This window comes from Varanus komodoensis, unplaced genomic scaffold (assembly GCF_004798865.1).
Source record: "Varanus komodoensis strain SLA01 unplaced genomic scaffold, ASM479886v1 scaffold14_1, whole genome shotgun sequence".
NCBI lineage: Eukaryota > Metazoa > Chordata > Lepidosauria > Squamata > Varanidae > Varanus > Varanus komodoensis.
In genome coordinates this window covers 10,258,970-10,331,058 of record NW_025335438.1, presented here as the reverse complement: position 1 = coordinate 10,331,058, position 72,089 = coordinate 10,258,970, and the positions used below count along the sequence as shown (strand labels likewise).

The following is a 72,089-nucleotide window of genomic DNA, read 5'->3' as shown; positions in this document are numbered from 1 at the left end:
TTTTGCTGAGATTTAACAGATGCTGTCAGTGAGCCTTGGTTTTGCATTCACACACACATGAACAAGCACAACACCTAGAAAGGAAAGTTTATTCAGCAGAAAATATAGAGCAAGCACAAGCTTTTAACCCAATGTTGTCTGGACAACAAATATCCTTATTGCAACCTAACCTTACTCTATGTGTCCAAAGAGACAAAGAACTTCCTGTGAAACCAAAAGTGAAGCTGGTGGGGGAGGGGTGCCTCTCCTACACAGTAGGACCTTGACAGCTGTCCTATCTGTGAGCAGGAAGGGTACCAGGCATCCACATGCTGGGGTTCCAGACCCGGGTTCAGAGCTGGTCCCCACTTCTATCCAGAGCTTGTCTGCTCTTCCTAAGTTCTTGACCTTAAAAAATAAATTCTTGCTGCAAAAATAAGACCAGGAGCAGACTGTGAGAATGACCCTCAGCTTTTAATTTCAAAAGTGAGACTCAAAGTAGAAAGCCCCCTTTCTGCCAGTAGATGATACCATACTACTGGCAGAAAGCAGCAATGACTGAAAATGACTCCTGGTAAAAGGTAAAGCAGGAAGTAAGAAATCAGGACTGCAGCTGAATATTTAGAAAATTACAGAACTTTTCTATCACTAATGAAGAGCCTGACACTGTAATTTCACATAACTCAGCCATCAATTCAAAGGGAAACCACAGCTAAAAAATTAGAAGACTGAGACTTGGAAGGACAGCAAATAAGGCACTAGAAAAGATAATCAAATGTAAGGATGTTTCACTGGAGACCACAGTCAGGATCATGCGAACTCTTGTATTCCCAGCCACAGTGAAGAAAGCTTACAGGAAGAAAACTTATGTGTTCAAAACATGGTGCTGGAGGAGAGCTTTGTGAATACCCCGAAGCAACAGAAAGTCAAACAAGTGGGTCCTAAATCAAGCCAGAGCTTTGCCTAGAAGAACATTCAGGCTTTGCTGTGTAGAGGCTTTCCCACTTACAGAAGTCCCATGTGCAGGGAAGTCAAGTTCACTGCACATGGGACTTCCATGGTTCTCATTGCTACCCCGATGGGGAGCGACAGAGACACGATATAGTGATGACACCATATACAGAGCTGTAATGCCCACCGTACAGGTAATGCCTAGAGACATGTAACAAAAGGAAAATTACATCAACAATGAAAGCCAGCACCTGTTTACATTCATTGATTACTTTTAATTTAAAAATAGATATCCATTTTTTTTCTTCATAGAAGAAATACAAGGAGTTTTACAAAAGAAATCCCTGATACAGGTTGGATCCAAGATCTGCCCATTGAAGATGGAATGCGTCTCCACGCTGTCAGAGGTGTCCCCCGCTGCACCCGGTCCCCCACTTCTCTCCACACCACAGTCAACCCCATTCAGCCGAAACTTCTCATTGAGTAGAATCTTCAACCAGCCCACTTGAACAAGCAGGATCTGGATGCAACCCAAAACATATGAAACACAATAAAATAGTTCAAGTTACAATAAAAATAGATCAAGTTCTGATAAAAAGAGCTGAGGTTACTAAATTGAATTTCATACCTAAAACCAATGGTGAATTTTTAAAAAAATCATTATAAAAACAGGAAGACAAAATTTAAACTCAAAAGAAAAGCTCAGTGAAATAAAAAGGACTTAGCAGCACTGAAAGCTTAAAACCAAACAGTTCAACTAAATCTCTCTAGGGAGGGAGTTTAAAAACCTGGTTGCCACAAGAGAAATTAATCAGAAAGAATCCCCTTATTCAGGAAAACTGTCAACATACACAGTTTGATCTGTATCATATTTAAACCTCATTTGTTCTTTTCACAGCTTAATACAATAGCTGTGGTTTAACTGTTGTGACTTAAATTGCATACAGAAGATGCTTGCATAAGGATGAAAGGAATGGACAAAATGTCTATAATACTACATCTTTTCTACTTTCATTTTTCTGTTCCTATTATATATAATGATGTTCAAATGTTCTGTTAGAGTGATAGATGAGATGAAGAAGAACAAAGTCAGCTTTTAACACCAGTTGAAAATTGGAGATATTCCAATCAAAAGTACACCGTTACCATACTAAATACTAGTTAATGTCAGATGATGGACATTTATCAGAACATCTGTAGCACTGTGCAGGCATATGCCCATTCATATGTAGGCCAAAAATAGGAAACAGGATTTGAACATACATGTAAGCCCCTTCCTCAATGACCCTGCACACCCTGCTGTCACGAGACCTTTGTATGCTAAGCACAAAGTTTGAAAACTGCTCTATAAACACGTTCAGATGAACTTTGGTGGCTTTGCACGCCCATGTTCTTCCCTACTTTCGCCCCACTCATGAGCAGGTGAAGGCCTGCATAGGCCTTTTCTCATGGATTATTATGCACTGTGACTAGAATTGCAACTTTAAAGCAGAGCCAGGGAATGACTAAGGGACCAGGGACCAGATTCCTCAAACCCCTGCCACAAGAAGATAACGTGAGGAGGCAGGGCCCCACTTCTTGATGTCATTGGGTTTCTAGTGTGGTGCCATCTTACCATCTCCTAGTTGACACCTTCTTTCAATCTTCTGTGAGTTGCCATATTAGGATTCCCTGTAGGATAAAAACATGTCAACTGATTCTGTGGCACATAGCATTTCATCATCACCATTACATGTTTTGTTGTTCTTGCTTTGCTAAACATATAGCCTGATCTGCTAATAGTTCTGGCTGTTGTTTGGATTCCTGAAATGAACTTCATTTATTTGGAGATATGTCCCATTTGGTAACATCCTGTAAGCCAAAGTGAAAGAAAAGGAACCCTGTGACTATGGATGCAACCTAACTATGTGTGTTAACAATGCTATCAAAATGCATACAAATATCCAGTCATTCATACTTTTAACATTAGTACTAAAATCCTAGTCCAACAGAAAGGCATTTTGCTGTATATCCTGAGTACACTAATAAACCTTCTGAGAAGTGAATTCTTAAATGCAGAACAACCACTAAAATTTTCTTTCTAAATGCCTTTAATATTTAAACAAGCTATATGGCTGGTAACAGCACCACCATATACATTTGCCATAATTCCAGCTGTGTTTGGTGGAACTTACTCTCAAATATGCTTACAGAGGATTGCAGCCTAAGTTAAACATCTTGTGTTAGCACTTGGGAGAATAAATAGAAGCAAAGTAGTGGACCCTTCCTAATTGCATTGAGCTGAATATGACGACTTGTACTATTTTTGCTGATTGAATTTCAAGCAACCTTTATGACTTCCTAACCATAATTTTGCTTATTTTTGTTTTACAGATTTTGGCCATTGTATCCATTTTGTTCATTGTACTATCCACCATTGCTTTATCACTCAACACTCTACCTGAGCTTCAAGTAATTGATGAATTTGGACAGCTAAATGACAACCCACAGTTAGCACATGTCGAAGCTGTGTGTATAGCTTGGTTCACTATGGAGTATCTTTTGCGTTTCCTGTCATCTCCAAACAAGTGGAAGTTCTTCAAAGGCCCCTTAAATGTGATTGACTTACTGGCCATTTTGCCCTATTATGTCACCATTTTTCTCACTGAGTCCAACAAAAGTGTGCTCCAATTCCAAAATGTCCGCCGGGTAGTGCAGATATTCCGTATCATGAGGATACTCAGGATCCTGAAACTTGCTAGACATTCAACAGGACTACAGTCATTAGGATTTACCCTCAGGAGGAGTTACAATGAACTGGGTTTATTGATCTTATTTTTAGCAATGGGAATTATGATATTTTCCAGTCTTGTGTTTTTTGCTGAGAAAGATGAAGATGCCACGAAGTTTACTAGTATCCCTGCATCATTTTGGTGGGCTACCATCACTATGACTACAGTAGGTTATGGTGACATTTATCCCAAAACGTTACTGGGCAAAATAGTTGGAGGATTGTGTTGTATTGCAGGAGTGCTAGTAATAGCACTACCCATTCCCATTATAGTAAACAATTTCTCGGAGTTTTATAAGGAGCAAAAACGGCAGGAGAAAGCCATTAAAAGAAGGGAGGCACTTGAGCGAGCAAAAAGAAATGGAAGCATTGTCTCAATGAATCTCAAAGATGCCTTTGCTCGCAGTATGGAGCTGATTGATGTAGCCGTAGATTCCAGTAAGACTGAGGAAGCAGCCAATTCAAAAGAAACTCCCGATGATAACCACTTATCTCCAAGCCGTTGGAAATGGGCCAGAAGGACAATGTCTGAAACAAGTTCTAATAAGTCCTTGGAGAACAAATACCATGAGGTGAGCCAGCAAGATTCTCATGAACTACTGAACAATGCAGCAGCAGCATCCAGCCCCCAGCACTTGAGTGCTCAGAAACTTGAAATGTTATATAACGAAATTACTAAAACTCAGTCTCAGCCTAATCTGAATGCCACCTACCAAGAACTATCAGCAAAACCTCCCCTGTATGAGGAGGAAATAGAAATGGAAGAGGTAACTGGACAGAGAGAACCTCCAGTGTCAGGACCCAAGGATGTAGTGACTGACATGAGAAGCACTTCCAGCATGGACAGCTTTGCCAGCTGTGCAACTGATTTCACTGAGACAGACCGGTCCCCTCTTCCTCCGTACACCACTTCTCATGTACAACTAAGGTATCCAGCAGAGTCTGTCCATTTAGAAGACCAAAGAGCAAAGAGTTCTCAGTTGTTATCACTTGCAAGAGATAAAATGTTTTCCCCCAGAGACATCACTTTTGACTACTGCCCAACAACAATGAGCACTGAAAACACAGGCTCCCAGTCTCTGCTGCATGGCCATTTCCACTTCGACAGTGCTATGGAGAGTCCTAAAAGTTCTCTAAAAGGAAGCAATCCATTAAAATCAAGGTCCCTTAAGGTTAATTTTAAGGAGAACAGAGACAATGCTCCACAGACACCACCAAGCACTGCAAGACCATTGCCAGTAATGGCAGCAGCAGACTTCATGAAGTCAACCCCTCAGCATATCAGCACCATTCTCTTAGAAGAGAATTCGCCACAAGGGGAACGGCCCTTGCTAGGCGCTGATTCGCCGGTGGTTTGTCAGGGAATTTCTAAGAAATCGTCCCCTCTGTTTCCAAAGCAAAAGCTTTTTACTTTTCCTTCAAAAGAGAGGAGAAGCTTTACAGAAATAGACACTGGAGAAGAAGAAGACTTCATGGAGAGCCCTGGCATAAGACATGACAAGCAGCAGGACATCAAGGCAAATTGCTTTGGGGATAAACACAAAGATGGGAACCATTTAACAGAAGAGCCCATTGTCAGTTCTTCTTCCCCCAAAAGCTTGGGTCAGAACTGTACTCAAGACATTTACCATGGTGGGAGGGAAGTAAAAGGGGACAATAGACAAGAAAGTAACAAAATGGAAAACCATTTGTTTTCCCCAGAAATTCATACGAATCCTGGAGAACCTGGTTTTTGTCCCACCCGGGAAACCAGCATGTGACTAGTTAAGAGAGCAATAATGACAAAAAAACATTTCTTAAAACAGCCATTAGCAATGCCTATGAACTAAAAGATGGGAAGCCTCAAAGTATATAAAATGTTATTTTTGCATGGCATGAAGAATTGTTTAGTTTAAGTACTGTTTAATTTCAAAGTGGAAAACTGCTTTTTTTGTAACAAAACACAAAAGAGAGAAAAATTCAGGAAAAGAAATAATACAAGAACAGTGAGTAAAATAAAGAGCTCTTTTCAGAGCTCATCTTCTGCAATGTTTGACATTTTCAGTCTTTCACGTATGATTGTAGATACATTTTTCTAAAAAAACAAAACAAAAACCTTTTTCTTCCTTGAATTTTGGAATTTGCACATGAAAGGATGAAATGTTGATGCATGTGTTTGTAAGTGTGAAACAAGGTGCTGTGAGCCTGAAAAATGCATACATTTGTAAATAATTTGGATTTGTGGGGAGATCACCAGTGGTCAAGGATTTGTGGAAAACGTTTCCTGGGACACAGGTACTTCCTGCACAGTCGTCTGCCTGGAGGATTTATACAGACTTATGTTGCAAAATTGCAACTACTTCTTAAAGCATCTCACCTATCTTGCTTTCTGTTTAAAAGCCCATAAAGTATAAGCTGGTTGTTTAAATATATGAGGTGTTTCTCCTTTTATTTGTGAAGTAAAACCATAGCTCCATTATTTTTATTTGCATAGATTTAACGGATGCACTTGCAAGCTTTGAATGAAAATATCTTAACACTGTGCAAGATTTAATGACCAGAAATTGAAATTTTGACATTAGAACTCAAAACAAAGACACTATTATATTGTATAATTATTTTTCTGTGGCAATAAAATGTGCCAAATGGCCATGAAAACTGATTATTTTATATTAAAAGTTCAACATGTCATATTGCAATTATGATCACTGTATGCACTACTTTTTAAATCTTATTATTTGTAGAAGACAGTTTTTGTTACCTTGTATTTGCTTCTAAATTCTCTTTAGGAGCACCACATAATTTGCCCACCATTTCTCACAAATGGGCACCTCAGTTGTAGATATTCCTTAATTTCAATGTGATTACCCTTCTGGGAATCCACAGACAAGAACAGCAGCTTGATAAACAAAGTCAGAATCCAATATTCACATGAGCTTGTTTCTCTCTGAACTTCTTTCTTTCTTTTGCTACAAAGCAGCTTTTAGTGAAACTTCAGCTTTTTGGGTTTTACTTCTATCAAGGATTGCAAGAAAGAATGAGCTTTTCTGCAGGAAGCATTGATTCCCTGCTTACAGTTCATTAGGCAATATTGTGATGCTCACATTTTGCTTCCTTTTTTTGAAGAGCATTTTCTGGGGGTCGGGAGGCTAGACTGGAAAAATAAGATATTATTTTTAATGATGAAAGATAGGGCATCTCCTTATGTGTATATTTGATCTATTCTGTTATAGCACATCTCCACCTAGAAGTTATGTACTGAAGAACCAAGAAAGGAAGCATTAGATCTCAATTCTTTGACAAAACTGAATGTAGAAACAGCAGTTAACAGCCTTCTGTAGAAAAGCTCATTGTCTCCCTATATTTAATTCTTAGGACCAAATAACAAGCACAGGAAAAATGTCATTTAACTTGTTTTTATATTCTTTTGCTTTTTTAAGTGCTTCCAGGTATTCCTCTTACGAATTTCGATCCTGGAGTTAAATGTCATTTCTTTAAAATACCAAAAACAATGTCTGGTCATTAATTCTCAAAGAACATATTTGTTCTTCATGGCTGTCCAAGTTATTCTGTTTCTATGTATAATTTAACTTAATTATGTGGCACTCTGCTTAACTCTTTTCAATGACCTCCATCCTATTTTCATTAACCTCCTTCATGTATTTGTATTGTTTCATTGGTAGATATTCTCATTGATTGAGACTAAGTGTTAACTAGCTTCTTAAAGACATTGCTCTGTAATTTGTGTGTACCTTTTTGACATCATTATGTCCTATTTGCTCTGCCTTTATAATGACAACTGTATACCAACCAAAAAAAAAAAAAAAAAACAGCTAGATGAAAAATGAAACCTTGGCCTTAGATTGAAAATGAGAGCTTAGCCACTGATTTCAATGAAGTCATGGTTCTGAGCATAAACCTTACCCAAGGAAAACTCTTGATGACTATCATGACTGTTCTTGAGCTAAAGGTCTAAGGCTCTAATGCTACAATGTGCTGTTTTCTTATGAAAGCCTTCTTATTTTCAGGGGGCTACTGATGTACCACGAGAGACAGATTGTTAATGTTCCCATTTTACAGATTAAAAAAATGAGTGTGACTTGCTTTGACCTATAGATATATTAGACACACAGATTTCATTGTGTGTCTTGCCGAAAACAGAAAAGGCAATATTTGAAACCTCTCTGAATCTGAGCTCACAGATGTTGTTAAGAATAATTGAGTTGGTATCACTAAAAACTGATCAGTTCAAGAAGGTGTCAGTACAAAACTGAGCAGTACAACAAAATGGAGCCATTGTCCTGATTTGAGTACCATGATCCTATTTTCTGACAGCAGAGAAAGGCAAGGTTTTTCACTCATATTGTAGAATCTGTGAGCCCAAAGATACCACTTCTGAAGGCACTGTGCCCTTTTCCTAAAACTGGTGTTAAAGGGGAAATTTTATTAAAGAGGCATGTTTACTAAAGTTGTGCCATCTGAACTGACAACAGCATAACATGCAAGCCACTATTCTATATATAGTTTCTTTTAATCAAGGGGAAAATAACATCTAGCATAACATAACCATGCCCTGTTTTCTGAAATGGGAAACTGTCACCACAGTTTCATAGCAGGCTTTTGATACATGTTTTCATGTATCAAACAGGTGGGAGGAGAATCATCATACCTACTTTATTCTTACTCCAAAAGGAAGCCCCAATTAAGGGTGTTTATTTTAATGGAAGGAGGTATTTAAATAATTTTAAAAGAAACTCTGAAATGTGTATTCCAGGTAATGGTTATAATAATATTGTCCCTTATACATGGAATGTGTATGTGCATGTCTGTTTTCTAAGCAATGCACTATTTTGGAAGAATGATAACAGTAAACATTTTAAAGAAAGTGGAAAACCAAATTCAAAGGACAGGGAGAAAAGCATCTACAACAGCAAAAAGGAAAAGCAGAGTTCCTGTGAGTAGACACAGCCTGTTTAAAAATGGAATGCATGCTTATTAAATGTGCTCATATAACAAAATAGTCATTGCACAAAGGTCAGTGTTAAGATTTAAATTCCAAACCTGTTTACTGGGTGGCTTGCACATCAATTGCTCTCTCAAGGACTGAAACTAAAACTACCATGGGATCAACATAAAGCCAACATTTTTTGACAAGGTTGGAACTTGCCCACTAGGCTATAGTCCTCTACCAGGAATTAGTTCATGCAGCCAAGAAGAGTTGTGTGCGAAATGGGAGCCTAATCATTTCACAGGATGGGGAGGGGCAAATTACAACCCGCAGGTGAATCCATGATAGCAAAAGGATATCTTTGAAACTGTCCATCTGAGGATTGCCTGCTTTCCTCAGTTTTTCTAAAACAGCTCATTTCTGTCACATTAGCACGGATGGACTTGTCTTTGTTCAATAAGGACTGTGAGACAGCATTGCTAGCAGCTTTTATCACATAACTTTTGGCCCTGTGCAGACTGTAACAGGCTTTGCAAGTGGTAGAAAAGTTCATTTTTCGTGTGATCCCCTCTGCTTGATTTTCAACCCAGTTTTAAAGGTTTTTGGCAAGATATGTGAACTCCTTAATGCATTTAAACATACAATCTTGATTTTGATAATATGACAACAAACACTTTCTTTCATTGGCTTATTCCAATAAAACACCAGAGTTTAACTGCAATCCTGTTAAGAAGAAAAGAACAACTTCTCCCAGTATACTAAAGAAGTAGGGATATATCGCTGTCTAAACATGCACAGGATTGTGCCTTTAGTGAGTTCTTTCCTGTTGTATGTATCTCATTGGAACAAGTGGATGCAAGACTGATATATTCATATATTGCCCTGGGAAGACTATAGCCAAAACACTACATACCGAACTAATATTACATTATTGAGCTCCATGTAGGGTTTTCCTCTCTTTTTATATAGCTTTTATTTTCCTTTTTTGTGGTGTCTCCCATGTCTTCTTACAGGGTTTTTTAACACCTCCAGCCACAGGCTGCTAAAGCCAAAACAAGTCTCCAGTCGTATTTCTGCCACAGCTGTGTGTGGCTATTATGGGGACCTTTGAGATAGTGAAATTGACTAGACCAGACTCCAGGGTAGGGGCAGTTATGTTTTTAGCCCTTTCCCTACACTTCCCATTCCTCCAGTATACTTGCATAATTATAAAGGTAGCAATTTAATTAAGGCCAGTTTCACATTAGCAATAAAGGGAATGTTGCTCCAGAAAAATGGGGAAACTTGATCGCACTCTTTTACAATGGAAAATTTCAGAATGGCTGCTCATGCCCTGGACTTCCTCCAGCTCCCTTTCTTGATGCAATCCTTCATACACCCTTGAAAGCTGCTCTGAGGTTTAGGAGATCCCTGAAGTAGGATCCAACACAGTCTGTACCTGTTGGAAAGCAAAATCAAAGCAAATTCCCCCCACAATTAGAAATACTCTCTGCCCTGGCATAAGGCTGTTTGGATCCTTGCCAACAGAGCCTCTGAAGCACTCTCATAACAAGGCTTTTGCAAACAGGACAGAGTGGTCTAAATGATTATTATGCACAGCACATGGTGGTATTCAAAGTACTCCTTATTAAGTGTCAAAAGCTATTGAGAGGTCAAGCAATGCCAGTTCAGAAGCAAGCATCAGAAGCAAACCCACACACATCCTTTATATAATCAAGATCACCTCCACTGAAATTAAAACTAGACATAAAAGCCAATGGGCCATTGCTCTTAAGTAGAGCTACTTCTACTTTATAATAAATGAGACTAGAATCAGGCCTGCAGGATCTTCTCTGCCTTTTTGTTGAGTGAAATTGGCTACCAGATAAGTGCACAGTGATCAATTTCTGAAATGAGCATGGACACTCTTTTTACCTATTGCTTGCTACACAGCATCCCAATTTCATTCTCTGTCTGTTTCAGTACATTTCCAGAGAGGATTGAGGTTCACTGTTATGACAGAAGTTCAAGCTCGGATCAAAAAAACCCCATCAAGCAGAAAGGTCTTCTACTCACCCATGAGGCTACAAAATCTTTGATACACACACAGACATGCACGCACACATGCAGTATGTCTCACACATTGTTCAAGAGGTTCCCACCAGAGAGGCTTTTCATGAGGAATTTAGCCAGGAGAAAAATCAGCACACCTTAACATCCCTGTATATACAGAAATGCCTTTTGCTCACAACCTTCTGAATTTTTTTTTTTTTTTTTGGTCATTTATGCCTGCTGTCCTTAACAAGGCAAAGTTTTCTCTCCAATGCCAAGAAAGAACAGTTCAGATTGAAACTAAAGGATGAATTCAGGCAAGCTTGTTTTCCATCTGTTTAGATCAGAGAATTCAAAAACCGTATTCCAAATCCCTATGTGTAGGGCAGAGTTTTAGATTCATACTTCTATATATTCTCACCAAATTATGCAGAGCTTTAGCCATGTACATCATATGCAAGTCAGCAACAGTCATGCAGATGCAATTATACACTTAGGGATCAGTTTTCAGTTGAAAAAAATCAGAGCTCAGCACTTAGCCTGTTGCATTGAGATAACTGTAAATAACCACTACATATGTACTATTTTATGTTTGTAAGTTATATGCTATCTCTTGTATTTATTTCCTATACAGTAGCATGAACTCAGTTTACTTACCTTTAGCATCATTTTCTTCTATGGATGCTACAAATGCTGCAGGAGAAAAAAGCACAACAGTATTTTTTTTTAAAGTAACTCTTTTGGCACAATAGCTGTGTCTTTACTATTGTCTGACTTTCAAGGAATGGCAGCATTTCATTGTAAACAGCTACATTAATAACATATCCTCACTTTTTCAAAACAAACAAAAAACCCATATTTTGGTATGCGTTTATGTTTTGTCTATGCTCATTCATCTGCCTTTACAAAATGCCCCATCTAAAATGGGAAAGTATGCTGCTTTTGTTGTATATATTCTTTTAGGAATGGGGCACGGCTGAAAATTACAGTGTTTTACTAGGGCATTTTGCAATGGTAACAGCATCAGACATGCTTTGTTGCATTGATGTATTTAATAGGAATGTCTTGGCTTCATCTTTTTTTCTGTAGAGAATATCACTTTAACTGTTTTCCCTATTCAGTCCATCTTACACCATTAATAGAGCTTCACATATAATGGGTATTTGTATCAATGTTTCCATATCAGCTGCATTTTAATGTCATGAAAAGGAAACATAAGTTGGGGGTTATACTAGATTTTGCTGATCAGCTAAATATTTCTGAACCAATCAGCATATAAATATGCATGTGGTAGTCTGTACTGTACAGTCGTTCAGCATCAAAATACTTGTTTATTTTCTGTCAAATGTCTGTAAAATGAATGGCATTGTTCTCCATTTCAGTCTGCCAGAACAAGCAGAATAGTAAATAAATGTGTAAATGAATCATCCTTGTCTCATTTCAGTTCTCTGCATGAAGCCACTTTACATGAAACATTACATACATATCAAAATGCTAATCCATAATGACTTTCAGTTTTTCTGTTTTTGTTTTTGGTGGGGATACCTATTGAAATGAGTATACAAAATAATAGAAGAGAAAAGCTGTGTACTTTGCATCACTTATACTTGACTTCAGTAAATTATACAAAGCATCTCAGGTGGCATTGCTGAAAACTAGGTCTGAGTGAAGAGGTAGGCACAGACCATTAAGCATTATGAAGATATACCTATGTGAACAGCATATTTTTGGTTCTTCTCCTTTTTAAAGGTTTCCCTTGATAGCTTTCTACTTCTCTTAGGCAGTTTTGATCTAGTCCACTAGAGGGCAATTTTGATCATTCTCAGACAGCAGGGCATCTACTAACTTGGGAAAGATGACTCAGCATCATACATTGGCCTACCTCCAGAACCCAAATGCCACCAGTTATCTGCAGGTCACATCCATCTCTTTGCAATTGCAAGTCACCATTTCCCATGCTCTTGCACACCAAGGATGTTTTAGGAATGGTACTTCTACAAAAGGAACCATAACACTTCCTGGAGGATGCTTTAGCAACTAGAATCCCATGAGAGTGCCCACCAAAGCATCTCCTTAAAAGGATACAACAAGCAAGGCTTTTATGCCTAGGATTGTGCCCTAAGAAGTGTTGTCTTAACCTGGGAGGACATTGAATCCAGATTTTACTTCTTTCCCTCATTCCCAAAATAAATGAAATGACTAGATCTTTCTGTCAGGATTTCATGTGACATATTTAACTGATTCAGTCTCACCTCTCCTAATCTAAATTTACATGAAGATTTCAGGTTTCCAATGAACATTCCAGGATCCCAAATCCCCCATGGGAAATGGCCAGTAGGCAAAGAGTCTCATGCATAGGGTAGAAGGATCAAGGCAATCAGAATTTTATTCCATGGGTGGTATAAAAGAAGGAAAGAAGAACAAATAATTCATTTTAAGACAATTTTGCATTCTCTATTAAAAAAACAAATTTAAATTAGAAAACAAAAATCAAAATTAAGCAAGAAACAAATAGGGGGCTAAACTAGATATTTTAAATATACAATTGTATTTGCATACATTCATTTTATACAATGACAGCCAGACCAGTGCGGCTCCGGAAGCAAGGAGAAGGTTTAAGCTTTTCTCCCAGATATTTTCCCACTGACAATATCTCCCACCACTGCACACACATACACAGTTTGCAAATAGTAGCTTCTCTCCTGGGGCAGGCAAGGGAACATTTCTTCACTGGGAAAACAGCACAGGGAAAGGAACTAAACTTCCTTCTTCCATTCCCACACCAACCACTTTAAAAAATCAAAATGTAATCACTTCTTTAATGTACCAGCACATTAGTGCCTGGCTCCAAGCTCCATAGGAAATCATTTGCTCATTATGAAGAGCTGTATGTGCAAGTAACTTCTTCAGTAAATAATTAGTAGAAAAAGTTAACTCTGTTTATTCACTGAAAAAAGCCAAGAGCTTCCTTAGCAGTAACTAGCCAAATTTGCTAGTCTGAGGATTAAGAAACATAGACACATAGAAACAGAGCGAGTCAGAAGGGACCTCCCGGGCCATCTAGTCTGACCTCCGGCACCAGCCGACTCCACTCACAACATGTGCATGTCAAAGCACTGGTCTGGCAGTGGTGGGATCTCAGATCATTTCAAGCTGTTTTAATTAAAATTAATACCACAGACATTTTCACAGAAATGTAATGCATAGATGCTGCATAACTTGGAACTATAAATGTTCGACATATTTTAAGTGCATGTAATGATACCCAATCATGCAGGAGAAGCATCAAGCCATTGCCCACAAGGCCAACACAGCAGCCAACATGTGCAAGCAATCTTGTGCAAAGATTAGTAGCACACGTATGATTCCAACCTACACATATTTAGAAAGAAAAGTGTCCTGACCTGTGTTCCCTGGTCTCCTTCCTGACCCACCCCATTTGCTCCCTCCTCCAAGGTTGGTCTACCAACCTCAGAGCAACAACCATTGTGATTCCTCTCAAGGTTGGAGATGTTTTTGTGGCCTTGGTCTGGTGACTCATAAACTGTCCATGTTTTCTATATAGGATACTATGCCCATTCTGTAATTAGCTTTCTTGCTAGAAAAACTCGGCGTACACTATGAACTAAGAAAAAGTTCAGCTTGACATGCATGCTGCAGGAGATATTCATCACAATTATACCAGCCATGCCAATAGTGACTGGGGAGTGGTGGTTCGATATGTCTGAAAGGCACTAGGTTGAAAGAGGCTGAGTTACCTCATAAACAATATTCAAATAACATAAGCCCTTCCAGATCTCATCTTGCTTCCTATCATAGCAAACCAGATGCCTCCAGGAAGTCTAAAAGTTAGAAGGTAATAGTCTCTCCAGCAGTTACTCCCCAGCAGCTGCTATACGGACTTCAAACACTGAAGTAACCTGTGTTTGTTCAATCAAGATCTTGTCTGATCTTCTTTTGAAAGGACTAATCTAAGGGGCTACCCCATCTGGTTGTAGACTTCATAGATTTTTTGTTGTTGTGTGTGCAGCATACTTTCTTTTGACTGTCTTGACTTGACCACAGATAAGTTCATGGAATGATCCAAACTTCCATTACAGAGAGAGGCTACAAAACTGAAAGGTCATTATAGCTATCCCTTGGATCAAAATTAGGGCAAGTCAAGAGGATGAAAGGTCTCCCAGCCCCCAGAAGAGCCACCATCCAACAATGCTTCCCTAGTGATCTGCTGCTGCCATGCTTTTCCCCAGAAGGCCCCTTAGCACGTTTTACGAAATGCTGCAGCATCCTTCTGAGGGCAGTTCTAAGTTAATAAAAATACGACCAGCAAGCCACTGAGAAGAGAACCATTAGCACTGGTAAGCTTTGCTAGCTTTCAGCTCCCACTCTGCCATACATTGCCAACATTTTGCCACTGGTAAATGGAGGAATGGAATTTGGATGGGAACATTTTGGCCTAGCACTAGGCAGGAAAGTTGCTCTGTCTACTTTCTCTACAGTAGACTTATTAAAAATAAAAACAAAAAAACCTCTACATTCCATTTATCATCATTTTTAAATGCCAGAACTTGATAAAAATGTTGGCAGTATTTGCAAACAAAATTTACAAATTTAAGCACCTCCCTTCCATTGAAAATACCTTTGCCTTAACTTTGACTGGATCATGCTCTTGCACTAAGCAGACATATTTTGACAGTCTCTAAAAGACTGGTGCATCATATTTTTCTCCATCTTATCAGTATTTCAGAACTGTCCACAATACAGAAGAGTTCTCGTTTACAGTACCGGGGCTATAAGAATTACACATGCCTAGTCATTTATTTAAATTTGTTTATTTTTAAATGTATATACCACAACCTATAGCCCTATTTAGGGCTCTCTGTCTTTGGCCCTTGTAGCTATACAAAGGAAATAATTTCTGTCTCTGTGGATAAAATTCTCAGTGGCTTTGTGACCTCACAAGCAGGGGCAAAAGCTCTTGGCTTTCTTGTTTCTATGTTCCAATTTCTGAATCTTTGTTAACTGCCCAGAGAACCTCTGGTTGTCGGGTTGTATAAAAATGGAATAAATGAATGAATAAAATTCAGAGGGCTACAGGCAGGCACATGGGATGGCTCCTTCCAGGAGGAAAATAAATAAATAAATTAATCTATGTGATTTATTAGTATGATGGTGAAAAATTAGGTTTTCCTTGAAGGTCTCTCTTCAAGGTTTACAAGCTCTCAGGTTTAGATTGTCAACTAGGAAAGTACAGATATGGGATTAGATCCAGACTTGGTCATACTTAGAACAAAACTACTGAACTTAATGGGACAAGCTAGCCATGACCAGCCTAAGTCCCCTTGATTTAAGTGGATCAGCTCTAACTATTATTTTATTTATTTATTTATTTATTTATTTATTTACTTATTTAAAACATTTCTATGCCACCCCCATCACAGCAAAGCCTTGGGACGGCTCACTATAACTAAGCCTGGATCCAGTTCTGGGTTATTTAAAATGCAATGTAGCTGTTTTTATTTTCTCATTTATCTGAGCCATTTCCATTTGTGACTCACCCATTTGCATGAGCATTGACATTAAAAATCACTGTAAAAGTAGCTATGACTGCTTGCATGCACAACATAGTATCATCTTGTGTCACTTCATAACAGCAGGTGCAGAAATTCATTCATAGCTTTGGCCAAGGACTGAATTTCAATAGAATTTTTATAGATCTTTCTCCCCCGACCAGGAGTCTCCAGTACTTACCACGACATCTAGATCAAATGTTTTTCCTGGACATTTTGCAAAGATAGCCAAAATTCTCCTCAAGTTCATTATCTTGTCCACCAAAACAGAACAATGTTTCCCTTGGCTTGTCCAGTGAAATAATACAACATTGCTTGGACCTGACTGAGTTTACACCTCACACACAACAAGCCATCACAAGTTAAATAACCCTCAGGGACATCACAGTATATGCTGGTAGTTATTTTGAATATGCAAACCCTGGCCAGTTCTTGTCATGGCTTTTCTGTGAGCTGGAACCTGGGGAGGAGGAATTGTGCAAGGGTTAAACAACCATGTCTTCTGGGAAGAGTTTTAACTCTTAAACAACCACTGCCCCTGCATTCTCATGATTCAACAAGTCATGGGAAATGTCATCTTCCATTTGCCTATTCAGGATGGTGGCCAGCTTACACAATGGCATCCCAAGGCTTAATTAACCCACAATGGCTTGTTATTATGGGCAACCTGACACAATGGCTCTGGCACAGTTTCTCTTGCAATATATGCCCTTTACTTTGCACAGAAACTAATACAAGATCCTATATTTTCAAAAGACTATTTTCTTGACTCCATAAGAGAAGGATGGGTAAAGAGATGATACCACTGATATGAATTTCATTTCACAATTTCTCAGCCCACATCAGGTTGGAGCAATATAATGAGTACCCAAGACAAAGGAGTCAGCCAGGGATCTACTTTCTTTCCCATGTTACTTTTTTACGTGGGTTAAACAGAAAATGTGTTCCATATGGACTTTTGGACTTTCATCCAAAGGGTTACACACCTTTAGTTGTTCTTAATATAGATATTATGGCTCCATTTTTGCAAAATCATCTCAACTTTCACCTTTCTGGAAAGAAAAAAAATTACAAAGTTATTAACCACATATGGACAATCATATCACAGCTCAACTAACTGAAACATGAATAATACTTCGGGCACAGGGTCCCTTCATGGGAACTCTAGCTGCATTCCAGCATCCATGGACCTTTTCTCATGTTTGGCCTGGTGCAAAGTGAGCCAGGCCCAGAGGAAGTCCATGGATTTATTTATTTATTTTATTATTTATTTAGGATATTTCTAGGCCATCCATCACTTTTGTCTCTGGACAGCTTACAAAATGAAGATTGCACAACCAGCAACATGTGCAGAACAGGGATGCTGCTAGTGGTCACAAGGGGCTCCATGCCTGGTGAGCCCTACATGAACAACCTTCTTCTGCATTTGGTGCATCAGTCCAAATGGCTGCTGTGGGTAATGTAGAAGAGGACACTGTTTGTGTAGCATATAGGGCTCAGTTCCCAGATAGTGCCCCACAAATGCTGGGCACACTTGCCAGGAACTCAGATTCAGGGCCACTGCAAAGTGGACTGGAATCCAGGGAGCAAGTCCAAGGAATCCAACAGATTCTTGCCCCCAGCTGGATTTCTCACAGATCCCTAGCTGAGAGAATTACATGGTCAAAAATGCTACTTCCTCCACAGCTCAGGTAAGTATGATACCTCTAGATTTGTCCACTGAGTTTTCATGAAGCATACACAAATCATGATGTATGCAAACTCTAAAAGGTTTAATATCTGTTGATGATATTTAGTATAAGACCCTCTGAGGTTGCACCAATACAGGCATCAAATTGCCCACAAATGAGGCTGAATACATTTGGTGACTTCTGAGCTTTCTACTCCAGAAGAAATGCTAAATTCTTCCATATCTAATCAGTCACTAATTAAACACTTACTTAGTGGGAGGGAAATAAGTATTTACACAAAGAATTCATTGTCATTCCTTGACTAATTTGTACAGTTAGGAGATAGCTATTTCATAATGCAGAGTCTACCATCCATGAATTTCCTGGCAAATCTAAAGAAATAAAACATGCTAATTCCCCATTTGCTCTGCCTTTTTTACATTTCTTTTTAGCCAGCTAACTAAATTATGTACAGCGCTGAAGATGTGGTAGACTGCATTCATACAACCACATTTCTTACAGACTAATAATATCATATTGTTGTGGCATTCTGATAAATTCTCTACCTACTATGTTGTTTCCCTAGGTTCCCTGCCAGGTTCCAGGGAAGCATATACAACCCTTTCTGATAAAGGCCTAGTCAGTTTTGAGATCAGACTGTAATGTGAGAGGCTCTGAATGTTGCATGAGTGTTCTTTTATAATTGTCCCAATGCCTCAAATTACCTTGAGCAAGTAAACTCTGAAGGCATGCTTTCTATAAATGATTTTGTGCTAACCAAACTTACCAGTGTGTTCCAAGTCCTACCTTAGTTCTAAAATGTACTATCTTCCTTTCTTTTCTGTGGAAATAGATGTTGATATTATTTGGGTAAGTAACAAATGGGATGAGGATCTTATATCTCTGCTTCTTCCTTCCCCAGCCATGCTCAATTCTAATCTTTAGGCCCATTGTCCATTCTTTCTTAGAGCAAGAACTGAGTTCATACTCAGTGGATATGTTGCATTTGGGTACTGTTTAATCTCAAGTGGTAGCCCTCTAATCCCTCCATTCTTGTTTTGGATATTATTGATAGCTCAGTACTCGACAGCAGGGAGAGTAGGAGACTGCCATGAATGCCCAGGGGTCCCTCTATCAATGTGAAACCACAGTCTAATTGTGTGAAATTTAACAATGGCTACTGCATTGTGCCTGGGCAAAATGAAAGGCAGTATCTGAGTACTCCTCAATTGCCAATAGCCTCAGATTAGATGGAGTAAGATTAAGAAAGGAAAAGGAGCTGTCAGTGCTAGCCTCACACTAAAATAATACTATGTCTCTGAGTTAGTTTTCCAGGCTTAGAAAATATTGTTAAATTCCTTTAGTACTGAGTCTGTAGAGAGCTTATCAACCTTAGATTTTTCCTTTTGTTGAAGATCCATATTCTCGTTATCCTTCCTTCTGTGTGTAGATAAGCTTGGCTGGGGAGCCACTGTCAAGATCTCAAGTTCAACTAGCCCAGCCAGAATGCCAGCAATAGCTTTCAGAGCCAAAACTGCGTGTTGCAATATATCAATGTTACTAAAAATTCTCTCTGCTGCTTGTTCCAATAAAAACATCAGTCTCTTAAAAAACTATACAGCGTAAAGGCTTTAGTCTCTTCATCTACTAACTCAGCTTCACCTAGAATATTTCTGAGTATGTTTAATAATTCTTTATGAGAGGTGGTAAGTATTTTGACAATGGGCAATGCTGGATCAATTGACAATGGGGCAATTTATCATGGGAGTGTAAGACTGAATCTCCCTCATAAAAGATGACATCCCTAAATCAGGCTCTGTACATATACCATTTGGTACTTCAGAGTTATTATTTAGAGGCAAATCCACAGATTCTTGATTGATTGATTGATTGATTGATTGATTTTTACACTGCCCAATAGCCAAAAGGCTCTCTGGGCAGTTAACAAAGTAAAAACAAACAAACAAACAAACCAGAGAGCAGAAAGATTCTTGGTTCATCCAGTGCTCATCCTCTTCCATCTCTGTTTCTCTAGGCATAGCATCACAGTAGCCTAACACAGATTTCTGGACTAGTCTGGATAATGGTTTTTTGGATAAGGCTTGCTGATGCTGGGCCTGTGCATTAACAATTTTCTATAAACAGGGCAAAAATAAACAGAAAATGTTTACAACAAGCAAAGAAGAGGCTGATAAAATAAACCACAAGGGTAATAAAATATAAATATTTAAGCGAACATCATAAAAAGCAAAAAAGTTAAAAAACATAACTTATCAGTCTTTAAAAATAAAATTGCTGGAGATTTTAAAATAGACTAATCTGAAAGGCCTAAAATGAAAAACATGATTGATTTTGACCAGAACCAGAGAAGGTGTCTTCAGATGTTTCAAGATAAAGCATCATAAGGCTTAATATATTCCAGTAAGAGGTAACAACCATTCTGATAACAAAAGCTGGGCATTAAGTATTGCTAGCCTCTATGCCAAGTGCTATACGTCCAGTAGTCCTGCCTTTATTTATTAGATTTATATCCTGTCCCATTAGCATGAAATGATCTCTGGGTGGGCTACAAGATGTATATTAAATAGATAATATTAAATTAACGAATAATACAACAGTAAAAAATAATAAAAAAATAAAATCCAAACAGTTAAACAACATAATGCTGCTATAAAATTTTACAATAACCTCAAGTCTTTGCCAACAGAGATAATAAAAGGCACAACAGCAAGATGCAAAATACTATAAAACCTTAACATTGCTCAGTGGTTGGAATATTAGGTCCTTGCCTGTTGCTAAAAAGAATAAAGAGAAGGCAGCAGGTAAACCTCTTTGGGGAGTTGGTTCCAGAGGTGGGGTGCCACTGTCAAGAAGGACTTGTAGCCACCCTCCTTTTTTCCTGTGAAAAGGCCTCCCTGAAAAGGACCTCCAATGATGTAAGGTGCCAGGTAGGCACATATGGGAAGAGGTGTTCCTTTAGATGCCCCGGCCCCAAGCCATTCAGAGCTTTATATACTAGTGTTAACACTTTGAATTGAGTCCAGATTTCAAGTGGCAGCCAGTGGAAATGGTAGAGTACTGGCCAGTCCTCCTTAGTAGCCTTGCTGCCCTATTCTGGACCAATTGAAGTTTCTAGACCATATTCAAAGGAAGCCCAACATAGAGAGCATTACAGTGATTCAGACAAGAGGTTACCAAAACATGAATAACTTCTGCCTGCCCGGATATGTAGCTGGTAAATCAGCCTTGGGGGTGCTCCTAGCCACTGAATCTACCTGGGATTCCAGTGATAATTTGGGGTCCAGGAGCACCCCCAAGCTATGAACTTTATCCTTTAGGGGGCATTTGACCCTGTCCAAGACAGGTGTGATGTTACTATCTGAACAGAAGATCCCCTCACCAACAGTATTTCTGTCTCATTTGAATTAAGCTTCAGTTTATTGGCACTCATTCAATCCATTATCACGCCCAGACTACAATTCAGAACATCCACTGCCTTACCTGTGTTTGGTGAGCTCTTGAACTATTTTTTCATTGATGGGATTTTTTTCCTGGTAGGAAGAAGTTCAATGGGAAAATATGGCAGTGTTACAAACTGAAGTTTATGTGTAAGAGGCATCTGCATTGGGACTCATTGTTCTTCCATTCACTCTCTAAAGAGATCCCTTAGGAGCAATGGTATTTAATGAAGCCTTTTTCTTTCATCAGCTGAAGAGTTCCCAAGGGTGTAACCCAGCACAGTGGGACCTTGCTGTTAACTTAATCATTGAAAAGAAATGTGCTCTTTTTAGTGACTTTCTTAAACTGGAATGGTATTATACTGGGTGCAGCAAGATGAGCTTTTATGGTGTCATCACCCTGCCTCATTCATGGACATTTGCCTTCCACTTGCAATCTTCCTATGTTTTCTTACCACTTCCTCCACTTTTTTTCCTCTAGAGCAAAAAATCTGTGAAAAACATGGAACTGCCCAATGCCTTTTGATTACTGGTGCTAGAAACCCTCCATCTGGAAGCACTCTACATTACAAGGAAGTTAGATACTATAATAGTGATTCTTAACATTTGTTTTGCTGCTGAGATTAGGTTATTCTGACAATCTACTCTCAGACAAACTTGAGTAAACCTGTCTAGAAAAGCACTCTAAGCACTCTTACCTGGAAATGTCCCATTAAATAACTGCAGGATACATGTGCAATTGCCAGTGATTCACAGAGAAGATGAGGACAACGTATTCCTTGGATACATGTTTACCTTGATGACTTGGCTGATAGTTAAAGGATCAAAAATAAATCTTTTTCAGCATTTGAACAGTTCTGCAAAATCTCACTAAAACATTGCCATGGTTACAAAAGGGGAAAAGAAAAAGATATTATATATTGCAAACTTGTATTTAGTTAATATTATAGGCATGTGACCGTATAAAGAAAAGTTAGCACAGATGTGTATCCTTTAGTATCAGCAATATATGATTCAACATTTAATCTGGGAACTATTGAATTAGTGCTCTAGAGCAAGGATGCAGGTACCCAAGTGTACATACAGGATTTTGGAAGTGTGTCATGTGCATTTTCCCAAAGCGGCTGTCATGGAGGGGCTTGCTCAGTCAAAAAATTGCTACCATGTCTGGTGTGGCTATTCATAAAGCACCCATTTCCTATAAGGTAAGATGATGAGATGAAAAGAATAGTAAAATGCCAAGAACTTAAGTACAGGGCAGAGGTATCCTCTGAGCATCAAATGCAAAACCACATTTTTGAATCCAGTTTTCTGCCCCAACATCCATTTCACAAAAGGAAAAAATCTGAATACGCAGTTTGTTGGTGGGGGTGGTATAGTGTATATTTTGGCTGTGTGCTTGTGGTGTGTTTTACCAATTTGTGTGGCTGAGCATTACCAAGACATGTTGTGTAACCCACATGATTTCTGCAAAATGGAGGTAACCTGCTTTTGGGTTTCCAGAACAAGGACAGGGGAATGGTTTATGAAACCAGAATTACTAGTGCTGTGCCAGATATTTCAGTTGCTCCATTTTCAGCAATTTGTGGTGGCTGGAAAATGAAAAATCTAGCTAAACGGGCTGGGAATTTTGAACAATTTTTTCCCTGGGAGTGGGAAGGCAGAGGGGCAGGGATTCTGTTTACTTTTCTAAGAGTAAGCTTGGATGAGTAGTCATTTCTCTCATTCTTTTTACTTTAAAAATGCCCTGCACATTTCCAGCTGTGTGGTATTCTCTACAAAGGGGCTTCTTCAGAATGACAGGTCTTCCTGAATGCCTACAAGAATGAGCAATGTTATATAGTCTCATGAGAGCTCAAAAAGAGCTTCTGGGCTGGGGGCCAAACTAAATGTTCTGCTAATCACTCATAGCATATGAGTGATTGGCCAGTCATATGGGACCATGGTGATTAGGGAGGAGAGACTTAAGCTTCGCTGCTCCCATTTCTGTCCCAAAATCACCTTTCAAGGGAAGGGAAGGCAAGGCAAGGCAAGGCAAGGCAAGGGAAGGGAAGGGAAGGGAAGGGAAGGGAAGGGAAGGGAAGGGAAGGGAATGTCCCATTCCTGTGTAATTTCAGGACAAAAATGAGTGTGGGAAGCTTAAATGTCCTTTTCCTGAATCACCATGGTCCTGATCAGAATTGAAGCCAAGGTGGTTACACCAAAGTAAGTAAGCCAACTGCACATTGCTCTGCTATTACTAGCAGAATGTTTTGTCTGGATCTGAAAAGGCTTTCTGAACAGTTTCCCATGACACTGCATCAACGGATAACAATAAAATAACCAATAAAAATAAAAAGAAGACCCCTTAGCCACTTTAAAATCTCTACCCCCTCATCCAGTGAGACAATTTTTGAAGTTCTCCCCCATCCCCCTGTAAAAGAGGCAGAGAAAACAATTATTGATTCAAACAACATGATAAACTACACTTGAAGATAAAGTGTGGGATGCTGAGTTGTCTAAACCATTGTTAACCACATACAGCATATAAATAGAGCCCATGGTTTTTTGCTAGGTTGCAAACTGTTTGTCCTTCACCATGGCTTGTTATTTTGGCTGGGTTCAGACTAGGGATGTATAAGGAATCTGTTTAGGGTGGGAATCTGTCAGATTTGCTGGGCTTGCTCCCTGATGAGCATGTCCAGCATTCATGGGCAACTTGCCAGAAATTGAGCCCCAGTTCCCCTGTGTGCTTCTGCCACCACTGGCAACAAGTAGAGAAGACAGTTGGTTGCTGGGAATGGTGCTCTCAGTGCCCCTTTTCTGAATCCGACAGCTGCTTCTGATGGGAAAGGTTGCCAGTTACACAACTAGGGGTCTGTGCATATTTGCAGACTTCCTCTCGGCTCAGCTCTCTTTGCAGAACTAGGGGAAGTCTGCAGATGCTAGAGGGAGGGATTCCAAAAGGGTTTGTCCCAACCCTTGTTCAGCCAACACATAAAACTACATTTCAATAAGAGCCCATGATTCAACAACAACCCATATTCAACCCATATATAACACTTTAGAGTGGTTATGGTGTTGTCTGAACCCAGCCAGGGCCTCTTCTTAAGGAGAGAAATAATTCACAAAAGCAGAGACAGGGTTCAGCACAGCACTACTTTTGTTTTGTTTAGATAGGCCACAAGTCTTTGGATCTAACAAGGCCAATGAAACAAAAGGGAGGGAAAGATTCTCAGCAAATATTGGTCTTGAACAACAGACAAAAGATCCCTGTGATTTGCTATTAAAGCTAGCTGGGTTCTCTAAAGGGCTAACTCAGTGAAGGACACAACAGATCCAGTCTTGGCGTGCAGCCCAATCAAACACAACAGGAATGAGAGGAAAAGAAGATCAGAGTTTATTCTTGAGAATACATTGTATCACAAGCAAAAGGACAATCAACCTAGAACACATGGCGCACTCCCCTTTAATAGTTTTGATGATCAGGTTGCAGTGACGGATACGCATTGGACTGAAATTCCTCTCACAGATGTTGACTGGCACATATGAATTCTGGTGATTCCTGCTCTTACTTGGGAGGCTGGGTTACCTGGGAGGCTTGAGCTTGGAGCCCTGGCAACAGATTGCTCAGTCCTTGCCTGTGTGACTCAGTTCGGATTGCATCAGCAATACAGCAGACTAACCTGCTGAATTTAATGCTGGCTAGCCAGGTATGTCCTACTTCAGGGTCCACAAAATCTGTAGAATGTGCAGTGCTGTGTTGAAAGTGCAGTACTCTTTGTTGGAGAAATTCTCTTCCAACTAATGCACTTTTCAATAATTATGGCATAGCTGAAGGGAAGTCACTCTATGACTGGACTGTACGCATACTGAAGTTGACTGCTGTGTCTGATCTAATCATGAAGGACTTAACCTTATGCTTCCTGATTAAATCTAGGCATGGATATGTATGTTGGTGCCTTCCTGGCCAAATACCTTGTCATTCAGCTGGTCCTGTAAGTTTTCCATGTCTTCACTTACTCTGTGCTAGACTGAATCTCTCAAAGTGACTACACCGTATTTTGCCACATGTCAAGGAGGAATATCTGCCCACGGTCTGTTCTGAGCAGCTTTCAAACAATGCTCTAGTCCCTCATGACAATCCATACTCCCTTTCAGCTTTTCTTTTCTTTTGGCATGGCCGAGCATGCTTCAAATCAGTCAATTTTTTAAAAATCGAAATAATAATAATCAGGAAGAACAAGAGCTGGGTAGGTGCCAACAGAGGTGTCCATAGAACTGGAGTCCACAGCTCTACACATATGTCTCTAAAGAGAGTCACTTTAAGGGTTGCATAACAATGTAAGTGCAAAATGTTACTGTGAGATACATAGAGAAGTGAGTCTTGTTATTTCCCTGCTACAAAATGGGAACCTTTTGAGCAACACTGGAAAGAAGAGCATAAACATTTTCAAAAATTACTAAAATTGAAAAGTTAGGACAGTAACCCTAAACAAAGTAAATGTTTGCGAGGTGGGAGTGTCATTTGTCAAATAATGCAAAGGAATATGCTGCAGGAACCAGAAAGATATAATCATATTTCTTATACTAGTAGTTAGGCAGATCAATTCTGTGGTTGCCAATATTACTACGATGGGACAGGGTTGTAGTTTTGACCTTAGGAATGTGTTCCAGAGTTGGAGTTGAGAGTCAAGTTGTGCAGCCCCCTCCCCCTCCCCCAGAGACACAGTGGCTCTGAAGTCACAAGTGCAATTTAGCAGCTAGTGCAGGGGTATATTCTGTGGTGGAGTGAAGACGGGAGGCCCCACTGGGATACACTGTATCTTGACAGTATGTCAGGCCTTCCTCCTCATGAGTAGGGGTGAAAGACATAGGCAGCCAAAAGCATCTGAGCCTTTCACAAAGCAGGAGAAGCTTCCCTGCAAACTCCCTGCTTCTATGACTGTCCAGCCCATTATGGATGCCCATAATGCATGGAAATCAGATGGCAGCTCTGACAGCATCAGACAAACAAACAATTTAAAAATGATTGTTAAATAAGTTTTAGAAATGATTGAGATGGTGAAGTTGGTAACTACATAGAAGGCATCCCCCTCCCCAAAAAAAGAAAAGCAGATGCTTTGACAGAACACATGATGAAAGGCTTTTTTTTCTGATTTCTATACCCTAAGAGTAGAAGGAAACATGGATGACAAGAACATGGAGATCACTAGTAAAAGAGCACACTGATATTTTGTACTTAGACAGCAATCCTATCCACCATTACTGGGAATAAGGCTCACTGAGTTCAGTAGGATATGATGCTGAATAATTTTTCATAAGAATGCACTGTTAAGCTATGGAAAGTGCCATCCAATATGGATGCCTGTAACTCTCTGAACTGGAAATACTGTGGTCATCCACCTGTGGTTAGGGAGAGGGCAGAGGCAACCAATTTCACCTATCTATATCTTTTGGCCCTGCATGCACAAAGAAAGGCCTGAAGCATTGGACCCCTCACATCCCCACCTCCCCCTTGCTGGCTCAGATTTGTGCCTTTAGAGCTGCCCCCGGGTGGGAAAGAACCACACTGGCTGCAAGGACAGGAGGAAGGTACTCCACATTTGCAGTCCCAGCTCTGACCTTTAAATAAATTTCTGAGGTCAAAGCTGGTACTCCGACCTATCCTGTGATCATCTAGACCAGTGATGGCGAACCTTCTAGAGACCGAGTGCCCAAACTACAACCCAAAACCTACTTCTTCGTCACACAGTGCCAACACTGCTATAAAAACTGAAAACTGAGGTTTTAGTTTAGAAAAAACAACTCACAGCCAGTCCAAGCAAAAAATATATATCCTTGGTAGCGCTAATGAGTCGTGGCTCGTGACATCATTGCCTGGCACCGCTGCTCCTTTCTGAGCATGCACATGGCCCCTATGTGCCCTCTTAGCCAACACTCGGCTGCTGGGGCAATGCTGGGGCAACATGGCTCAAGCGCCAACAGAGAGAGCTCTGCATGCCTGCTGTGGCACACGAGCCATGGGTTCGCCACCACTGATCTAGACAGTGTCTAGTGGCCATGGGATTGCACCCTAATGCCACTTTATAAATATGCCATATTAAATAGCTGAACAGTGCAATACTAGGGAAACGTCAACCCCCCACCCCCATCAGTACATATTTGTTCTGATGAAATTACGTCTATAGACTAGGTTTTTTCAAACTTTTTAAAACTAAAATAAGTGCAACTTTTTGCACTATTGCCCTGGAATTGAAATAATAATCTAACAAATGATCTCAAATGGGATTACACATTATTATTATTATTATTATTATTATTATTATTATTATTATTATTATATCATTTCTATGCCGCCCCTTGCCGAAGCCTCGGGGCAGCTTACAACACAATAAAATACATTGAAATACAATAGAACATAATAAATTACCATTAAATACAAAAATACAAAAAATACATTGAGTTACAAACATAATAATATAAAATTAAAATTATCAGTATAAAATAAGTAAATAAATAATATAGGAGGAGAAAAGAGAAGGAAGAAGAAGTTGCCCTGGCCAGGTCATGTATTTTAACAATTAAAATGATGTTTAAATAAAAAGGTCTTTACCTGGCGCCGAAAAACCAGTAACGACGGTGCCAGGCGGACCTCTTTGGGGAGTGAATTCCATAGGTTGGGCGCCACCGCAGAGAAAGCCCTCCTCCAAGTACTTACTCTCCTAATTTCTTTCATGGAGGGTTCCCGGAGAAGGGACTCTCCCACAGATCTCAAAGGGCGGTCGGGCATATACGGACGTAAGCGCTCGTTCAGGTAGCCAGGATCCAAGCCGTTTAGGGCTTTATAGGTCATAACCAACACCTTGAATTGGGCCCGGGCTTCAATGGGCAGCCAGTGAAGCTGACGGAGGACTGGAGTCATGTGAGCATAACGCCCCGTCCCCGTCAGCAACCTGGCAGCTCTATTTTGCACCAATTGAAGTGTTCAGACCGTCTTCAGGGGAAGCCCCACGTAAAGCGCGTTACAGAAGTCTAGGCGGGAAGTCACCAGCGCATGTGTCACCATCGCCAGGCAGTCGAACTCCAGGTAGGGGCGCAGCTGATTAATCAGCCGAAGCTGAAGGAAGGCGCTCCTTGCCACCGCTGTCACCTGAGCTTCCAAAGAAAGCTCCGGGTCGAGGAGTACTCCTAAGCTGCGGACCTTATCCCTAAGAGGGAGTGTTGCACCATTCAGGACCAGGTCAAATCCACCCTCTCCGAAGCCCGATCCGCCAACCAACAGGACCTCCGTCTTGTCTGGGTTGTGTTTCAGTTTATTGGCCCTCATCCATTCCATTACCTTGGCCAAGCACCGGTTCAGCACAGCCACTGCCTCACCTGGATTAGTGGAAAACGAGAGGTAGAGCTGGGTATCATCAGCGTACTGATGATTCCGCAGCCCACACCTCCTGATGACCTCTCCCAGCGGTTTCATATAGATGTTAAATAGAAGAGGAGATAGAATGGAGCCCTGTGGTACTCCATGGCATAGCTGCCATGATGCAGAGACATGGTCCCCCAGCACTACCTTCTGGAATCGACCGTTGAGATAGGAGCGGAACCATTGCAAAGCAGTGCCTCCAACCCCCAATCCCACTAGCCCTATCCAGAAGGATACCATGGTCGATGGTATCGAAAGCCGCCGAGAGGTCCAGAAGAACCAACAGGGATGCACTCCCCCTGTCCTTCTCCCTGCATAGGTCATCGTACAGGGCGACCAAGGCAGATTCAGTACTGTACCCGGGTCTGAAGCCGGACTGAAAAGGATCCAGATAATCAGTTTCATCCACGAGTGCTTGGAGTTGTCCCGCTCCAAATGTTACATTTAGATAATTCAGAAAGGGGTTTACAATGAGAAATATGGTTGTAGAAAGCCATGAATACTCATTAATAATTTTACACAATTTCCTTGGGCAGTGTTTATGCCTCTTAGTGTTGAGAAGCATTTAATGGCAGAATATATTTATAAGAGGTGAATTCAGGGATCCATGCATATCCATGGAAACAGTACAACAAATTGTACAATAGCTAGGTGTTTCTTCAGAAACATAATCAGATTTGCCATTCCAATCACAACTTGCCAGCAAACCTGAATTTCATGTTTGCAGCCTTTGCACTGGGTTAGCTTAATATAAATTTAATGGAAAAAATCAAGAATGCTCTGGAATCTAGTGTAGAAATCTATCACCATACTCTTGTTTTCAGTAGTATAATGAAGATTTTGCTACTTTTCTTTACATTCTAGTTACAGCCCCTGGCTGGTAATATTCCACTTGTTCAAATATGAAAAGGAAAGACTGACAGGGCTCCTGCATATTCCATATATGTATATTTTCTATGAAATAATGAGAGCAAGGCATTCCTAGCCAGTGTTTCTCACTGTTTCTTCTTTAAAGTAATGCCTGTTTGCCCCATGTTTAATTCTTACATCACTTCTTATACTCAAGGGTTTCTTGTTTCAGAACCATGAACAAGGTATATTGAATTTGTACCTATCCATCCACAGACATTCCCTTCTTTCTCTGATCCTAATCCAGCTTTCCTTACGATTATCCTTCTCATCCACACAGTGAAAGGTTTTGCAGTGATCTATAAAGCACAGACTGAGGTTTACCTGAATTTCTTTAGTGCACCTCTTCTTTTTCAGAATCCTGTTTGGACATCCAAACCCACTAAGGCATACCCACTTCTTTCAAGATCATCCACAGCTTCTCATGTTCCACGCCTTTAAAAGTTTTGCTGTAGTCTATGAGTATAAAGCATAGACTGTTCTTTTTCTGACATTCTTTGGTGCACTCCAGTAACCAAAAACTATTTACAATTTCTTGCTTTCTTTTCAGAATCCAGATTGGATGTCCAGCATTTCTCACTTCATATAGGGTAGCGTTTTTTGTTGCAACACTTTGAGCATTACTTTGCTGTGTGGGAGATTAATACAATGGCCCTGTGGTTGCTGCACTCTTTTGCATCTCCCTTCTTGGGGACTGGAATATATATTGAACGTTTCCAGTCTGTGGGCCATTGTTTTGTTTTCCATATTTGTTGATATATTTTAATTATTATTTGAACTGATTCATTTTCTGCAACTTGGAATATTTCTGTTGGTATCCTACCTACTCCAGGTGCTTTATTCTTTGCAAGTGTTTTCAGAGTGCTTCTAAAGTGTTTCTCTTCACTGTCTAATATTGTAGTCTCTTCTTCATAGAATTCCACTTCTAAGAAGTCTGTCGTCTTTTCTTCTATATAGCTTTTCTGCATTTTTTCCACCTTTTTGTTTTTTCCCTGGCCAGATAGTATGTGCCCTTGTTTGTCTTTTAACATCCATAATCTAGGTTTAAGTTTCCTTTTGATTTCTTGGATCTTCTGGAAGAAGGTATTTTGTTTTCCCTCTTTTGTTACTCTGTTCTATTTCTTTGTACTAATCAAAGTAATAGTCTTTTTTCATTGGAAAGTTTTTTCTGTCACCCATACAGGCTTTTTCTTTGTTACTGCATGGATTGGCATTTGGCATTCTTCCCTAATAATGTCTCTAGTCCCCCCCCCCCCCATTCTTCTGGCTCACAGTCAGTTAAGTTGAGTAATGCAATTCTGTTCTCTATATGAACTTAAAACTTTTCAGGAATGTTACTTATATTTTTTCACCATGTTTCTGTTGGTGATGTTTTTTGCTTGACTCTGATTTTTGAAAGTAAGAGCTAGCCTTGTTTTTGCAGCAAGAATACTCCACCTACTTCCAATTATGTAATTTATTTGATTTCTGCATTTGCCATCTAGAAGTTCAAGTATACAATCATCTGAGCAGTTGCTTGAAATATGTGTTTGCAATGAGCAGGTTGTTGGTTTTACACAATTCTTGCTTCATTCTTACCCTGGGCCATATTTTTCTGCATCATTTGATTCTGTTTTTTTCCCCTACTTTTTCATTCTAGTCACCTAGGATCAGCAGCATGTCTTGTTTTATTATCAATACATACAATTAGCATGTCTTGTATTATCAATTTTCTCTTGAACAACTGCATACAAGTTTTTAATTTCTTCTTCAGCATCTGTTGTTGGAGCATAGAATTGAATGATGGTTATGTTGATAGGTTTCCCACTAATTCAGACTGATATTATCCAGCTGGATTTTGCATTATAGCCTCTTACTGCCTGTGCTATATCTTGCCTTAGTATTAGAAATACTCCATTTCTTCTGAGTTTGTCATTTCCAGATTAAAACACTTTGTGTTTGTCTGATGGGAAATGTTCCATTCCAGTCCATTCTAGTTTGCTCACTGCATATACTGAAATATTCATTATTCCCATTTCTTGCTTTACAATTTCCTGTTTGCTTTGATTCATACTTCTCATGTTCCATGTCCCAATTATGTGTGTTGCACAGCTCTGAATCCTCCTTTTACCTGGTGCACTAGACTTCTTTCGGTTTTGACCAAAAAGCATCATTAGCACCAGAGCTCCTTGTACTTGTCCCTTGCCCTTTCTCAGTAGCTCATAAAGTTCCTTCCAACCTGGAGGTCTCATCTGTTGGCACTATTTCTTGTTTCATTTTGGATTGTTTCATCATAGGGTTTCTGAGGTAAGAAAATTCAGAAGTGAATCACCATGTCCTTCTTCTGTGCAGTAGTAAACAGAGTTAGCTTGAACTTCACTGTCATTGTCTGCAGAAGAGTATCTACCGGTATCCCCTTCAACTACCACTGCTGCCCAGTAGCTGCCCTTCAAGAGTTTTCCACCCTCATCACCATTAATTATCTCCATTTTTCTCTCTGATGTGACTGTTACTCCTGAAGAGGGTGGATGCATCTAAGTTTGGTGTCTCAGCCTTGACCATTCCACCTTAGGTGACCCTGCTAGGAGACCAGCCCAGTGAGACTATCTGGCCTCCTGATGGCATTGCTTTCAGCTTCTTTTACACTCACAAACCCCCTCACCATATTAAGGTGTGCATCCAAGAGGTGTGTGTGTAACTGATACCTTAGATATGCTAGTGCATGCCTGTCCAGAAGCTTCTTCCCTTTGTTGTCTCTCCTCTTAACCCATTCAGCCCCTTTGCTTCCACTGTCATGTGACTTTGGCAAACTGCCCACCTGACCCCCCACCCTCCTCCAACTGTATAGGAGATTAATAACCTTGCTACAACATTGCAAAAGCCTTTTTCAGTGCTTCCAACCCCTTGCAGGAAAAAGGTTTTAGCGGCAGGAGAAAAACATCCCCTCCTGCCAAAGCCATCACGAAACGGGAAAACAAGATACCCCAGTTCAAAGCAGCTGCGTCTGGTTGGCTCCGGAAATTAAGGACAGCGGCTACAACGACCCTATTATTATGCCACCTGACCTCCCAATTAGACCAGTGTAGGGAGGCTCAAATCCAAAACTCAGTTTACAATCATAGGATTTAAATAGGATATATACTCCAAAGCAGATCCCAATGTTTCCAATGAGTTTAGTGTGCAATCCTATACATACAAAGTCTTACAGTTCCCAGTATGCTGAGTTGTAGGGCTTTTCCAGTCTCAATATGCATAGGATTGCGCCCAATCCAATGTATATAGGATCGCAGCCTAAGCAGCTCATGTTTGGCCAGCCACAATCTCTCAGCCTAACCTAATTTACAGAGAGGCTGCACAGGGAGAGGCGGGACAACGATGCGTAACGACTTGCATTCCTTGGAAGCGGGGATATCAGTGGAAATTAATAAAATAATCTCTATGTTTTCTCACTCCCCACTCAACCTCAACTCCCCATTGAGGGCAATGCTATACCGACTTAAAGACCGGACTGGGGTTTACGCAGATTCAAGCAAGCTTTCCGTTTGCCAATCGAACACGCAAGAAGCAATATTCAAAAAAAAAAATTGGCACAGAGAGAGAAATAATTAGTTTGCCCATAATACAAGAAAACATCGGAGCTAAAGAGATTTAGATCTTAAAGGAGTCTCGCTATTAGCAGCATTCTACCCCTATCTATCTCTATAATCTCAAGGATCGAATCGAAACCGGAATAGAAGAATACGTGGAGTACTATTGCTCTTCCTTATCTCTATGGAAGAAATAGGACGAGTGAGAAGTACAACACAGAAGAAAGCAAATCATTGCCCAATCGCGTGGGGGGAGGCGTGGCCAAACTGGGAGCGGTGAAGTCATAGGCGCTGGGGAAAAGAGGCGTAGCTTCCTGGGCTGGCGCGCGACCGTTCAAAATGGAAACCGAGGGAGGGGGAACGGCTTTCAGGCCGGTTTCTCCCCGCCAGCTCGGTACGGGACCAGCTGATTCGTCCGGGTGTGGCCCGACCGACGATAGCTCGCCGGTTCCTTTCGTGGAAGTGGAGGCGGTAGCTACTGAATGGATCCTGGATTTCGCCTGCCGCTGCCTGTGCCACCATTTTTGCGAGGGCAACCGGCGAGCTTTCGAGAGGAGCCGGGACTTGGCGCTGGGTGAGAAAGCCTCGCTACTCGCGATGCCTGGCGGGAGCTGGGGTGGGGGCGAGGTCGGTGGTTGCCGGATCCAGCTCTTTTTCGATGGGGATGGCCCTTTATTAATTGTTACAGTTGTTTGCCGTCTTAAAAAAACATACAGACAGACTCGGGAACCCAAGGCGGTTTACGTGGTCCTCCCCTTTTCCGTGTTATCCTCCGCTCAGCCTTATAAGGTAAATCAGGTTGCCAGTCAGTGACTGGCTCCAGTCATCCTGTGAGTTTCAAGGCTTGAAGTGCCTGATCCTGCCTAATCTTGGAAGCTAAGCAAGGTTCGGCCTGGTTGAAATCAAGGTAAGCAACATCAATGCTGTGAACCGCCCAGTTTCGATTACAGGCTGTTTAGAAATGCAATGTAATAATAATGGCCAAGTGGGACTAGAACTTGGTTCTTCCAAGTCCCGTTCCTTACTAGGACAGCCCCCTGGCTGTCACCTGTTTTTCTCTGCCCTAACTACCACAGGCATGCGAGAAGCACAGGAGCCTTGTCTGCACAGTTCTGTAATGGTCTGTATTGCAAGGCTTTCCCCAGAAGCCACTGTAAAGGCTGAGTAGAGAAAATAAAAATGTAGAAACTATAAGTTTATCAGAGACAAAGTCTGCATGACTGCACACCCCTTTCTTTTCCGTCATTCTTCTTTGTAGTGTCCTTGTGTCCTTTTAACAGCTGGAGAGTGAAAAGTTCAACAGGTACAACTTATTGTTCCATGGAGATTCAGTAGTGGTGGTGCTGGTGCCTGCCTTACAGTTTTTTGTTTATTTGAAAAATGTATGTGCTATACTTCAGTAGAAAAGATTTGCAGAGATAAAGGCTAAAGCAATAAAAAGCCAGTGTGGAGTAGTGGTGAAGAGAGCAGACTGGGACTCAGGCAATCTGGTTTCTAAGCCCCACTCAGCCAAGGTGTTCATTGGGTGAGTTTGGGTCAATCACTCTCAGCCCAACCTGCCTCAGCCTTCACAGGGTTGTTGCTGTAAGTGCAAGATAGAAAGGAGGAAGATAATTATGTAGAACAGTGGCTTTCAACCTTTCCACAGCTGGGGACCAGCGAAAACAGGAAAACCACCTTGCGGACCACTGAGGCAGAAACAAAAATCACCATACACATAATACACTATTCTGTGTATTATTTTCCAATCACAGTGCCAAAAAAATAAATTCTCCAGAACAACCAGAGCAACAAAAAATGCCAACAAAATACCAAAATACCAAAATCAGTGTGGCATGGTTCCCAGCCAGCTCCCACATCTGTGAATGGGATGGAAACTGAGGAGGAGGTGGTAGAGCACCGCCAGCCCCCATGCCAGTCAGCAGTGAATAGGATGTGTGGGGGGGGGGGGGCATGGACGAGCAGGAAGTCACCTGCAGACTGGTGCTGGTCCATGGAATGGTGGTTGAAAACCACTGATGTAGGCCACCTTGAGTTTCTTGAAAGGAAAAAGGTGGTATTTAAAATAAGTTTAATACTGCAGCAGAAGGTTGAGGTTCAATACTCCTGTCAGTTTTATTTTTTTTGTTTCAAAATTTGAAAGTCCAGTAGCCCAGCCAAAAGAAAGAGGCAACCTTTTCTTATTTTCTCAACAATTTGAGTTGTGTAAGCTTTTCCAGTGAGGAAACAAGGCTGTACGAATTGCACTATATTGTTAATCAGGAGTATTGAATCTCAGGTGGGTGGGTTGGAGCCACCCCCCACATGGAGACACACTCTGGCCCTCTGAACTTCATCAAATTTCCATGTTTCCTTCTGGCCTCATACTTTCTTACCCAATCAGCAATGTTATGGTTTACAGGCCTTTGTAGTTTCCTCTTCAGGAGGAAGCTTGCAGGTTTAGACAGAAAAAGTTCCCAGCATACTGCTGAGGAATGCTGGGAGCTATGGGGCTTTTGTCTGTCTAAACCTGAATAGGATTGTGTCATAAAATATTGAAATGTGTCTCCTAAAGCTTAGTTACTGGCAGTTAAGAACATTATTATTACTACAGTACATTTATAGCCTATCCCTTTTCCTCCACTGAGGATTCAAAGGTGTATTGTATAGTTCTCCATTCCAAATTTATCTTCACAGCAATAGCCCTGTGATGTAGATTAGGCTGCTAGCGATTAGCCTGAAGTTACCCAGTGTGCTTCAGATCCCCAGTCCAATACTCAAACCACAATGCCATTAAGTTAAAATATCCTACTATTTTGTCCCTGCACCTTTTTGCCTTTGGACCCATCCACCCTTGGAATGCAGCTCTGGAATCTAAATTTGGCTCTTGGGCTGATAGAAGGCAAGCACCCCTATTCTAAATATGGTCACTAATATATCAACAACTAGGCAAAAATAGTTAAACTAATGAATGGTTGAACTTCTTCAGCCTGGAAGAGCTAACTGGCTTAGAGAATGAGTTTTAGGTTCCAATGAATTTCTTGTAGCTGAAGCCATTACTGTTTTACAGTTCATTCCTGTCTGTTGAGCTTGAGGTGCTATTCAGGAATTATCCCATTTTATTTTCATAAGAGTATGAAAGGTTGGGCTGGTGGATAGACCTGTCTAAAGTGAGCCAGGAAGCACTGAGCTAAGGGAAGACCTGAAGCAGAATATTCTTGGCCAAAGTCCAACCCATTATGCCACACTGTTTCTATTCTATCTTCTCTGCTTTAAAATTGGGATACTATAGGGGGATGTTTTGTGTTAACAATTCTTAACCCTATAGTTGCTTTTGGTCTATTCTGTTATCACTACTTCTTGGTGGTCAAAACAATTCCTTTAGATAATGCTGTGCAGCCTAAGCATCTCATGTTTTGTTTCTTAGGATGTTTCTACTACATTGTAAGGGGTGCCTCCTGTCCATTTTGTCATTATTCAGGTCAATATAGAGCTCTAAATTTATGACACAGGATTGGTGAGCAGTTATATTATGTCTGCTACTGTGCATTGCATTCATGGTTTCTGGAACAAAGAAAGAATGAGATGACATTTAAAATAACTCATTCTGACTATTGCAATGGGGAAAGTTGGGTATTCCTATGCTCTGTGTTCATCCTGGAATTCAACTGTGCTCTTGAGGTTAACCTGAAAAAAACTCCTTAACTCTGGCTCCCTCTGTAGTCTAGAATAACTATTAAATAAACTGTGGCTTAAAGGGGAATACCTATAACTCTGATTTTTTTGGCAGCTCAACTAGTTATCTTCATTTTTAGTAAATGTGTACCAATGCAAGTTACTAAAGTTACATTTCTCCAGAATGCTCTGGCTCAAAATACATTTCTTTGGAAATGAGTTCCTTTTAGTTCAACATAAAGTAGCTGTTCTTAAAGTTACAAGCAAAATTGCTGATACTGATATCCACAGAGTGGCACTGCAGGAACAAAATTTACTCATGTCTGCTTTTTTCCAGCCATTATTAAGGGGTCACAGGGAGTAGAACCTCATCTAGTGAAAACAGTATGCCTTTGTCAGCTGTTGGCATGTGTTGCAGAAGGAAAATCGCTTGGTAAAACATTCTGTTCATTTTTTTCAACTTCCATTGTAATGCCTGCATTGTATATGGATTAATCAGGTTGCTGTTATTTAATGTGATATCAAAGCACCTAGTGTTTCATTGCATGGTGTAACAAAGCAACAAAAAGTTCCTCCCTGTCCGGATAGGCTTATAGTCTAAACTTTGGAAGAAGTTTAGATAATGGGGGACAAATATGAAAGGCTTACAAACATTCTCTCATCTTAATAATTATTTGTACACTATGCACAGGGAAGGTACAAAGCAATGAAAGATCTTAGCTGCTATTGGCCATGCTCTATGGATTTTATAAAGTACCTCTCTCCCACTGTTGTAGAATCTGTCTATGTGCACAAGCATCCTCACATACCTTCCTGGGAGTCAAGTTGCTTCAGTAAGGCCAACAGCTTCATTTTCACAGCAAAAGCAGCCCTTATGTACAGGATGATTGGAGAAGGCAACTTCAAGGCAATTATCTCTGGTGCTGTTTCTATACAGCTGAAGACTATAAGGCTTCAAGAAACTACCCTGGCTTTTGCATGGAAAAGTTCACTATCTGTAGACCCTTAGCCTTCTTCCTGCAACAGGATGGAGTAACTCTCCATCCTCATTTCTACTGATTAAGGGAGTCCAAAGCAGCAGCAATCACCATGTCAATATTATCACACAGTGGCTACATCACTGTTGTCTCTTAAAGCAGAGGTAGATGACTTGTGACCCTCAGGAAGTCACAAGTTCCCTATCCCTGCCTTAAGGCAAAGAAGCATCACACTGATCAAAACATAGTGACAGTAATTATTCTATCTTTCAGGATAGATATACATGCATTTTCACATCTTCCATCTCCTACTTTTGCATGGTTAATAGAATGAAACCTAAATATAAAAAAGCTGATTATTCAAGTTCTGCCCTCTTCAAAACTGTTGGGCAGGGACCACACAAGTAGATCACTGCCTATGGAGCTTACACATCATACTTTTACTGGGTGCTTACATGCCCTGGTATCCTTGCCACTAGCCTACTTATACACAAGCAGCAAAGTTGCTGTCTGATGGAACTTATTTAATTCCATTTCTTTGCTGCCCCATAACTCAAAGGTTCTCTGGGCAGCTTGCTGTTATGCCAAGACCAAAACATCCAATATGCTCTTCTGGCAACTATTAAAGCACAAGCTCTGTACCCAGGAAAGAGTAATCATTTGGTACTGTCTAATGTATTGGCTCTATGAGAAGAATGGTGAGGATGTTACTAGTAAGTGCAAAGAGAGACTGTTGCCATCCCTGCTCTGGACCTTTCAGCAAGTAGTAGATGAAGAAGCAAGTAACTGTCTAAGTAACTGGTTGCCAAGCTTGTGCTAGGTTTGAAAAGAGTAAATGAGCTTGACACAGTAAGATCAGAGTAGTTAGTACTCTGCCATACAAAGATATGGGCAGTTCATTTTCACAGTGTAGCCCATGTAATTCATATTTTAAGGCTGAGTGTCTTCAGTAACAGTGTTGCTGTCGAGCAGCAATCTTCCATATTTAACATTTTCCTATAAGGAGCCAAGAACCTGCTTGGAAAGGCTACACAAACAGAACTCATATTCTGATCATGGCAGAAAAGCATGTGATTGTCATGGCAAAACATGCATTCTGTATCATATTATTTTCTTATGGCAGGAATTGTGTGCAAGTTATCTGTAAATGTATATATGATTTACAAAATTGAAGGGGGTCTGTATTTGAGTTGGTCTGTATTTGAGTTCAGAAAATAATGTCGTTGATGTTTATAGCCTCCATCTGACAAGCTTTCTCTGATCAAAAACAGAATAGATGCCAACCCAGTTGGTAACTTGTATGTATATGTGTGTGTATATGGATGCTTGAGTATAAAATGTTATACTGTTATTGTTAACCCTTAATTTATTTTCTCTAAAGATTCTCATTATTTTGAGGGTGACCAAAGAACTTCACCACTGGAAAATGCTCTGTTGGTTTGGACTTCATTTCTAAAATCACAAAGCAAACAAGATAAGCTGCATGAAGACATCAAGAAGTTAATTCAGATTCAGGTATGTTTGTTCATCAACATGGCTATTTGAATGTGCCATCAGTTTCTGCAGAGATAATCACTGGCAAATCAAAGCAATAATTCCTTGCAGTAGAAAAGAACATTAACAAAAATTGGTCTTGCCATTAAACTGCACAGATAGATTTGCTTCTGTATTTATTACAAAAAATGATTTTTCTGAAGTAGCATAATCTATCAGAGCTTATTGACTGAAAGACATTATTTGGAATTCTTTTTTTGTAGGCTGTAGCTGTATACATGGAGAAAGGATGTTTTAATGATGTTACAGATGTCCTAGAAAGAGTGTTTGCAGATTCACTATCAAATGAGGTAATACTGAATTTTGTTCAGTATTTGTGGGTTTAGTACAAGACTTAAACCACCTTCACAGATCAAACTGAATCAAGCAACCAAATGAACAGTATGTGGATTTACCAAGCTGGTTATTTAGCTGTCTAGGATTTGCACCTCTATCTTTGAGACTTGCATTTAGGAGATACTGAAAGTGCTAGTGCTAATGTTCTGGTAACTGCTAATATACCCTTGTTGATTTTTACTCTATCCAGACACTGAAGGCTTATCCAGGCAATAATAATCACCAGGGCTTTCTCCTTAATATAGTTAGGATTAAATTAGACCAAGTCTTTATAACATAAAACCTGTGGTCTGATTTCATGTCTCCTTGTGTATTGTATCCCTCTGGATGCCATGTACTCCATGGTATACAGCCTTATCAAAAGTGGGAGGCTCTTTTAAGAGTCATTTGAGGGGACTGCATCTCATTTTCCAGTCTCTTCTAGCCACCCATCAATGCTGTATAGCTACCTGGTTCCAAGAAGCCTTTACTGGTATGAATTCCTGGAATAGTGAAAGTCTTATGTGCTTTACTGGGTTTTGTACCTTTGGGAGGAAATGAAAGAGAAGGTTCAGAAACAGCAAAAGAATGAAGGGGGCTGCTGACAAGGGATTGAGAAGATAACGATGGAGTGGAAAAAAGGAGAAGAATGGAATATATGGAGGTGATCACTTGGCAGGGATTGCAGAGAGAAAAGGAACAATAGGCTATCTTAAAGAGAACACTGAGTTAAAACTAAATTATTACAGTGACAAGGTCCTTAGGAGTGAGTTGAACTATAGACTGTTATGCTATTTTAAGTGGTATTAGTGTTACTGGGATTTGTGTTCTGCCCAACTGGCAAATGCCTGTATTAAGAGGTTTCTAAAAATGACATTGGTAGGATGCAAAGAATAAACTATAACACTGACTGGATATTTTGAATTTTCTGGGTTTAGGCTTTGCAAATGAAGCTGACTACAATAATAAAGCAAAAAGATCCATATCATCCATTCCTCCAATATTTCAGTTTCAATCTCTTGACTAAGAAGATCAAAACTTTCATTGGGATTTTCTTGAATGAGGAATATAATAATTTGCTAATGAAGGTATGTTGAAGCCAAGGAAAAATAACCTCTACATGAATATTTGATTTGTACAAGATCGAGCAAATGTATAAAATTGATCTATTAATTTGAAGGCAAAGCAAAATACTCACAGCCTAACTAGAAAAGTTCCAATTAGTGTATAGTTGTCATTTAAGTTGTTTGAAGTTTATTTCTAAGACCAATGTGTCTCTGTTACGCTGTTGCTAATTTAGGATTAAATTACTTGAAGGACCGCCTGAAGCTGCATGATCTTGCATGGACCTTAAGATCAGCCACAAAGGCCCTCCTTGCAGTCTTGAAAATATGCAGGTTGTCAAGGGAAACCAAACCCATAAGTAATCTTTACTCATAGAAGGAGGTGGCCAGTAGAACATTCCCCCTTTTTGTTTAAATCATTTTTATCCCATCTAAATCTGAGATCTCTAGATGGCTCTAGCAAACCATAACAGCACATTAAAACATAAAAATATACAGTAAAACAATTATGTATTGTATGATAAAAGCTATTCAGCCATTAAATACGGAGTCAATTGAAAGGTTTTGACCTGGTGCTGAAATGGGGATCAGGTTCCATACGCCTTTTAGCAAGAATCTCTAGTTTTTTGTGGAGAACACTATAAAAGCTAGGGCTTCCTTTAAAACTAATTTTTAAGAGAGCTAATCAGTTTTTTTTGTTTTGTTTTGGTTTTTTTGGACAGGGGAATATACATATCCCTGTAATAAAACCCTGGGTAGTCCTGTTAAAACATCTGTTTTAAAGGGAAGTCTGAGTTTTGATATATAGCTGTCAAAAGACAACACTCTTGTACGTGGGCTGGCTTGCACTTTTCTGTTTTCTGACCTAGACACTCAGGTCTACAGCAAAGGGGATGATTTCCAAAAAGAGGAAGAAAGGATTCATGATTATGGATGGGAAAGGAGACAAGGCCACTTTCAAGACTAGGGGACTGAAGGAGAAAAGGCCCATGGGAGCCATGGCAAGCCCAATCATTTGTCAGGCACAGTGGGTTGTTCAGTGAACAACCAACTCACTGTCACAGGACATGTGACCCCATCCATTATTTAATGGTTTCATCTGCATTGTTAGTCTCAGGAATGGTTTTATGCTAGAGTTTCTAGTTTTAAATTGTAGATACTGGTTTTACAATCTATGCCAATTTTGCTTTTGGAAGACTTGTCTTGATAATGCTCTTTAAATAAAATAAATCTTGCTGTTTTGCAGGAAGCTACAAAAAAGGCAGAACTTAAAAGTTTAGGAAAAATCCCATTACATGTGCAAAATCACAGTAACACTGCAACAAATAAAGAAAATCACCTGGAAATCACACAGAGGTTGGTACCATGTCAATCTAAATAAGCATCCCATTTCAGTTACATTTCATGTTTTAAAATGCACACATGACCACACACACATATACACAGTTCTGCTCAGATTGAGAGGAACTGTTCCTTATCCAGTAATTCAGTAATTCAATAGGTACCTCTCCACATGGCAAATGAGAGATTTGCTGCATGTGTATGTTAGGCATGCCCGTCCTATGTGATTCACGAGGTTACACAGAAAAATAGCTGGCAGTGGCACTACAACAATTTTTGAGACCCTGTCCCAGGATGGGGTTGTAGTTTACAAGAGCGCACCCTACAGCCTATGAATACTGAAGAGCCTTCAGTTGGGCCCAGTGGAATAGCTGAATATTTGGAAGTGCTTTTAAACAATAAGGAGCTGTAAAATCCCAATCCCTGTCTGCCTAGAGCACAAATTAAGTAATTAGTAGTAAACCAATTTATTTTCTACCTCAAGGCTCACTAGCCAGTTATTTATTTGTTCGTTTGTTTGCTTTATATTGTGATTTATATCCTGCCTTTTTCCTACAAAGGTATCAAGGCAGCTTACATCATCTCTCCTCCTCCATCTCATCCCCACAACAACAACCCTGTGAGGTAGGTTGGGCTGAGAGTCTGTGACTGGCCCAGTTGGCTCCATGGCTGAGCAGGGACTAGAACCCAGATCGTCTGAGTCCCAGTCCCATGCTCTTAACCACTACACCACACTGGCTCTAAAGTTATGCCATACCTTTATCCTTAATTCCCAACCCCATATTTTCAACACTAAACTTAATCTTCTGAATGAGATTTCTCATTTTGTGATAGTCTTTTGGCTATGGGTGGTATAAAAATAAAATAAATATGATTTGTTATTGGCATGGAATAGGAAACAGGATTTTTACCTTCATTAGGTATCATAATCACTTTGTGGAAATATGAATGTCCCCCTGTATTATAATGTGTTGAATTCAGTTCAAATACCATCTTAGGGAAGTTAGCATAAGCGAAGAATGTTCTATGGTGAATGCACTAAATGCAGGCTTAACCAAATTTGATGAAATACCATAATTTATATCAAACAAAATATTTGTTGGACATGCATTTTATCACTGCCTAGCCTTAGTCAATACATGTTCTTGGTCTGCGTTAGTGGGCTGTGGCCAACATTATTTTGATACCTACCAGTAGTCAGAGTTCTCTGGACAGTTTACAATTATTAAAACCATAAAATACAAGATGGTAAAATACAATATAATTATTTAAAAATTTACTACAGTAGTATAAAATTAACCAAATAGAACCTAACCACAGTACAAAAATTCAAAATAAAATACCAGATTGCAAACAGAAACTGAAAAACTAAATTTGTTGGGAATATAAAAGGTCTTCACCCAGCGATCAGCAGAACACAGTGCAGGTGCCCAGTGAGCCTTTCTGGAAAGCTCATTCCACAGTCAGGTTGCTAGAACAGAAAAGGCTTTCTTGTTGGCCACACATATAATTTCCTTAGGTGGGAGCTCTAGGAAAAGGACCAGTGTTGTTGATCTCAAAATCCAGGCAGGTTTATCCAGAAGGAGACATTATTTCAAGTAACCTGGTCCCAAGCGGTTTGGGGTTTAAAATGTTAATTCCAGTACTTTAGATTAGGTTCAGAAATGGAATGGCAGTACCAGCATAATATACTCGGGTCCTATTTTGGAACAGTTGAAATTTCCAGCCCATTTTCAAAGGAAGCCTAACATAGAATGTATTGCAGTAAACCAAATGAGATGTTATCAGGACATAGATAACTAGCTAGGCTATTTCTGTCCAGATAAGCCTAAGCTGATAAAAGATGTTCCTTGCCAAGGCCACCTGTGTTTCCAGTGACAATGTTGAATCTAAGAGCATAGTCAAACTACAAACCTGATCCTTTAGGGGGAGTCCAGCCCCCTGCAGCACAGTCTGGACATCACTTTAGCTGGGCAGATAAACCACCTCTGTCTTGTCTGGATTGAGTCTCAGTGTATTGACCCTAACCCAGTCCATTAACTTACCCAGGTACTGGACCAGAATGTCCACCACTTCAGCTGGGTTTGAAGGTCACCTGCATATTGGTGATAACTCAGTCTGTATCTCTGGATAACCACCTCCAGCAGTTTCATATAGAAATAAAACAGCATGACATAACTGTCAAAAGACAGAGCAATAAGCTCAAAGCAGCACCTCTGGGATTCTTTTATTCAAGTAGGAGCAGAAACACTGCAGTGTAGTCCCTCCAATTCCCAGTCCAAATAGCCTAACCAGAAGGAGACCATGGTCAATTCAAAAGCCATTGAAAGGCCCAAGAGAAAAAAACAAGGCTGTATTCCTCTACCTCTCTCCTGACAACGACGATGCCTCAGGGGACCCAGGGCAGTTTCCATTCCAAAACCAAGCCTGAAGCCCAGTTGAAATGGATCTAGATGAACTGTTTCATTCAGAACTGCCTGCAGTTGACCAGTAACTACCCAATCAAGCTCCTTGCTGAGGAAGGGGATATTAGAAATGGCCTTACAGTGGCTAACATCTTCTGAGTCTGAGTTAGGGCTTCTGGCCTGCATTATTCTCTCAAGGGAGAAATTGATCTCTTGGAACCAGCTGGACACTCTCTCCCTGTTAGACGGGATAACTAAATGACACAAGTGTCATAGCTGCAGAACAAAGCAATGTAACCTCCACAAGAGAAGCAATTAGTAGCAAGGTACAGTGGAATTGGCCATTAGGGAAAGCAGACTAGAATAAATATCATCATTTGAAATACCTGTATCTTTAATTCCCTTACAGATTACATATGCAGGCTTGTTCCTTTATTGAGCGGTCATTTTTGACAGAACAGATTTTCCCAAGATCAAAAAATAGAAAAGAAACTGTACTTCAAAGTAAGTGTTCACTCCAGCTAGTGTTAATGAGCTTACTTTTGATTCTGATATGCTTGAACACATGAAACTTCTTAAATATTGTGTGTGCATAACTGGATTGCAGCCTTAGAATATACTTAAAATTGTACATAGATTTCAAGTGCATATCATTTTTAGATAGTATACTAATATAACTAAGTCAGTTAGTATTCTTGCCACTCTTATTTCTTATCAGAATGCAAGTTTGTATCATTCTATAGAAGCAATGCAAATGTACAAAGAATTACAATTGTGGAAGTAACAGCTATTAAAACAATGAAAATACCTGCTTTTTGTTCCAGGTAAAGTAGACAGAGGAGCTGGCAAAAAAAAAAAAAAAAATCTTTCTTTTCTGAGCCATATGGATAGAAGTAAAAACAGAAGATAAGGCCCAATTGTTCATTGTACAGCAGTTATGATGACTATATGTGGATTTAACTTGGGAAAAATTTCCATCTGTATCTTAAATCTGAGAAGGACACCTCTTTAAGGTGTCCCTTAAAGGCATTCTATGAAGAAGTTTAAACTGCGCTATTCACATGCCCAGATGTTGTTGTTTAAATGTTCACCTGTTAATGAAATCTGCTTTAGCTTGGTCTACGTTAATCCAGAGTATCAAGCTATTGATCATAGAGTGAATATAAAGGTTCGAAGTACTTTACTGGTTTGTTTGCTCAAACTAGGTAAGAAAACTTTGCAGAATATTGAAAATGATCAACCAAGTGATGAATTTCGGTCTGCTGGCCATAAGAAACAGGTATGAATGTAAAGTTTCCAAAACAATGTTATAATTAAAAAAGCAATGTTAGAAAAAACTGCTAAATAGCCAGCATTGTCTCTAATTATGAAAACTTCCCTGCATGAAGTTTGTTAATAATGTTACCTGCCATGGAGGATGGCTTTCTTTTAGTTTTACATGAATTTACCATACTAGGTTAATTCTGCCAAGGACATAGAAATCTTATACTGAGCCAGAGCCATTGCCCCATCTAGCCTACTATTATCACAGACTGGCTGCGGCTGTCCAAGATTTCAGGCAGGAGTTTTTCTGGCCCCAAACCTGGGACCTTCAGCATGCAAGGCTGGTGTTCAACCACTGTGCTACAACCTGCCCCAGGATTTGCAGGCATGCAGATTGTAACATTGCAAGGCAAAGATATTCTACCTGCCTTTTTCATTCTCAACATGGTCCTCTACTCAGAGCACGCAAAGGAGTTGCCTGGCCTGAAATAGTAGGAAAATAAAGAGGTACTACCACATATGTATTTAGTTAAGTTACAAATATTTATATTTGGCTCAATAACAAAATTATCTGGGTGGTTTATAATAGAATTAAACATATGCAAGTAAATTGAAACATAACTGAAAAGAAGCAGCAGCAGAATAAAACAAAAGCAAAACCAGTGACAGAATAAAAACAGTACAAAACATTTGAGGAGCAGCATTATTAAGACTGGAAGCACCGGGAAAATAACATTTTCATCTTGGACCAATAAGATGGCAACATTGCCACATGAGCCTGTCTGAGGAGGACAATTCTCAGCCAGGGTATAACTAAAAACAGTCCTTTCTTTAGCTGCCTCAGTTCCTTTAGCGCTTGTGCTGAAATTGCTTAGCAAAAGGAAGGCAAGGAGCTTTTGCCCTTACACAGTTCCCTCCTGTGCTGAGAGTCTGGCAATGACATCAAAGCTTGGCAGGAAAGATTCTTGGCTCAAGAGACTTGGGAAGCTGGCAGTCTGTGACTTACATCTGCCTTCTGTCTGAACAAATCCAAGTTATTCCTAAAAGAAGCAGGCACCTGGCCTTTTTATTTATCCACAATCTTTTTTTTAATGAAATCTGAGGACCGAAAACAGCTCAAGTATTCCAAACAAGCCAAATTTGCTCATCTCAGTGGTGATGGCTGTTTATAGAAGGGTCTACATGGAAGAATAGGATGAATATTCAAAACACAGTTGACTTTTAGGACTCTTAATTTTTAAGTGTAGTCATTGTATTTCTTCTATATGCAAAAAATATTCTAGCAGAGGTTCATATTTGTACTCTGCTCCCCATCGAACTACTCTTTTCAGTTAAATTGCATATGTGGGTTTTCTATTCCCATTTTACAATCTGTGGTTGAAAATATAATTCAGAAAGTCATGTAAGAGTTGTCAATTGAATGGCATATCCTACTTAATTGGTTGCAGGTGATACAATAAAAGGAAATTAGGAATTACTGCTTTCAATTGCTATGGTTTAGATTGTTGTGGTTTATAATCTGCAGAAGGCAATTCACTAGGTAATACCAACTGCCCCCTAGAACTAATGATGTTGCACTAGCCCCAACCAGTACTTGGAGTACATAAGTATCATGTGCTAGGGTAATGGGGAAAATAAGCAATTTGTTACTGGATTTTATTATTGCTGCTGCTGCTTCTACTGCTGCAACTACAACATTGCATTTATATCCTAGTACCAAAATATAGCAGCAAATAACAGTTTTTTTCCCACTACCCGGATAAGCTTTTTCCCACTACCCTAGTAAGCTTTAGTCACATTGCACAAGAGTTGGTATATGTTACCATCACATCATGAATACTGCTGCTGGGTCATAGTTAGATACTACACCGTAAGCATATGAATGCTTTTCTACAATTGTAATTTCTAGAGAACCTAAATTTAAATTACAAAATGTAATTTCTAGAGAAGGCCTCCATCAAAATAGTTCCAAAGATTTCTGAGAAAATATGGGATTTCTTGGCCTTGTCAGCAGTGAAAGAAAATTCTTCCATAGAATGCAAATATACAGATGACTTAAGTATTTGTGTCCCAAAAAGTCAAGCTGACAGAAACAAGATTTTTTAGTACTAGTTAGCTGGAGAGCAAAGCATTATTGAAGAGTGTATATATATTTGAATATTACAATCTTTTTTTCTCCACATCCCCCAAAGCGATGGAGTTGGACAGAAGACCAAAAATTGAAAAATGGTGTGCAAAAGTTTGGAATAGGCAAATGGAAAAAAATTCTTGAAAATTATGACTTCAATCAACGGACAAATGTAATGTTGAAAGACCGATGGAGAACTATGGTCAAATTAGGCAAAGTTTAAGCTTATTTTCTCAAATTCTTTACTCATTACTCAACTTTTCCTTATAATGTCTATTCTTAACTCTTACAAGATTATCACTTTTATAAGTATTGCAGAAATAAAGCAAGCATTTTGGTATAATTATGTTTAATCAAAGATTTAAGTATCTTTTCAAAAATAGTCTTGTAGCATCTTAATGTTGTACATGCATCTTAAACTTGATTCTTGAAAATCTGGAGTAGGCATAGTAAGAGGGTTTATATCTGGTTATGTCATACAGCACCAGAATGATTGGTCTTAGATTAACTTTTTATTCCTGTCTCCTGCAAACCAGTGGAAATATTGCTACAAAGCTATTTTAGGGCTGAAAATCCATGCATATTTACTTCCTAATCAAATACTTAAGAGCACCTGTTTAAGCCTCATTCTGTACCTACTTCACTGAAGGCCCTTCATGTTCTCTTATAAGACTAGGTAAGGTTAATTGTTCAGTGGAGGATGTATTATGACAATGGAGTTGTGCTTCTAGGCACAAGAAAGGATTTTATTTATCTTAAATCCTTCTTGCATGCACAAAAGGATGTTTAGTATTGCTAGTATAAACATGTGGGGTTGGATAGTACTATAGGCAAGCCAACATGAGTTACTTGTTGATTGAACAGCCAGCCATAGTGCACCTGACAGATAATCTGGCTCATCACAGCTTTTCTCCCCCTCAGTCCTCCAGCCATTATCCCAGTGTACTTTGCAGCTGAACCTGTCTGGTTTCCTCACTCAAGATTGCTAACTCTTCTTTTGCTGCTGCTTCTCATTTGTGTAGGAGCTTCTGAAAAGCACAATTGTGATTTTTTTAATTTTTGTTCTTGAAAATTTGTACAGTTACATCTTTTAAAAAACACTGTCAGTCTTTCAAAAGAGGTCCATAAATGCATGCTCATGGTTGTCTGCTAGATGTAGTCTTTCTTTCCCTGTCATGGTTACTTAAAGAGGTACATACAAGGTAATAAGTTGCACATTTTTGGTGGGGCAAGTTGCTGAATACAGGAACTATTCCACTGTCCAGAACCTGCCTCTGAACAATATTCAGTTCTAAAAGTTTGGTTGTTTACTGTTAAGGTATTTTGGTCTGATTTAAAGGTTTGCAAGTAGTTAGGACAATTGGCTGTCTTAAATGTAGGTCATTCTAATACAGCCATATGAAGTGAAGCAGGTGATTGTTCTTGGAAAGTCCTGTGTTTATCCTGCTATGTCTTACAACTTCATTGCTGATATTCTAATTGGTTGTAAAATCTGGTTGAAAAGTTTAAAATGGTTCTGTGAATGCCAGCATGGGCATGCATAGCTAGAGAGAGAGCCTGGCATCTGAGGCCTATGTGGCAAGGTGTTGCTAAGTATAAAGTGCTAAACACTTGAATGGTACCATGCAAAACACATTGCAGCACTTCCAAAAGCTGGATAATTGCAAACAATGCAAATATTTGCAGCATAGCAACTGCATCCATGTGGACAGCCAGTCTTCCATAAATGCTACAGAGTAAAGGCAAGCAGCATCCCTGCCATTGGTACATTTGAAACCTGAAGGCCTTCTAAGGAACTGATGATGAGACCTAGCCATATATCTGTATTTTATTTTTCCTCTCAGGAACTTCCACTGGCATGATCTCTTTTCTGAATACAAAGTGGAGACTTGCATTTGGGAATCATGACCCTTCTGAAATGGAAAGAGGCATGACTCTTGATCTTATCTATTTCATTGGGATGCTCAAAGAGAATAGACTATGCAAAGTTAAATCCCACTCAAATCCCATCTTACATTTTCAGAGAATCCCATTACAAGTTGGTATAATAAGTATAACTTTAATCATTGCAGGGAAGACTTGAGTGTGAAATTTGACTTATCAAATAACTTTGAGATAATGTCTAAGTATTACAAGTCCATAGCAGAGTATATGTTCAAAGTGCTATGTAAAAATGAAACTATGTACAAGAGGACATGAACATTCTTCAATTTGCTGAACTTTCTTCCATGTTCCATGGCAGAAATGATTGCCAACTGCTTGCCAATGAAGAACTTTATTCCTAAAATAAAATAGAGTTGGTATAACTTCATTGATTGCGTTATTGATAAGTAACATAACTTACTCTAGATTTAGTAAATCAATACTTTCAAAGTATCTATAGAAAAACAACTTATATTTGTTTTGTCATCTTAGAGAATTACTATCTGGCAATAAAGATCTAATTGGCTATTCTATCCATAAAAGGTCATTGTTAGTTCATAGAAAGAACCAGGACCCTGCAGAGGTGCTCTGCTAGAGCAGGAAGGGACAAAGAAACAATCTTTATTGATTCTCCCTGTATCAGTTCTCATGTTATCCCAGCCCTCTGGAATAGCTTATCAGGAGGCAGAACCATGAAGATTATCACTGCCTATCTCACCACTAGCAGAGCTGTACTAAACACTGTGAGTCCTACTCTGGATTTACACAATGTGTTGAACTAATGCAAACACCTTTGCATTACTATTGCCAGCTTTGAAGAAACTAACATGCGCAATCAATCACAGTAAATTTAAACTGCATGCAACACAATATGTGCAGCTATAGTGTGTCTAATGTGGCTACTAGGATGTCTTAATGCACTCATGGAGACAAGTCAAAAGCAGGAGAGTGATAAAAGCAGCAGTGGCTAGCTGCATTAGAGCCAAGGGAACCGCTTAAGAGATCTGCTTAAATCCTGCAGATTTAAATACTGGAGCTGGCAGGATCTAGACTCCCCATGCATTTCAGTAGGGAAAAGCAGATCATTCCCCTTCCTTGCTGTTATTTTTCCACTAACTTAAAGACAATGAACATACATGTAACTATGGTGCACATTTGCTAAAGACCAATTTAAAAGGCAATAATTGTGCCTGTCCAATAGATATGGCTGGTTTGCACAACACACTTCCACCCTTGGTAGCTGGATTGCATGACATGGTGCCCCCACACGCATATGAGGGTTGCATATTCAAAAAGTTGTACAATGTGTGCTGCACTTATATAACCCCTGATGAGCCTAGCATATTAACTGGGTCACTATAATATAGAAGACCAGATTCTTATAATCTGCCTCAAAGTACACTACATCCCTCCATCAAGCTGTATATTGAGCACCTACGTACGTAGCAGCAGTTTAGACTCATAGTTTACTGGTCAGAACTAAGAAAGCCTAATATTCCTGCTCTGGCGTGCAAGAGGATAAGACTAAGCCCTAGCTCCACCATCAAGTAAATGAAGCCTCAAGCATCCTTTGGTATCTTGATACTCTCAGAAGTTTAAACAGCTAAATGAGGGGAAAGGTATGTAAAATCTAAACGTCTGATAGTTGATGGTCTAGTCGGGAGACAAAACTGAGACATCTAGGCTTTGGAGGATCTTGTTTTAGAATGGGGATTCCCATCCATTATCCACTAAGAAAATGCCTTTTTTGCAGTTACATTAACAAAAAAACAATGGAATATTCACAGGTAGTGCTATTATATCTCAAATACAGAGGAACTGTACTATGCTTGCAGTGTTTTGCAGGAATCCAGACTGCAGTCATGTTCTTAGTGTTGGTGTTCTGCTGTTTTGAAAAATCTGTTCAGTATCTTGTGTATGCTAAAATCTCTATGTTACTGCCAGGTAAAAGATTAAGTCGCTTACCCATCAGCATCAATACCATCTCCAGAACAGCGATGGCTACCAGTACTCATTGCTGGAGCTTGGCACGTTACACAAACAGTATATCCTACTCGTAAATACTGCGTCCATCGAGCATATGGGCGATTCTCCATTGAGCAAGAGAGAGACAATGATTCTGTTCTAAATTCCACACAATAGCTCCTTTGAGAAGGAAAAACTGTTAATGTAGCAACTTACGCATTCAGTATATCTAGAATGTAATTACAGCATAACTGTAGCATGCATTGCAGAAAGACTGCAAATACTTGCTCAATCTGTCCATTGTAAAATGAAGACCCCCCTGAGATTTACATATGTACTGGATAAGCTGAAGTAAACTAAGTGATAGTCCTTGCCTATGTTTTAACCACAAGGTTAACTCATCATATATGTTCTATCAGCTACAGCTATGTAACATTTACAGGGAGGAAACTGAGCTGTACTAGAATTTTTTTCAAACAAAATTTTTTCCTTCAAGTCAGCCATACGGAATTTGAGTTTTGATCTATGGCCTATTGAGACTGCTCCTGTGTTGTGGAACAATACAGATAGAACTGTATTTGCGTCTCAAACATAATAGTGCTGACTAACAAAATGAAGTTACAGAGTTGATTATACAGAAGCATTTTCTAGTCAGGGAAGGTGCAAAGACCCCTTTCACAGGTAGTAATAAGTTCAAAGCTTATCTCTGAAATGTATGTCTCGCAGTACATGCTACATACAATGGAAGGAACATCAGTACAGTTATGAAATCTCTAAACAGTCCACTGTATGAACAATGCATTCCACACTGACATTCTATTTCTATTATGAGAGTGATCTATTACGCTCTGTCTTCTCCCAAAGATACTGCCCTTATGAATTCCTTACTGCAGGTTGACAGTTGGAGTGTCCTCTGTGACTCTAAACAGCCTAACTACTACCATAAATAGATACAGCAAGAAGTGAAGACAGCAGGATGCACTCCAACAGAGCCAAGCGCAAGGAACCAAGGTTCAATTTGGATATGGGAAATACTTCCTGATAGTTAGGACCCCTAGGGTATGGAATGGACTTCCACAGGAGGTGGTTGAAGCCCCATCGATGAGTGTATTCAAAGATAGGATAGATATGCACATGGTAGGCATGTCATGAGCGGAGTTGGCTGGAGCCGGGGGTCAGACTAGATGGCCCAGAAGACCCCTTCTGACTCGCTCAGTTCTATGTACTCTCTCTGCCATTATGCCACTATATGAAGGACAGAAAAACAGTTCAAGTTGCTGCTATTTCAGCATTGAAATTGGTTCCTACCCTTGACAAATTTGCTGGCTACTTTAGGCTACTTTGCTGGGCTACTTTACACTTAATTCCTTCTACTGCTCTGTTGGCACAGGGGTTATAAAATCAGAATGTCTTAATGTGTTTAATTCTCTCTTTAACATATCTAAATGATATGAGGTAACTATTGGCACAGAATGCATGTAATTGCTCAAGATTCACACAAGCCTTATTTCACTTTGCTACTGATCAGTTGATTTTTTTTTTGAAAAAATAGCAATTCTACTAATTAAATGTTCTGTCCAAATAGAAAATTAAAAAATAAGGAACCTACATAACTATTATTTGAAGAACAAGAATGGAGCATGAGGCTACTTAGTATTTAATGGTCTGTTCTTTGTCAAGCTTCAATATATTGCTTTTAACAAAACAGATTTTCCTTAAACAGAATGATCCACATATATGTTAGAATACAAATTTACAACATAATCCTACATCTGTTTACTCAGGAGTAAGTCCTACTCAGTCACTCCCAGATAACTGGGTATGACATTGCAGCTGTAATTACCTAGAATCCTCTGCTTCTGAAGACCAGTTTGGATTCCTGGCCCTCTCTTTTCTCTCCTTATTATACTCAGACGTAGTTATGAAAGCAGGAACTAGGAAGAGAAAAATATATTAGAATAAACTTCATAAAGGACTAATGAAAGCAGCTGCCATTATAGCTTAACTGAGGAGTTGTAGAAAATGCAAAATAATGATGATGACGACGACAATGATACCTAAAAACTGAGAGTCAATCATTCAACTAGCAGGCATGGCCATACTAAGAAGACATAAATATCATAAGAGGCACCCCACTGGATCAGACCAAAGGCCAATTTAGTCCTACATTCTGTTTCCACAGTTGTCACCCAGATACCCATGAGAAGTCCACATGGAGGGTATGAGTACAACAGCACTCTCCAGTTGCATTATCTAGAAACTAGTATTCAGTAGTATGATGCTCCTGATACTCTGTTATTCATAATGGTAACATATAGGCATCATGAATAAGCTTTTACCAGGAAGGATTACCAAAGTAATTAGTAGGTCAACAGGTCTGGGCTCATAGTTTCCAAAGCACTGTAATATCTCTCAAATTTTGTATTTTATTGAAAAATGGTCTTTAACCATTGGAATAGTCTAGTCTGGACTCATCAAATAGATTTTTTAAAAATGTGGTTCAGTGGTAGTGCACAGGTTTTTCATTCAGAAGGTTCCAAGTACAATTTCCAGTATCTCCAAGAGGAATAAAAAAGAATCCTGCTCGAAGTCCTGGAGAGTTGTTGCCAGTTGGTGTCAGCAAAACTGAGCTAGAAGGACCAATGGTCTGACTCAAAGTAAGGCAGCTTCCTTCATTTCTATTTCTATGCATGTAAGATTTTCTTCCTGAGGGTTACACATTTCAGCTGTGCCTTATTCTTTCCGAATCAATCCTTCCTAAAACTACATGTTTATACTGTATAAATACAAAATCCAAGACTGAAAAGAGACTGCCCTAAAAGCTCTCCTAATTTTTATGTGATGAAAACACAGAAAGTGCAGTCACATAACAAGAGTTACAAAAGTGCATCACAGCCTATTCCACTGAGAACTGTACAGAACAACTCTAGCGCTGTGTTCCTATGGTGGTGCCATACCGGAACAGTAACATGAGTTGGCACTACTATGAAATACCATCTGCAGATGCAATGAAATAATATGCTTTCCTGAAAAAAACTGGTCCACTACAAAACTACGCTGATGCCATTTTGTAAAACATGGTTTCCAAGTTGGGAGATTGAACACATGTGCCATCCCTACTCTCCTTTCTTTATCTATTTTCCCTTCCTTTCCTGCCATTGTGTGAGTTTTTGTTATATATGCACTAATGCAAAATGCAGTTTGTACTAATGGTAATCAGCTGTGGCCCCCTCCAGATGTTTATTGCCTACAACCACCATCATCCCTTACCATTGGCTAAGTCAGCTTTCCCCAGCCTGGTGACTTACAGAGGCATTTGGACCACAACTCCCAGAATGCCCATTCAGAAGGGCTATTGAATGGGCATTCTGGGGGTTGGAGTCCAAATATGTCCAGAAGGCACAAGGTTGGGAAAGGCAGGGCTAAGCTGTCTAGGGCTAATGGTAGCTTTAGGCCAAAACATCTAGAAAGCCACAAGTTGCCCACTCCTGGTTTACACAAAGCATGCCTTAATAGTACTAAAATACATTATAGTAGGACAATTCTTTCCTACTGACTTTGTTCAAGTGTTTAAGCCACTGTCTGTGACATTTCAGCAACATATACATAATTAACTATAGCTATTGTCATGGTTACCTTTAGAGGATGGAGACACACATATGTCTGTATTAAGCAGCTTGCAAACACATGAGAAATACAGCTCATGTCATTTCCCAACACTGCTTTTGGAATTGTGTGTTACTTGGATCTTTCTGGGGAAATGAGTATCACCATCCCAAATTCGCAGCTGCATGCATCTCAAGATACAAACATGAGCACCCATGTCTTTACATTTTTTTTAAAGTAACAAAAATAAACTGAAGGCAATTTGTAAGTGCACAAGTCCCTTGTTATTTTAAGTCTTTCGGCGCCATATACCAGATTAATTCATTCTTGTAACAGATAACTGGTGTTGGTTCATTGAGAATTATGGTGACACTCTGACCTGATCTTTTTTTACTCTGGAATAACTGATCACACAGAGTTAACAGTGCTGAAATATAACAACCAGATTTTTATTACAGCTAATAATGAATGGATGGTTTAAAACCCAAATGTACCATACTCATCTCCACAATTCTTCCTTTCATAAGTATTATACTCAAGGCAGCCAGCTTTTTCTTCCAATGGAGGACACGGCTCCCCACCATTTTTTGGTTCTTGCTGTATGACACGTGTACGCACACGGAAGTTAGGTTTACACTGTTCTGCACAGCCACTCCACTGACTCCACTCCTCAACTATGCATGGAGAAGCTGCAAAGAAATATAAGAATACTGTCAATTATGAAATTGATTGGAGTTATAAACCCCTATGTCAAATTGTACTTGCAATAATTCTTATTTATTTATTCATTAGGCTTTTATCCTACCCATTAGCCCTAAGCCTCCTTGGGCAGGTGTGTAAGGTTCCTGCCACTGGCAAGAAAGCACAGATAAACCACATGGGAAAAACTGACTACACTTTATTAAATATATTTATATTCCATGTTTTTCCTTTAAGGAACCCAAGGTGGCTTTCATAATGTTTTATCATCTAAACAACCCTGTTAAGTAGGTTAGGTGAGAGTCGTATTTACCCAGAGCCACTCAGTTATCTTCATGGCCAAGTGGTGTCTAGAACTCACATTTCCCAACTCCCAGAGAAGAATTCAACGCTAGGCTTCCATTCTCACATCTGACAAAGCATCCAGTTCTTTCTTATAGGGATCCCAGTTCCACTGATCCCAATGAAAATACCTTCCAATGTAATCAACACTTTCAAGAATTATTCTAATATCAGTGTCTTATTCTGCCCTTCCTCTCACTTTCTCTTCCCATTGAAATAAAAAGTTATAAGTAGTATAGTTGGAACCAGAACTTATCCTTTTAGAGGTTATTTAAAAGCGGATTCAACAAGTAGTTCCCTCTGCTAAGGTGCATATCAACCCTTACCAGGCAGGTGTGTGAAAAGGACCCTACATGTATAAACAGTTGCAATTCCCCCACATGCCCTTTCAGCACATGAGACATTCAAGCAAACTCTCATGTAAGCTGATGTTATTGTATACATATAGTAATAGACTCATTTTATATACACAGTTCTGCAACTCTTCTTTTTTCAGCTTTCCCTTTCAAGCACACATAGTTCATGAACTAGATTCTCCATTCAGTTTGCGTCTTGCCTCTGTGACATACTCCTTCTCTAAGATTAGGGCAGTGGTTATCACACTCATCACATTCTACAAAACTTTGCTCAGTTCTACGGGTTAAGTCTACAAATATGGAAATATGAGTTATATGTCTTGATTTGTAGAACAAAAACAAAATTTTTGATTTTCTGCAAAGATCCCCAACTGCTTTTAAGTGTACAATGGGAAAAAACCAGTTTGATAGCCATAATGTTAAGGGATTGAGTTAATTAAGCTGCAATGCCCCACAGGGACATTGTACCACTGTATTTACATAGTAACCAGTATATGCTGGGTACTATGGTCAAAATCCAAGAAGAACAAAGTGAAGTTATTTTTTAAACCATCGGCTTGCACGTCCCTCAATGCCCCAACTCATACTTGAAAGACTCTCCCCTCGTCTCATCCCAAAAATAACCTAGCATAATTTATAATCTTATAAGAAACAGGCTTCCCAAAAACATTTAATGGCCAGTTAATTACAATGTATGACAGTAAGGAAGAAACATTTGTTGATTCTCCTCCACAACTGCTCCCCCTACCCAGAATTTCCCTTCTCCATCCATTGCTTGCAAGCTTATTTCACTTCTCACAGATGAATGGCTGGCAATGAGTAAAAGGGGCTAGAAGGGAAGTTTGAGGAATTGGTGAATGGGATGACAACTCCTCTCCCACTAAGGAGTCTCACCTGCAAGTGTCTGTGCAAAAGCATTATAAACTCAGAACTGAGAGCACTACAGGAATGTATAGTTTCAGCATAAGATGAAGGTTCGATGCTGGTGTGAAATGTTTCCTGCTGAAGTGATTCCATGAGCACATGAAAATTGATTTAAAGAGGCCAGATAATCATCAAGTCCAGCTCTACACCCTGAGGCAGGATCCTTGCAACCACAGTTCCCTCCATGTTCCAGATTAATCCACATAATCCATTCCACAATGCATCAAACAGAGCAGAAAGCAACCCAGTGCATCAGTCCAAGATGCCTACAGAGCAGACAGTTCAAAATGATTCCAGCAAATAAATTAAGCTTACACACCAAAGTCATGATTCATGAATATTATTTTAAATAGACGTGTTCTTTTATTTTTCCTTTGAGCTGTGCGCGCTCTAGGGTTCACCATTGACAGACATCCTCCTACACCTGCACCATGCTCACCAGCTGGGCAAAAAGATTCAAAAGAAGAATCAATCTTTATGCAGCCTTTTAAAAAATATTCCACGGGAAGGTCCCACACTGGGAGGCTATGGGTCCTTTGGCTTTCAGAACCGGAGTTCAGCTGCTATACTAAAAAAATCACTTTTAAATATATAGAAGTCAGTGTATGCACCTAGAAAGATTTCTGGCATTCACTGAAAAATATATTGTTCACATTATGGGAATAGGCAGTCAGACTAGGTCCCTTAGGTTATGTAATAGCCTTCCATTTTTTATATATTAATTACCTTTAAATACACCCCACCCCCCAAATTTAAGCACTGTATACCAAAAACTTCTACTTTATTCAGTGTCAGCAATACTTTTAAGAAAAGGAAACTTTATGCAGGGTGTTTTTGATAACATCAGTCCAGCGAAGTCCACTGTGCTTTTATTACAGTCCTCAGTTCAATATGGAAAGGAATTCAATATTCCCATCCCTTGAGGTGAAAAGTACATTACAAATGAATACCCGCTGACGTTTCCTAAGTCACTTCCGTGCATTTTTGTCCCTCACTTGACTTTCCTATTTCAAAGAAAAGCAGAAGAAAAAGTGGCAAGTGATGCCAACTGCGAGGATTGTAAAGGGAACCTGCGTCTTGGCGGCAGGTCGGGCAGTCAAGGAGCGAGTAGGTAATAATGGAGCCATCCTAGTCCTGCCTTCTCAAAAGTAGGACTCATGCAGATAGGACTGCAATCTAGGGATCTGTTTGGGGTTTAAACTAAATTGCGCCCCACCAGGCTTTAGATACAGGCACCGCTTGTTCTACCCACCCCGATCCCACGGCCATGCTCGGTTTGGGATTGCAAGATACCGGGAAAGCGGCGGCTCCGCGAGCAGGAGCAGAGTGATGGTCTGCCTCTCCCCCACCCCGCCGGCTCCAGTCCCCGCCAGGCAGGCCGCGCTCTACTGGGCTGGGGAGCCAGACCCGGACCTTCTCCCGCGACTCTTCTGCGCCGGCGGCCACGACGCGCCTTCCCGGCTCCGTCCTACCTGGGCACGCCTGGGCGTAGTCATAGCAACAGTCGCCGGTCCGCCTGCACGCCTCGTCGCAGAAGCAGGTGCCGTAGGCTCGGTCGGCGCGCCAGCCCGTGCTGGCGCAGGTCGGGTCGCGCCCAGGGCAGCAGCGCCCCTCTTCCACGCAGCCCGACCCGGCCCGGCGCCCGAGCGCCAGGAGCGCGACCACCAGAGCCACGGGCCCCGGCCCGGCCCGGCCGGCGCCCATCCCCGCGCCTCGCAGAAAGTACAGCAGCAAGTAAGCCAGAAGCTCCGCGCCTGATGCCGGCGTCTCCTTGGGCGGGCGGGCGGGCGGCCGCCCACTGGCCACGCCTCGCCTGCGCCCCGCCGCTACCCCCGCCGCGATCAGCCGCCCCAGTCCTTGGGGGAGCGCCCGCTGGGCTCTGTGCGGGCTGCGGGCGAGGGAGGGAGGCGGCTTTGAACCGCAGCCTGCCGTGCACGGAGGTGGCTCGGATGAAAAGCTGCACGGGGGCGAGACGCGGCCGAAGCCACGCCGAAGGGTCGCAACCTGCCGCGGCCGCTCCCTGCTCAAGGGGCGGAATTCGGCGCCGCCGAGCGCCTCGCTCGCCCAAGGCGGGGCGGAGACAGGCGAGGGATGCGCTGTCGCCCGCTCATCCGCTCCGGGCAGGGCCAGGAATGCGCGCGGCTGGCACTGGACCAGCGAGGGAGAGCCTGGGCAGCCCTTTCGCCGCCTCGCCCCGGCCCCGGCCCCGCCGCTCCCCTGCTTTCTATGGAGAACCGCCTGCGCTCCCCGAGACGGAGCGCAAACGATCCCCGGCTCTTCCAACGCTTCTCCTTGTGCAGCGGTGGGCGGGCAGCAGGTGACAGCCGCCTCTCGACGCTAAGTTTGACTCTGAAAGACAGTGACCCTGAGCAAGTGCGGAGTCCATCACACTCGAGAAATAGTAGGTGGAGATGGATGGAGGCGAGAGAGTAATATTTCCAAACAGGCTTAAGCCCCTCGTATCCCTTTCTCTAGAAATTAGGCCCTGGCTTTGAAGTATTCAGAGAGCTGTTAATTATGTAATTCGTAAAAGTAGGTCATGTATTTGTTTATCGAAACATACGGTAATATTTATGTATTCATTATTTTCTCCAATAAGTTTAACATCAATGTGCATAGCAGCTTCCTTGGTCCTCTAAGTCTTCTACGGCAAAAGCGTCAAACAAATTGGTGGGATGTGAAAAATGCATTGCTGCATAACACATCTATTATGCATCTGGCAGAGTGAACCATAATCCACAAAAGCTTATGCCAAACACAGATATCGTCATGAAGGACTCACGTGGCTCTCCATTGGTTCTCCTGTACTGCAGGTTAGGCTGAGAGGCAGTCACTGTCCAGTTTTGCAGAGCTGGGCAGACTGCAGGTTTGCATGACCTACTTGAAAGGGGCAAAAAAATCAGAATTTGCTACATTTACAAACAGGAACACATACTCAGGAATTTTTTTTACAGTTCTTCTAAGAAATCATTCTTAAATTTTTGAAGGACTAAAACAGAACAAAGGAAGATTGCTAATTTACTAACAACAGCACAGAGTGGGCAGTTGCTTTATGTTTTTAATTCTGCTTCTGGGTAAGGACATACATCTATCTGTATTTCTACCCTATGGGTCAAAAAACAGAAAGTAGAGCAGGAGATTGTTTCTACCACATATGACCACCTACATGCCATCTAAAATTCTTAGGATAACTTCAGGTTGTTCAACCCACAAATAACCTACAGTTCAGATTAGCACATTACACAGCTACCTCCAATCAGGACAATCAAAGCTTGATTCTGCAAAACAGCAATGGCTTATAGGTAGTACACAACTTGAAAATTCTAAATTGATTGATTAACCAGGATTTGCCACTGTTGTGTGTTAAACAGGACTTTAGTGTTATTTAAAAAAAAAAAAAAACCTTTACCAATACTCAAGCCACAAGAAATAAAAATGTAAACTTGTGATATTTTCATTAGTTATTTCATAATGAAATCTACCTTACCTCTTAAATCATATAGCTATATAAATAATGCTATCAACTTGACATTATTAAAAATACTATATATTAAATGCACATGTCAAACATAATAAGTCAAATTTTGCTTACTACATGCCAAGTTTAGTTGATTGGGCAAAAATAATGGACAAGATGGTGATCCTGGCTCATTAGGAGCTAAAATTCCCATATCTATGTTTAGTACAATGGCAGTTTTAAAATATTATTACAGAGAGTAATTTCCCCTTTTCATTGTTTCCCTGTGTCATAGCTTGCCTTCCAGGTGAAAACACTAACAATGTTTATAAGTACACATTAGAATTATTTAAGTAAGTAGAACTTTTGGAAGGCTTTTATATTGTGTGCCTAAGGTAATATTTAAGTTAATGTTGAAAGATGTGATTTAATTCAAAATAGGCCTTGAAGAAAAGAAAATTACAGCTAAGAGAAGAGCTGGGAAGTCTTCTAGAAACAAAAGAACAGGACTGAAATGTATATGATTCTCTTGAAAGCTTTATCTTTCTTTAACTTGTAAAGTAATCCATTAAGAAAAATCTGGGGCAAAAATAATTGTTAAGTTTAAGGGATGATCAAATCTATTAGAGCAAGTAATGTCTTGCCATATTAAAAAGGATGGCTATTTTTTCAATGGAAACATGAAAGGATTCATATAGATGCATTTACCTAATAAATAGAAGTACAAGCCTATACTCTAAAGTAAGTCTCATTAAGCAGGGCTTACTGCAGCTAAAGGGCATTATCCTAGGAAGATCTACTATTTGGCTTATTCTTTTCTGCTTGCTGCTGTTATGTGCCTTCAAGTAATCTCTGACTTAAGGAAACTCCATGAATGAAAGCTGTACAGTAAGTTCTGCTCTTTTAAGTTCAGTGTTGAAGCTACCTTTATGGATCCAATCCATCTCATAACTGGCCTTACTTTTCAGCTTTCCCTAGCATGATTGTCTTCTCAAGTAAGTCTTGCCTTCTCATGATGTGTCCTATGTACATCAGCCTCAGTTTTGTCATTTTTGCTTCTAGGAACAGCTCGGGCTTCATTAGATCCACTTGCTTATCATTCTGTTAGTCCATGCTATTTGCAAAGCTGTCCTCCAGCACAATGTTTTGACTGCAACACTTTTCTTCTTGTCAGCTTTCACACTTATACATAGTAATAGGTGTACAATAGTATGGATGATCTTGGCCTTGTTCTCCAATGAAAAGTCCTTATGTTTCTTTTCGTGTTCCTTCATATAATCTCTTCCAAGCCTCAGTCTTCTTCAAATTTCTTGGCTGCCGTCTCCCTTTGATGACTGAGCGGACATATTTAAAATCTTTCACAATTTTGTTTGCTTCATTGTCAACACTGAAGTCCTATAATTCTGTGGTCATGATCTTTGTTTTCTTAATGTTCTGTTGTAGTCTTGTTTTTGTACTTCTTTCACTTTCGTCAGGAGTCATTTCAACTCATAGATGCTTTCTGCCAGCAGTATAGTATCATATGCAAATCTTAAATTAGTGATGTTTCTTCTGCCAGTTTTCACCCCTTCCTCAGATTCTAATCCAGCTCTCCTTATGATATGTTCTGCATACAGTTCGAACAAATAGGGAGATAAAATACATCCTTGTCTGACACCTTTGCCTATGAGAAGCCATTCTGTTGCTCCAGATTTTTCCTTAACAGTAGCTTCTTGTCCATGATACAGGATTGGGAAGATATTCTGTATTAATAGTGAATTCTATCTAATGTGATGCCATCTATGCACCAAAAGGCCATATCATGAACTGTCTCTGGTGGGAATGTCAAGATTAGCAGAACTACAAAAGATCTGTCAGGGGAAATCCCCAAGGGGGTGCTCAAGGACATTCCAATAAGGACAGAGTTTTTCAGTGGCTACAGAAAACTGAGCATCATCTACTGGAGAACAGTGGGAGGCAGAGGGAATGGAACACTGCAGGAAAAGAAAGGACATGGTTCAGCTCAGAATCTACATGTTTATCTACAAACTAAACAGCCAGTATTGCCAATTTTGATAGTCTACTTCCTACCGATTTGGAGGGAAGGGAAGATAGATTCATTGCCTGCATGCATACACACATTTGAATAAGATATTGTCATATATATGCAGACTGAGACCTCTAAACACTAGATTCACAATGCTAAAAAATGCACATATACAGTTGTATCTACATAGACTTTATGTAGACATGACGGTGATCATACATCATGGAGATAGCAAATGATCTTACTATCTCCCTACCCCATCTGGCTCCATGAGTTAATCATACTAATATGTGCTAGAATATAAAATCATTTTTTTAAAGTTAGCTTCTGGTTTTTATATGCCAATTAACAGCATGCATGCAAATATCAGAAGAGATGTTCTTAAGTGTTCCAGTTAAGGTGGTCTAGCAGCTTGAGCTGTGTGTTGCAATTCAGTCCCTGTATCAATAAATAATTGTTCTAAATAATGTAGCAGGTGGATATGACTGAAAAATATCTTTACAACCTGCTTCTTAGATGCAAATGCTGAACATAAAGCTGAGTTAGATCTAGTTTCTTCACCTGTGCAATTGTGCAATTTAATTGCCCTGTGTTTTCCTAACTAGAGGGTGAATTAGCATGTACTAGTAATATATAGAATACAACTAAAACCATCCAGATCACTTGAACTTAGGCATTTAGATGAATAGAAGTATTGATCTATAGCAAGAAGAGAGGCATAATGGTAGAGTTTGCACAACATGATAACTCATCCTGTGAACAAGTTACAATCAGTGTATGCCTCTGAGATTATCAGTCTCACTGTGGGTTCTCCCTCCCTCCTTCAACCTCAGTCCTCCAGGAGAGTCCCAGGAGACTTGGCAGCTGAAACTACCTTGTCTTCTCTACCCTCCACAATCATGAGCTGCAGAGGAAGGATTAACCTCTCTCTCTCTCTCTCTCATATATTGCTTTTTGCAATATTTTAAGTGACAGCCACTGACAAACCCTACAAGGTACCTTGGAGGGGCAATCAGTTGTTGCCTCCTTTATTTAACCTAACATAATTCAATGTGTACAATATTTTTCATAAATTAAAACCGTGCCAGTTTTCCAAGGTTGAATAACATCATACCTTTGAATAACCAAAATAGGAAGATTTGCCTGACCAACGTCCTAGTAAGTGCTTGCTGTCAAGGTACAGCAAGGTGTAAACTACAGATTTTGCCCAAGAGAGCCTGCAAACTAGTTCTTTGTATTCTCTTGACATCTTTCAAATGGAGAGTTGTCAAAAGAAAGAAAAGCCACAAGGAGATTTTTGCTTGGAAAAGGGAGGGGTGCCTTTTCCTTCTCTGCCTTAAGTTTTTCACGGTTTTTACCATTCTTCCCAGAGTTCTCAGTATTTCCTTTCTTTCCAAAATCTTCAGTTAGTTAGGAAAGTAAAGATGATGTGGCTCTCCTGCTTTTTGCAAACACTTCTTTTTTGAGCTGTAAAATGCTTCTCTTTGTAAAACTCTCTGGCAAATCTGCTCATTGGTTTTTAACAGAGAATACGTAGCACCGAATCTGTGTACATGTGGCCTATGCATGCTTTGTGAAATAAATGGTTTCCATTCATGCTTACTGATTTTTAATTCATCAGTGTAAAATCTGTCTAGGTCTTACCAATGGATTGGTTGGTCAACAAGATGCTGGAGTAGATGTACTCTTGGTCTGATCTAATGTGGCTACTCATATAATCTTAGTTTGTGAAGGCATTTTTATTGAAATAGTTGGAATAAACACACAGGTATAAATGGAAATCCATGGTAAGCAGGAAATGTTGTCAGCACAGGTGTTGGTTGAATTATTAATAGCCTAACCAGCTTTGGTCTTATGTTTCAAGTTTAAATTATAGCCACAGCAGGATTGAACACAGACTATAAGGATCAGTCAGGTCAATTTCCAAGTATATTTCTCATCTATTATCTGTCGGTCTATAGCATTCCACGCACACACACTCTCACACACACACCCTTCATGTGAGCAAACTTCCTGGAAGGCCTTGACTTGCACAAATACAGATTGCTCATGGCTGTCTGCTTTTAAAGGATTTAAGTGATGGCATCTAGATGAGAAGATTTCAAAGATTCTGCAATTCACTTTTCTTTCTTTCAGGCTTGTTTGAACACACCCACCTATTTACTTTCCTGAAGTCTCTTCCAATAAAAGGGACATGGGCATTCTCAGATTTTGAAGTGAAACAACACTGAGAATTGTGTGAATATAAATGTTCACTTGATGGAAGGTCCCTCCTTTCAAGATATGTAAATATAAGGTATGTTTTCATGGAACATCACTAGTATAAATGCCCTTCATTTTTCATTTGAGCTTTGTTTCAGAAAAACCAATCCTTCATTTAACAAATATTTAACCAAAGTATCTCAGACTGAAGGATTTGTCATAGCTTCCAAATGAACAAAAACCTTTTTATAGTCTCAAAAATACAAAGCATCCCATCTGTGAATAATTTTACAGATAACTTTCAAAGGTGAAAATGCAAACACTGAACAATTCCAATATATAGTTTAAACTAAGCAGTCCTAAAATGACTTACCAAAAGCACATACAGAGATTTTCATCTAGTCTAACACTTCCTTCTGGACCCAAATACCTGTGCCCCTCAGTCATTGATCTATAGGACTATTTGCATGCTGAGTTCATCCCTTCTCTCCCTAGCATGTTTTGTGGTCCTGGCCACCTCTCAACATGCCACCACGAAACTGCTACTGAATTTGGCTAGCACTGTAGCAACAGTGGCCAAAAAGTTATATTGTTCCTTTAAAACAGGGCAGGTGATCAGAGGATGTCTTGTTTTAGTGGCAATGTGTGTTTTTCAAGTCTTCTGGAAATTCCATTTGGCTTTAAAATAAATAATTGCAGAATCCAAATAAGCAGAATAAAGTGCTTTCCAGATTAAAATAGCACAACACCTATGCGGCTTTTCTACAAAAACCCCTTCTGATGGTTGCAGATGCTCATTCTCTTGAGATAAAAATGGGCTGGAGAGGAATAATGCAGTACAATGATACGTAAAAAAGGAAACATCTCTAAAATGAGGAAAACAGTAAAAAAAAGTTGAAGGGGAGAATCAAGAATGTTAAATCCCTTCTCAACGCTTGGATTCTACTTAAAACCACAAAAATAGGGACACAGATAATATGCATATGATAAGTTAGGAAAGGAAGCATGAAATCCAAGAAGTCACCAGCATGTTTAAGAAGTACAGTCAGTGATGCAATTAAAGTGGACATCTTGCCCAAATCAGAAAAACAAAAGCAAGCACAATGCTTGCACAAAGTAGACAATTGGTAGAGGTAGCATGCCTGAATACACCAGTTGCTGAGGAACTTGGGCAGATGGAACTCTTGTACCCATCCTGCTTGACGGATCTTGTGGACAGCTGGTTTTCCACCAGGAGTGCTGGATTGGATAAACCACTGGTCTGATAAGGAGGGCTGTTTCTTTTGTACGTGTAACTGAGAGTGCAACTAAGTTTAAAGTGGTCATGATTTTAATCCATAAGCAACTTTGCTTTTTAATTTAGGTTGGAAAATGTAATGCCAAAGTAATTGAACTGATTAATGTGCATGGGCCTGAGAATGATCTTCTATTTATATTTAATGCGGATTTCAGCAAATTGGTCGATGCTGCTTATGATTATTTGATTGTAGATGGAACTTTACTGAGGTTTTATCATTTATCAGATACAAATGCAAATGTTAGGGTTAGGTAAAGACACCACAGCTATGTTAGGAAACTGGAATGCAGGGCCTGGCCTGTGCTCAATGTAGTACCATTAACATAGAAACAGAGTGAGTCAGAAGGGGTCTCCCGGGCCATCTAGTCTGACCCCCAGCTCCAGCCGGCTCCGCTCACGACATGTCTGCCATGTGCATGTCCAGCCTATCTTTGAACACCCTCACCGATGGGGCCTCAACGACCCCTCAGTAAGAATGTACAGACATCATTTATTCTAGGAGCATAGGAAGCTGCGTTATATTTGGTCAAGCAGCCTTATACCTGGTCAAACGATTTGTCTGTGTAGGCTACACCAACTGGCAGTATCTCTACAGCACCTGCTCCCTTTAACTGCATACATCAGGGATAGAACCTGGTATAGAACAAAGGGCTAGAACAAAGCACAAGCTCCAACCCCGAGCCACAGCAACTCCTCATAGGTTCCTGTACGAGCTCCAACCCTGAGCTACTGCAACTCCTTATAGATTCCCGTGTTTTTAACAGCTGCATTGAAAAACAAGATTTAGGAGATGCTGATTTCTCCAGCATGAAGATGATGCAGCAACTGAGGAAGTTTGGCCTTCCATGTGGCTCTTTAAAAAAACAGATGTTCAACACAGAAAATGTGGCAACCCTAACATAATTAGTACGGCCATTAAGGTTGCAGTACAGAAAACTAGTTAAATAAGATTACTCCAAAGGAAATGCTTTGAGATTTAAGGGCCTAGCAAGTCTTCTCTGCATAAAACTACCTTGTGTTTTTAAAAAAAAAAATATGGTGATGTGCCAAGATGAATTAATGCAAACAAACTATATCTCATTAGATTTCATGCCATGGATTATTACTGAAAGGAGTGGAGGCTTTCATAATATTTGTGTGAACATTTATTTAAACAGCAGAGTCCTTCAACTCATATAGTTTAAAGCTTAACATTTCCCAGACATTAACTGCAGATCATCTAAACCAATTCCTCTGTTCACACCATATGTGGAACAACAAAGGCGTTTTTATAGCAGAGTTCCCATTTTATGTTTTTGCATTGAGTTTTTAAACACATGCATGTGTGCGCGTGCACACGCGCGCGCGCGCACACACACACACACACACACACACACACACACACACAGAGGCATAGTAAAATAATATTAGCCATACAGTTGATAGTACTGGCACAGTGGAAATTATGTTCCTTTTTTGCCTTAAAAGGAAATCTTTATAGTTTTAAAGCTGAGACCAAAAATAGAAAAAGAAAACCTGCCAAGTTTGTACTATTACTCTTTTTTCTACTTTCTTAATTTAAAAAGTTTTACAAGTAAAACAATGATAGAAGTCCTTTTTAGTAAGCATAAAAGGGCTAGATTCTAATGCTGAAAATTTGCAGTCCTGCTCATACTTACTTATAAGTAAGCTGCATTTAATCCAATGGAATTTGCTTTCATATGGGTATGTTTCATGGGAATTTGCAATTAACTCTGCATTGTTCTAAAGGAAATGTGGATACCAGTTCAGAAAAACTTATTTTTATGTATTTCTATTTATTTAAGATACTTATATCCAATCTTTCAAACAAGATATGTATTAAAACAAACTTTAATTAAAAAAAACAACATTTCACTGTTAAAGAATCAAAAACAAATTGCTACAATCAAAGTAAGCCAGTTGTTCTCATAGTTCCACATAGTGAAGTTATACATTAGCCCAGTGCTATGGCTTCATATGCCACTAAATATAAGGATAGTAGCACTGATACCACTTGAGTGTCACGAGACTTAAGCTTACAGTGGCACTGACAGGACCGAATGCCAGCCCTATCGGTAGATTGTCACTGCAAATGTTTATAGCTGGTATGTAATCATTTTCTAAGAAATCAATTTCTAAGAAATGCTTCAGAAGCCATGTTCAGGGATGCTAAATATTTGATACTAGCCAGATCTCAAAATTCATATTTATTAAATGAGAATGTTTCATTCTGTCAACTTCATTTAAGGGAAGCTTCACATAGCTTCTGGAATGTTAGCTCCCACCTGTTTCCCGAGGGGCACTGAAAGAGAGAAGAAAAATTTCTGTGCTCATGGTACAGAGTGGTACTTTGTAGGTAGAGGCTTCTCCACCAGAGCCCAGGCACCTGTCTGAGGCCAGGTTTGGCAGCTGAGATAAAGCAGGACTGGAGTGGCAGATGGCACTTGGCAGTCATGTCTTCTACTGCACCATGGCCACGCATGAAGGGAACAATGTTGCTGAATCAACAAGGTAAATGCAGTCAGCTCAAGTAACAGTGCAATTGGTTGACAAGCTTGGTTATCTACTAAGCCTAATATACAAGCTAGTTGTCATGCAATGGAAACTGATTTAATCTGTGTACATCCCTAATGGGGGATTGGTCAGGTGTACCATGTGAACACAGTGTTTCAGGATCCTTTGAAAAGTCAAAGACAGGGAGCAGCTCTTGGATCAGAGTGTTGTGTCTCTGTATCTATTGCAATAGAGTAATGTATTGTGAGACACATCTATCGGATCATACATCTGGCTCTGTATGAACTCTGTCTAATACGTATCTTGATTTGCCCACACTTGGCCTTTGCTCTTGTTTCTCCTTCCACAGCTCTTCAGGCAGCTGTTTTTTATTGTCAACAAATTGTTAGTTGTTTAATTTATTGTTGTTGTATTGTTAATGCTAGGGAGGGAAGGAGGCATTTGTGCGATTTTTCATCTCTGGTGCCCAATTAACTTGATCAGCCCTGAGTACTATGCTTCATAGTCTTCTGCCACAGATCGAAAACATCTTAAACAAGCCCTAGGATTCAGGAACATATGCAGCCGTAATGGGTGGTCAAAAACCACCCATTACCCTGTCGACCCCCCCCGCCCGATTTTTCAGAGGGATCCAGAGCTAGCTGTTAAAATTCCCCCCTCCCAAAAAAGCAGCTGTGCATTTTTGCATATTCAAGCATCCAGAAGCTCAGGGGAAAGTGCAAAATGTGTACCAGCATGTGAATTCGGGAGTAGGGGAGTGAAGGTACTTGCCATGAAGGGCGTATACATTACAACACTCCTTTTTAATGAGCAATTGTTCATATTTTGGTTTCTCCCATTTTCATTTCTGTCAAGAGAAACCAAAGAAGGTGAAAGTTCTTCTGGGAAATAGCCAAGGTTAGTATTTGCTGCACCTGGGTCACAAGCACACCCAGGACATGGCTCAGCCAAGATGTCAAACCCTGCACTCACATCTACAAAGGCTGCCAGTTCTGCAAGTCAAGTTAGAAATGGTTTTTGAAAAGCTAAGTGCTCTTTGTGCACTTTTTGGTACAGAAATAAAATTCTAACAGCACTGAGAGCCCCTCTGGAGTAGGCTGTCAGTAGGCATCAAAACAAGGATCGTAAAAGCTGGCTGTCAAGCTGACTTTCACAGCCTCTGGGGAAACAAGGGGAAAATAGCTGCAGTGAGCCCAGAATGACTTATGGTCACAGTGCATGTTTGGTGGGGGGGGGGGGGAGCTAGTTCCAGTTGCCCAAGTGCCACTTGGGTCCTTTTGGGCAGCCAACACTGATGATCACCTGGTAGCTGCTTCAAAAGGTTGTTCATTTGATTGTTTGATTTGCCACTCTTGCCAAATGGCTCATTAACTGATTCCCTATACTGAAGATAAGATCAGATGCCCAGGTTTGGATGACAGGAAGCCAACTGTAGATAAAATCTCTAACAACAGCCCATGGGTTGTTGGGGTGGCTTGTTGCTTATAAAAACGCCACCCTGGGGAAATTGCTTCAGGTTCACATGACAACAGTTGTGCTAAATGAACCCAGAGAGAGAGAGAGAGAGAGAGAGAGAGAGAGAGAGAGAGAGAGAGAGAGAGAGAGTGTGTGTGTGTGTGTGTGTGTGTGTGTCAAAGTTTCTGCCCATCTTTATGGTTTATACTCCCAGGCTGGATGTGAACTAGCCATTATTTCCTAGCAGATCAAGTCATAAAATCAGGTCTCAAAATAGCCTATTCCAGGAATAGTTGCAGATTACCTGAGATTACCTAAATAATTTTAAGGGATTAGTATCTACTTTTAAGGGCTTAGTTGCATTTAGGATTGGTTAGGAAATCTTTATTTTAAGTACTGCGCTTCTAGAGTCATTTTCCCCACTCTACTACATTTGAAATACAGTCTTTTGAGTTTTCTCCCACCCACCCAACTGCTTTGGAGGTATGGATACATTTAATTTTGCTGTATTTACTTGTTAAGTACATTGAGGGACTTTGTGAAGTCCCAAAACACTTTGCTGAGAACAGACCTCCCAGTTTGGGGTTGTTGTTTTTTTTTCCCCTGCACCGGTCAAAGATCTGTTTTGATCATTACTCACCAGAGTGAAAGGTTGTTTTAACACCTTTTCTGAAATATGAAATTTACTTCATCTGTCAAGGGATAGTAAATCCTTAGCAGCATAGAGAGGCCAAGAACAAATATTACAAAGAGGATTTGCACAGGAGTTCAAAGTGAAGAGGCACAAGGAGGTGGTGATAATTACTAACTAGTATTTGCTGGGAGCATAAAACTCTCATTATCTCCACACACTGCACTGCCTGCCTCTTTCAGGCAAACTCTGATGGGACAGCCAGGTTTGCCACTCCTGTGCTTGATCCATTCAAAAAAGAAGACCAGATTTTTACATTGATGGAGAAGCACTGGTGAAGGTTCCCCATGCTGCCTCCTTTGCTTTGAAGTGGCAAGGGGAAGAGAAGAGTTCAGTTCTTTTCTCAGTACCTCATCACTCCTCGCACAGTTCCCTGACTGGCACCTGTTTCCTGGAGGCACCGGCATGTGTCACATGGGCAAAGCAGATGTCCAGGGTCTGCCCTACCTCTACATGGAGTGAGGCAGTTGCCTAGGCGACAGATGTTGGCACAGGCAGCAGCAAGGTGTGGAGGAGAGAGAGATGTGTGTACCAAGTGGCCTGCCCTGTCCCCCCCCCCCCACTCAGTTAGATTATGTCTTACAGATGTGGTGATGGATGTTGTCCCTACAATACTTCACTATCTGGAATGGAGAGTTCTCAGCCTGGCATTCCCAGCTGTCGTGCCTGATGCCTCAACAGAGGCGGCACCTCACGAG

At 40.1% G+C, this 72,089-nt stretch overlaps 3 protein-coding genes across 3 annotated transcripts in view; 2 read left to right on the top strand and 1 right to left on the bottom strand.

Annotated features, from left to right (window-relative positions):
- The window catches only part of KCNB2 (potassium voltage-gated channel subfamily B member 2), a 157,532-nt gene extending 152,072 nt beyond the window's left edge, over positions 1-5,460 (top strand). Inside the window, exon 2 of the mRNA XM_044424196.1 lies at positions 3,304-5,460. Coding sequence (XP_044280131.1) covers positions 3,304-5,460 — 2,157 coding nt within the window. The remainder of the gene's footprint in view (positions 1-3,303) is intronic.
- A 28,112-nt stretch (positions 5,461-33,572) lies between these two features.
- Positions 33,573-48,157, top strand: TERF1 (telomeric repeat binding factor 1). The gene is made up of 9 exons (XM_044424334.1): positions 33,573-33,807; positions 37,225-37,320; positions 39,246-39,379; positions 39,622-39,708; positions 40,672-40,821; positions 42,044-42,153; positions 44,953-45,047; positions 45,749-45,822; positions 47,999-48,157. Exons 1-9 carry the CDS (start codon positions 33,573-33,575, stop codon positions 48,155-48,157), a joined length of 1,140 nt encoding a protein of 379 aa, XP_044280269.1.
- A 1,792-nt stretch (positions 48,158-49,949) lies between these two features.
- On the bottom strand, positions 49,950-59,453 carry SBSPON (somatomedin B and thrombospondin type 1 domain containing). The gene is made up of 5 exons (XM_044424153.1): positions 59,222-59,453; positions 55,923-56,117; positions 53,666-53,756; positions 51,823-52,002; positions 49,950-50,215 (listed from the first exon to the last, which is right to left on the bottom strand). Exons 1-5 carry the CDS (start codon positions 59,451-59,453, stop codon positions 50,098-50,100), a joined length of 816 nt encoding a protein of 271 aa, XP_044280088.1. The 3' UTR covers positions 49,950-50,097.
- Between the last annotated feature and the right edge of the window lie 12,636 nt (positions 59,454-72,089).

Bases quoted from the DNA above. Each gene is read 5' to 3' on its own strand.
- TERF1 (XM_044424334.1), top strand. From the start codon at position 33,573: ATGGAAACCGAGGGAGGGGGAACGGCTTTCAGGCCGGTTTCTCCCCGC. The intron at 37,321-39,245 runs GTAAAACATTCT...TTTTCTCTAAAG, and splicing joins TGCAGAAGGAAAATCGCTTG to ATTCTCATTATTTTGAGGGT. The intron at 45,048-45,748 runs GTAAGTGTTCAC...TGCTCAAACTAG, and splicing joins AAAAGAAACTGTACTTCAAA to GTAAGAAAACTTTGCAGAAT.
- SBSPON (XM_044424153.1), bottom strand. From the start codon at position 59,453: ATGGGCGCCGGCCGGGCCGGGCCGGGGCCCGTGGCTCTGGTGGTCGCG. The intron at 52,003-53,665 runs GTAATTACAGCT...TCCTTCTCAAAG, and splicing joins TCAGAAGCAGAGGATTCTAG to GAGCTATTGTGTGGAATTTA. The intron at 50,216-51,822 runs GTAAGCGACTTA...ATTTTATTTTAG, and splicing joins GATGGTATTGATGCTGATGG to GAATAAAGTTCTTCATTGGC.